This window comes from Silene latifolia, chromosome 9 (assembly GCF_048544455.1).
Source record: "Silene latifolia isolate original U9 population chromosome 9, ASM4854445v1, whole genome shotgun sequence".
In the NCBI taxonomy this organism is placed as follows: Eukaryota; Viridiplantae; Streptophyta; class Magnoliopsida; order Caryophyllales; family Caryophyllaceae; genus Silene; species Silene latifolia.
In genome coordinates, this window is record NC_133534.1 from 203075995 (window position 1) to 203148083 (window position 72089).

At 37.6% G+C, this 72089-nt stretch overlaps 5 protein-coding genes across 5 annotated transcripts; all 5 read right to left on the reverse strand.

Annotated features, from left to right (window-relative positions):
• Window positions 1–7630: 7630 nt before the first annotated feature.
• On the reverse strand, window positions 7631–14061 carry LOC141600367 (DNA-damage-repair/toleration protein 111). Its single transcript, XM_074420592.1, has 2 exons — window positions 13080–14061; window positions 7631–8545 (listed from the first exon to the last, which is right to left on the reverse strand). The coding sequence occupies exons 1-2, from the start codon at window positions 13911–13913 to the stop codon at window positions 8252–8254; spliced, it is 1128 nt and encodes a 375-aa protein (XP_074276693.1). The 5' UTR covers window positions 13914–14061; the 3' UTR covers window positions 7631–8251.
• Window positions 14062–20418: 6357 nt separating this feature from the next.
• Window positions 20419–20898, reverse strand: LOC141602119 (uncharacterized). The gene has a single exon (XM_074422433.1). It carries the CDS (start codon window positions 20896–20898, stop codon window positions 20419–20421), a length of 480 nt encoding a protein of 159 aa, XP_074278534.1.
• Window positions 20899–20982: 84 nt separating this feature from the next.
• Window positions 20983–21690, reverse strand: LOC141602120 (uncharacterized). The gene has a single exon (XM_074422434.1). The coding sequence runs from the start codon at window positions 21688–21690 to the stop codon at window positions 20983–20985; it is 708 nt and encodes a 235-aa protein (XP_074278535.1).
• A 984-nt stretch (window positions 21691–22674) lies between these two features.
• LOC141602121 (uncharacterized) lies at window positions 22675–50414 on the reverse strand. The gene is made up of 11 exons (XM_074422435.1): window positions 50364–50414; window positions 50098–50277; window positions 49957–50010; window positions 49734–49876; window positions 45756–45788; window positions 45473–45672; window positions 44915–45362; window positions 43895–44832; window positions 43610–43798; window positions 22956–23528; window positions 22675–22823 (listed from the first exon to the last, which is right to left on the reverse strand). The coding sequence occupies exons 1-11, from the start codon at window positions 50412–50414 to the stop codon at window positions 22675–22677; spliced, it is 2958 nt and encodes a 985-aa protein (XP_074278536.1).
• Window positions 50415–52992: 2578 nt separating this feature from the next.
• Window positions 52993–53634, reverse strand: LOC141602122 (uncharacterized). The gene is made up of 2 exons (XM_074422436.1): window positions 53287–53634; window positions 52993–53214 (listed from the first exon to the last, which is right to left on the reverse strand). The coding sequence occupies exons 1-2, from the start codon at window positions 53632–53634 to the stop codon at window positions 52993–52995; spliced, it is 570 nt and encodes a 189-aa protein (XP_074278537.1).
• Between the last annotated feature and the right edge of the window lie 18455 nt (window positions 53635–72089).

The following is a 72089-nucleotide window of genomic DNA, read 5'->3' on the forward strand; positions in this document are numbered from 1 at the left end:
TATGTGTTTTTGTTATTTGGTTTTTTAATTCTTTAATTAGCTTGTGTTTGTCTCTTTTTTGTTATTGTTATTTGGTTTTTAATTTTTGTTGGTTATTGTTATTTGGTTTTTAAATTTTTGTTGGTTATTAATTTTTTGTTGGTTATTGATGGTTGTTATTTAATTTTTTTTCAGATTTAATATTTGTTGATTAATTACGATTTTTCATATTTATTTGGTTTTTATAAAAGTTATACTATTTACGACTAAAGTTATACACTTAAAACATTAAAGTTATACATTTTATGACTAAAGTTATACATTTTATGACTAAAGTTATACATCTTGTCTATTAAAGTTATACACTGCGTGCATTAGAGTTATACACACGATATTTAAATTTGATTTTTTTTTATTGTTATTTGGTTTATGGTTTATTTTGATTTCGGGTTTGGTTGGGTTGTTGGTTTTTTGGTTTTATTATTCTTATTTGGTTTTTTGTTTTTGTTATTATGAGTTTTTTTGGTTTTTGTTATTATTTTTTTTTTCATATTTTTCATATTTATTGTTTGATTTTTTACTATTTACGACTAAAGTTATACATTTTATGACTAAAGTTATACATTTTATGACTAAAGTTATACATTTTATGACCAAAGTTATACAAAAAAAGACTAAAGTTATACAAAAATTGGACTAAAGTTATACAAAAAATTGACTAGAGTTATACAAACTGTGACTAGAGTTATACTGTTGTGACTAGAGTTATACGTTGAATCACTAGAGTTATACAAACTGTGACTAGAGTTATACATTGTATGACTAGAGTTATACAAACTGTGACTAGAGTTATACATTGTATGACTAGAGTTATACAAACTGTGACTAGAGTTATACATTGTATGACTAGAGTTATACATTTTATGACTAAAGTTATACATTTTATGACTGAAGTTATACTCTTATGGAATAAAGTTTATACAATTTTTGGACTAAAGTTATACTCTTATGGAATAAAGTTTATACAATTTTTGGACTAAAGTTATACAATTTTGGACTAAAGTTATACAATTTTGGACTAAAGTTATACATTTGGACAAAAGTTATAAGTTTGTTGGATTAAAGTTGGATTTTGGACTAAAGTTATACATATGAAGGACTAAAGTTATACAAATAAGGACTAAAGTTGGTTTTTGTTATTATTTTTTTTTTTTTCATATTTTTCATATTTATTGTTTGATTTTTTTACTATTTACGACTAAAGTTATACATTTTATGACTAAAGTTATACATTTTATGACTAAAGTTATACATTTTATGACCAAAGTTATACAAAAAAAGACTAAAGTTATACAAAAATTGGACTAAAGTTATACAAAAAATTGACTAGAGTTATACAAACTGTGACTAGAGTTATACAGTGTGACTAGAGTTATACGTTGAATCACTAGAGTTATACAAACTGTGACTAGAGTTATACATTGTATGACTAGAGTTATACAAACTGTGACTAGAGTTATACATTGTATGACTAGAGTTATACAAACTGTGGCTAGAGTTATACATTGTATGACTAGAGTTATACAAACTGTGACTAGAGTTATACATTGTATGACTAGAGTTATACAAACTGTGACTAGAGTTATACATTGTATGACTAGAGTTATACAATTTGTGACTAGAGTTATACATTGTATGACTAGAGTTATACAAACTGTGACTAGAGTTATACATTGTATGACTAGAGTTATACAAACTGTGACTAGAGTTATACATTGTATGACTAGAGTTATACGTATGTTTTGATTTTATTTTTTTTATTGTTTGGTTTTTTTACTATTTACGACTAAAGTTATACATTTAATGACTAAAATTATACATTTTATGACTGAAGTTATACTCTTATGGAATAAAGTTATACAAAACGAGATTTAAAACACGAAATCTTAAAAAAAAAAAAGTATAACAAGAAGAGATTTAAGAAAATGACTAAAAAATGATAACTAACAAAATAAAAGACAACTAAAATAAAATAAAAGACAAAAAAAATAATAAATGGAAAAAACAACTAAAAACATACAAATTAATACAAAACGAAAAAAAAAAAAAAAAAAAAAAACGAAAAAAAAAAAAAAAAAAAAAAAAAAAAAAAAAAAAAGTCGGCGGCGGTGGGGCGGCGGCGGTGGGGTGGCGGCGGCGGGGTGGTGGGTGGTTATTTGGTGTCGGGTGGGGTTGTGGTGGGTGGTGGTGAATGAGGAAGAGAGGAATGAATGATTTATTTGAGTTTTTTGATTTATTTGGATTTTTTGGGTTTTTTATTTATTTGGATTTTTGGGTTTTTTTTTTATTTGGGTTTTTTTTTTAGAGTTTGAGAGAAGAGAGAAATGAAATGTGTAAGATGAAAGAGAAATGGATGAGTGGAAAAGAAATATAAAGTAAATTAGTGATTAATTAGAGTGGATTAGTGAATGAGGAGAGAGATGATTAGATTAGCTTATAAACACACTTTTTTGGGGTTGATCTCATCCCTCCATCTCCTTCCATCCAATGGCTCATAATAGAACTTATGGACTTTATATTTCTATGGACCTTAGTTGATCCCTTCTCTCTCTCTCTCTCTATATATATATATATATATATATATATATATATATATATATATATATATATATATATATATATATATATATATATATATAGTGTCAAGTTCTTCTAAGTCCCTTTTTTTTTGAGTCCATAAGTCCCTCCCACAACCCTTGGATCATGCATGGTGGAAGGTTGAGATTGAAAGCAAAAAAAAACACACTTAACATTAATTAATTCACTTCTCTCTCTAGTTTTAATAATACATTCACTAATTCATTATCATACACAATTAACACCATATTTTGTCTTATACTTCAAAGTTTATGAAAATTTTGTTAACATTTGTCTGTTTCGTTTTTTTTTTTTTTTTTTTTTTTCGAGACAAGTTTTTAATTTGTTTCGTTTTTTTTTTTTTTTTTTTCGAGACAAGTTTTCGACATTTTAGGATTTTACGAGTGTAATTCTAACGGCAAAAAGTGTAATTTTAAGAAATATTTTCGAGAATTTACCGTTTTACAAGTTTAACTTCAATCTTTTCCGAGTGATTTTAACGAATAATATTTTGAATTTTTGTCATTTTATCACAAGTTATTGAAATTTAGCATTTTACGAGTGTTATGTTAATGACAAAAAGTGTTATTTTAGTCCAGGTAAGTGTAATTTCAGTCCAATGAGATTGTCATTTTTAGTCAAGGAGAATGTAATTTTAGTCTAGAAAAGTGTAATTTTAGTCCAGAAAAGTATAATTTTCATTCACGAGAATGTAATTTTAGTCCATTGAGAATGTAACATTAGTCCAATGAGAATATGAGAATATGACCAAGTCCATTGAGAGTATAACATTAGTCCAATAGAGCTAAGTGTAATTCTAGCAGAAAATAGTGTAATTTTAGCCGAAAAAAGTGTTATTCTAGCAGAAAAAAGTATAATTTAAACAGGAAAAAGTGTAATTTTAATGAAGAAAAGTGTAATTTTAATAGAAAAAAGTGTAATTCTAACAGAAAAAAGTGTAATTCTAACAACAAAAAGTGTAATTTTAGCCGAAAAAGTGTTATTCTAGCAGAAAAAAGTATAATTTTAACAGAAAAAAGTGTAATTTTAATGAAGAAAAGTATAATTTTAACAGAAAAAAGTGTAATTATAATAGAAAAAAGTGTAATTCTAACAACAAAAAGTGTAATTTTAGCCGAAAAAAGTGTTATTCTAACAACAAAAAGTGTAATTTTAGCCGAAAAAAGTGTTATTCTAGCAGAAAAAAGTATAATTTTAACAGAAAAAAGTTTAATTTTAATGGAGAAAAGTGTAATTTTAACAGAAAAAAGTGTAATACTAACAACAAAAAGTGTAATTTTGGCCGAAAAAAGTGCAATTTTAATGGAGAAAAGTGTAATTTTAAAAGAAAAAGGTGTAAGGAACACCCATCTCTACACATAAAAAACAAAGACAAAATGAAAAGAGACAAAAACGCAGACAAAACAAAACAAAAAAAAAGAAAAAAAAAAAAGAAAAATCAAAGAAAACAAAAACGCAGACAAAACCAAAAACCACACAAACCCCACTTCTATCGAGACAACAAAAGAAAAAAAAAAAAGAAAAAAAAAATCAAAGAAAACTAAAACGCACTGACAAAACCAAAATCAAAGAAAACCCACACACTCTTAGATCTAAAAATGAAAAAAAAAAACAAAAAAATTTAAAACAAACAAAAACCCTCTTAAATATGAAATGGGCCGGAGAAAGGACAACTTGTTGTCGTTATTTGTGTGGGATAGGGTGCGTTTGTTGGTGGTGGTGGTAGTAATGGCGGGTGTTGTTGTGCGGTGGTTGAAGGACAGCCCGATGGTGGTCGGGAACAGATCCGGAAACAAAAAAGGAGAGGAGGTGGTGTGGTTGGTGGATGTCGTGATGGTGGAAAGGAGGTTGCCAGGGGGAGTAGTGGGGGTTGTGGTGGTGGCGACTTTAGTGGTGTTGTGTCGGGATTTGGTGTTAATGTGGTGTGATGCGTTGTGGTAGTGGTGGCCGGATTTGGGTGTTATTATTTTCAGATCTTTTTTATTTATTTTTTTGGTTTGTGGTAGAAGGTAGTGCAGTGGAGGTTGCCGGGGGGAGTAGTACGTGGGGGGTTGTCGGCGTTGTTGTTATTGTTGTTGTGGGGTGGTGTGTCGGATTTGGTGCGTGGTGGTGGGATGGTGGTAGGTGGTCTCGGGTGGTCGGGTGGTGGAGGCTGTGAGATGGTCAGCGTGGGTGGTAGGTGTGGCCGTGAGGAGGTGAGCGTGGGTGGTGGTGGTGGGTGTGGGTATGCGGTGGTGGTGGTGGGTTATTGGCGGAGGGAAGTGAAACAGTGGCAGCGGGGTGGGGAGGTGGTGGTACCCGGTGGGTTAGGTTGGAGAGAAAAGGGGGGGAAATTTTTTGATTTTTTTGATTTTGAATTTGTTTGGTTTTTTAGAGAGGAGAGGTTTTTGAGAGATAAAAAATGAGTGAAATTATGAGATATGAGAGAGAAGTGGTGTTTGGAAAAGTATATATATTAAATTAGTAGTTAATTAGGAAGAGTTAGTGATTAATTAGTATAGGTAGTGAGAGAGTGGGTTTAATGAGCTTTAATCCCCTCCTTTTTGCTTCCAATCTCAACCCTCCATCTTCCTCATCCAATGGCTCTAAAGAGAACTTATGGACTCAAATGTAAGACATGGACTTAGATGATCTTATTACTATATATATATATATATATATATATATATATATATATATATATATATAATAAATACATAAATTAAAAAAAAATTTACATTAATAAAAAAGCAATTCTTACATTTTCATAGAGGGTCTTATTCTCCTCTATGATATTCGTCCTCTCCTCCTTGGCTATTTGGAGGTTCCGTTCAGCAGTTGCTATATCGTCATATAGCCGCAAATCGTTCTTTGCTCCGTCAAGCCATCTTCTTTGGCGTCCTTGAGAATGGATCGAGCATCCGCAAGGTAGCTCCTGAAATCCTCAATGTGGAGCAACCGGCGGATGAAACCGTTGTTGTTCTCGATCATAGTAAGAGTCTTAAGGATGATATCATTCATTTTGTTGGAGTTTGGAGTTTGTTTTGAAAGATTAAGTAGGGTTAATTTATTTGGAGTTTGTTTTAGCAGTTAGGGTTTGGAGATGTATATAGTGAGATAATGGAAATGTTAGTTGACATAATGCATGTATTTATACTAAGCAATGTGTGGGTTGAGTTGTTTTTTAATTAATATATATGTTAGGAAGTTGTGCCATAATCATCATCATATCTCTCAATGCTGCTTCAAATCTTATTACTAACCCTTCTCATTCCATATTGTCCGTTCATATGCACAAAGTGATGGGTGCGGTAATAATGCATGCATCGGAATTATAACGGGCCGTAATTATGCATGCATCTAGTAATATTTAATTTAATTTTTTTATTATTTTTTAAGAATAAACAACAACGGTTATTTATTAAAAAACCGTTGTCTTTAGTTATAACAACGGTTTTGTATATTACAACCGTTGTTATAACTTTCTCCCCAAAATTGAGTCACACTTTCCACAACGGGTTTTTATACTTAAAACCGTTGTTAATAGTTTTAACAACGGTTTCCTTAAGAAAACCAACCGTTGTTAAAACCTTTTACAACGACCGCTTTTTTATATAACAACGGTTTTTAACCGTTGTTATAGCCTGTATCTGTAGTAGTGTTTGTGTTGTATTGCTCGATTCTACTTACAAGACAAATAAGTATGACCTAATATTGGTTGAGTGCGTAAGCAGGACACCACTTGGTAAGAGTTTTCTTATCAGTTATGCTTTAATCGAGAAGGAGGAGGATGTTGGTTATGCATGGGGGTTGAATATGTTAGTCATTATTGGGAGAAGATGTGCAACCAAATGTCATTGTCACCGATCACGAGATTGGTTTAATGAAAGCAATTCCAAAAGTATTTGGTAAGTCTTATCCTATGTTATGTTTATGGCACATTTATAACGCTGTTGAGGCATATGCAACTAATTTGAAGGTGGTATTTTCAGTAAATCGGTAGCTCATGGGACGTGGAAAGAAGTTGTTGAGGCTAACTCTTGGGATGATTGTAAAAAACAATGGGCAGAACTTAAAAAAAGTACAAAAAGTGTCCTCGTCTAACTAAATACCTTGAAGGTACTTGGTAGAAACATATAGACAAGTTTGGAAATGTTATACTCAGTACTAATTTGGTGCGGGGCCTCTCAACAACCAACTATTATCCTTCCCTCTAACTCTTTCTTTTCTCTTACGCTCATTCCCCGAACTGTAATACCCGTCTCTTTAGGGGACCTTGCGGAGGACCTCTTAAGGCTAAGGGACCTTCTGGGAGACAATACTATAGGTTTAGTTGCGAGTCAGGCCCAGTTACTCGACCTAGTGAGAGTCACTCGGTCGAGTATGGCAAATACTTGACTGAAGGACCAAAGAGCTGCTTATGGATGGGTGGTTGTCGAGCTACATGGTGAAGTTCTTTTTTAGAAGGGTACCAAGAGTTGGGTTGAATCTCCTCTTCAGGCCGAAGCGATAGCTTTGTCTGAAGCGCTTTTTTGTACTCCTAATGAGGGTCTTTCTCATGTTGTCATCTCACCGATTGTCTTAATTGATCTTGCGGGTTTTGGAGATCGAAGCTACTCATCATTTCGTCAAGAGAATTCTTCATGAATTTAATATTCAACGACCTCATTATCATCGTCTTTCAATTACTTTTATTCCTTGTATTCTTAATAAGAAAGCACATAGATTAGCTAGAAGTGCTATGTCATTGTAAGCTTTCTTTCTCTTTACATGTGGCAAAAAAATGTGTTGAAAATTCATCTTTTATAGACACGAAAGTAAATGGTCGTCCATTCGACTCCGGTCCTAATCAATGTAACGAAAATTGCATCAACCACTTGCTCCGACCCGTCTTTAGCAAGACTAACTGTATCAACTTAATTTGCTCTATTCTGCCTTCTTTCAAACTCAAACAAAAGATTTTATAAAGATAAATTCTATATTAACCTTTCATTAAAGGAGAAAATTGAATAGGGACAAAGTCTACCACATCCCTTCCATTGCTTATTTGTCCATTACCAAAATATTCAAGTAATCCAGGAAACAAATATCTATCCATTAAACTGTCAAAAAAAAAAAAATTGTCCATTACCTTGCTAAACAATGCCTAATTCCAAGTGAACATTAAAGTTACACAAGTTCAACACAAACCCAAAACACATTTACAATTCTACCACCGCCCCACTGGGCTGCAACATTGTCAACGCCCAACGGAACACTGCGCCAAATCCAAGACATTTCAGGCCACCCATTTAAGTATAAATTACTTCTGTTAAACATCAACTCCCGAAATGATCCTCTTAGAATCACTACAGACAAGCTACAATAATCTCTGGATACTCGGGAACATCAAAACTATTCAAAATACAACCAACTGCATTGTGCAGACAATCATTTAAGAACAGAGGAACCCGAGTGAATTACTCAGCTAATTTTTTTTAGCAAGAGTTACTAGTTTCAATATGACCACGCTGTTTAATATCAGTAAAACTACAGCTACTCTTCTTGTAAGTGATTCTAGTACACCAAAGAGTAGAAACAAGATCAGTTTGTTGAAGTTTCCTCACGAGCTTTACCTCTCATGACCTTATGCTACTCAAAAGCCGGGCACCTCTCCAGGCAGAGGAGCAAGTTCATTTTTATTGAATCTATCTTCATCGTAAAAAGCTGCCCGGACCACTCTACCCCCAAAGAACCTACCATCAAGGTCAATATATGCCTTGGTTGTCTCCTCAGGTCTCTCAAACTGGATAAATATTCTGACAGCTTCAATAGAAGGAAAATCGGGTTCTGTAATTTCAAATATAAGCACACGCGTAACTGTGCCATACTTGGCACACTCAGATGCAACCTCGTCTTCTAGTTCATCATCAACTTCACCAGGACCAACCTAAGATAAATAAAAAAAGAAAGGTGTGCATGTCGTTAGTGCGTAGACAAAATACAACAGAGTACTAATTCTTCAACACAGGCAAAACGATGGCTTATGGGTGGCAATTATAGTGAAGTATCTAAAAAGAGTAGCTTTTAACTTTAAAGCAATAATAGTCAAAGATTACTGGTTTTAAATATCGGTTGAGATTGGCCCTTTGCCAAGATGGAGGGATTTGAAGGGGAAAAAAATGGGAAAGTTTCCCATATTTCCATCTTCCCCTGCCCTTCCCTCCTCACTATGTCAGTGTGTGTCCAACCAAAATGGTTGATCTTAATTGAGCGTCACGACCTGATCTCAAACGTTGTGCCATAGATATGGCCTTAGTGACCTGCAAAACCTTGAAAAATTGACTCGGTGTCGCAACCCAAATTTAATACCATGGTCTAGAAAACCGTCTCGAGAATGATTAATCGCAAATACATGCGACACGCCAATGAAATTTCACTCTACTTCAGCAAATGAATGAACTAATATCCACTATACATTTAGTAAGGGTAGATTATACTCATGAGAGAGGTATACACATCCAGTTTTCAGAAAATGCTTTTTAGAGACACACCAGAAAACCTCAATGGTGGTCAGAACTTGTCATCCTACGAGCTATCGAATGGGCTTTATATGGACTATACATGTAATAAGAAACAATTACTTTCATCAGTGCAACCGGCTACTGGAAAACAATTATTGACGCCATCAACAAACATCCACATTGGTCAAAACTTCCTCATTCTTTGATCTCATGGACTAATTTTGACTATATGAAATAAAGAGAACTACCATCAAAGATATAAGCTAGACTGTTCGGTCCATCCAGCTTTAGGACAGCTCTTATTTAAAGTCAATAGCATAAACTCAAAAAAGCTGAATGCTCTATCAGGCAGAGAATTCCGGAATAAAAAAAAAGGTATAGTGAGCCAAATGCTCGACCCTAAATCATTTTGGGATTAAGGCTCTGATGTTGTTGTTGTTGTAGTGAGCCAAATGCTAGCTTTTATTACATACACAGGCGAACACACACAACACCAAGGCTAAGAATAGCATTTAAAAAATAAACATAACAGAAACTTATACAGATCCCTTGTGTCAAGCAACATTTAAAATGAAATCAATGCATCCACTAACAGACAAGTGCAACAAGCTCCCCCCAAAGGAGTAGAGGAATAGCAAGCTTTATTTTGATACCAGTGAGTATAGGTCAGGGGTCCATGGTCAAACAAATATATATTAAAAAGACAGACATATTAGTACAATATCCAATGGAAAAGGGAGGCAAAAAGACAAGCCAAACCCAGTCATCTAGTTTATTTTCGCAATTTTTGCAATTATGCCTCTAGAATTTGGTTTTAGCTCAAGATGTTATTATGAAGCTATACTAGGCATTCCAGTGATTACACTTGTTATATTACTTGGACTCAGATATAGGTGTCGGATGTCGACACAGGTATGCATCAAAGTGTCAGACACTCTCATGATTCAAAACTTTGGGACAAGGAATCCTGTCCTAAACAGCGGGTACGGGTACGGGTACAAGAAACTTCTTGCATAAAATTAATTAGAAATGTGAAATTTTTTGAGTGTGTAAAATAAAAGCGGGAGATTTACCAGGCTTTTGGCTTAAAATTATCAAAAAAAAAAAACTATATACTCCCTCGCAACGTTTTATAAGTCGTTTTAGGATAGTACATAAGAATTAAGAAACATTATTGAAAATGTGACAATCTTAGTTAAGTGTAATAATTACGCATTGAAATTGAAAAAGAAACATTGATCTTTGTATCAAGTGTTATTTTAACCATACACATTACTGTGATGTGTGAAATATTGCAGGTAGGTGAAGTTCATGGAAAATGTAAGATGACCAAAAAAAAACGAAAAAACATTTTTTTTCTTTCTAAAAAGACTCCGAAACAGAAACAGAGGGAGTAGCACACATGTTGGATTACAGGTGTCAAGTAAGGATTCCATACTGATATCCTTGAGTGTCGTGTTGGGCACAGGTGTGCAAACCTGAAGAGCCGAGAAACATAGCACACGTGTTGAGCATTTGTAACAACCTAACTTAAGTTCCAATCCCCCCCCCCCCCCCACCACCACCACCATTCCTGCATTCCAAGAGAAGTGTATCTACAATTTCTTTCATAATATTGTTCGTTCCAACCCAAAGATGTCACCAGAGTAACAGAGTTAGAAACCTAAGAAGTGCATTCTATAGTGACTATCAAACAACCAGTCCAATACAATATGTAAGACATGAGATGAAGAGAACCAGAATAATAATAGGAAAATGGGTCAATGGAAACCCATAAGAAGCATGGTAGACGAACATAAATAAAGATCTATATGTACTCAGGCATTAGGAAGCCCAATTATGCTTACAGCCCAGTCCCCCAATTGGCTAGTATGGAGTCCATACTATGGGCTATGGAGTAGGCTTACAAAGGCCTGGAAAGGTCAAAGATGTGGTGGGCAACCCCACAAGTTACTTGTACCTCAGAAAGTGAATTCAACAACAAACAAATAGTCACTGCTCATTAATCAGTGATACTCGAGTAGGAATTTGTGCAATTAAAGACTAAACTTCCAATAAAACCAAGAGAGACATCCCATTCATACTTAAGCTTCAGATATCTCGTCAGTCATCGAAAGAAAATTAGAGAAGGGTCCAAGACTTTTTAGATGAGCTATTCTGGCCAGCTAGAAACACCTGTTAGCCAAAAGAGTAGCAACAAAGCTATCCCCCCAAGCATAAACGAATAAATGAATTTATCCTAGACATGTTCAAAATTATATTTGGTTCAAATGCACCAGAAGAAAGTATCGCACATATTGTAAGCACCTTTCACTCATAGCACCCAAACTAACAAGTGTAATTTGAAGGAAAATGAATTCGGCCACAAAGGCACGACAATCTCTTGTTTGGAAACTAGTCCATTGTTACGAAAGAGAATACCAACCTCACAATGAAAAAGGGGACGAGTCCTGGCATTCACTACCATACCAACACATGAAACACCTATTTAAACACAATGCAGCACAAGGCCTTCCCCTCTCCAATATGCTAAAAGTACTAATCCTCCTCAAAATCATAGTTTGGACTGAAAGCTTGTACCAAGAAAGGAACTACACATGCCATATGTTATAGATTTTCAGGGCCATGCGCGGATGTGCCCAAGTCACTACTTCCATAAGACCTTCATGCAAGAATAGTAATTTTGCACAATGCAAGAATGCTAGTAGAAGTAACAAATTTGGTAGGCAAACCACCAAAGATACGAGCATAATAAGGGGGTCCTCACTCGTAATCCTATGATTTATCAGGCGGACTTGTATCGACTATACAAGTTTTGTAAGATACAATTACAATCATCAAAGGTACAAGCTAGATCAATTTATTTTTAGTGCGCCCAGCTATACAACTTCCTCATCCCTTGACCTATTGAGTGGACTAAAATTGTATGAAATAAAGCTAACTTTTATCAGAACATCAGGAACAAGCTAGAACTTACTCCCTCCATTCCCCCTCCCCTTCCCTCCCCTCCTTCTCCATCCCCCTTCTTTCCCTCTTATTTTCGTATCAAAACACACACTTGGTCCCAAAATGAACTGGGGTTGGTTAGCATTAATCATTGTTAAGGAACCAGTTGGCTGAAGTGGGAAACCATGAAGTAATGGAAAGAAGGGAAAACAACTTATGGAGATAACATATAATACAAGAATAAAGGAGTGAACTATAACATCAAATAACTATTATTTTTGATGGAAAAATTGGATCAGTGAATCAAACTAAATACTAGGAAGTCAAGTTATCCTCATAATAAAGCTAAACACAAATGTTTCAATTCTGTCGTAAGATTGTGACAAGGATTTTTATCGAAATCCACCATACTTTTTTCCCTCTTGAAAAGCCAAGTAAATGACGGTTAGTTAATGTCCACTAGTATCCAAGAGATGGAGACATCATGTAGTGTGAACAATATAATCCAGAGTCTACCTTCATTGACTACCATAGAATCATGCGTGAATCAGAAGAAAAAGATAGGCAACCTCATTCTGAAATAGGTGGGCTCATCCCGAAGGGCTCATGTCTGGTTGTATAAAAGTCTTGAGATACAGTTACTGGCCTAAATAAGAATTGTTGGCAGATCGAATCCTACAATCTCCAATCTATTCATATTCGGAAGAAAAATGGTTACCCTGAACGACCACAATAGCAAACCCAGTTCACGGAGCAACTGCCACGGCACTAGAGAGTGTTAAATTAAAAATTTAGTGGTGGGGGCCTTTCTCACTTCAATATCCATAACCTTGATTCTAATTCGGCGAACAAACAAGTAACAGCAAAGCTTTCCGAATGAAGTACAAGTAAGGTGAAGATCCTAAAACGAATCAGAATTCAGGCATAATCAAGTAACAACAAAATCCAGTGCAGCAGACAATAAACAAGCAAGGGCACAACAAAATTCCATAAGAAATGGCAAGATAAGAATACCATATTCCTGAGAAGCAAAACCCGAGTAGGGGGGCCGTTAAAACTAACACTCTTAACCGCCTTCTTCTCCTGCTCCTGCAGTGACTGCTGCTGCTGCTGCTTTTTCTCGCTAGCATTAACAATAACCCCAGCCCTGCGATCGGTCTTTTTAGCCATCAAGGGAGTAGTAATCCCTTGTTCCTGTCTCCCTAACCCTTGTCCTTCCTTCCAACCCATTTTAGCCATCATCCTCTGCGCAGCCGTCATCTGGCCACCCGCCCCAACACCTAACCCAACCGTCTCGGACTTACCAATACTAAACCCATCTCCCTCCCCCTCTCCCATCGGCGGTCCTCCTCCACTCATAGCCGCACGCCTCTGCCACGCTTCCTCGCCGGAAACAGCCACATTCCGAACAACCTTATCCTTATCCTTATCCCTCTCTTGATCCTCCAAGTGCCTCCGCTCGAGCTCCCTCCGGATCTCGGCGTCGCGGGCCTTAATCTTCTTTTCTCTCCGGTAGTCCTCGTAGGAATTAGGTCGGGCAGGGTCGTACTCCTCGACGACGGAGGAAGTGACGCCGACGAGAGCAGGCGCGGTGGAAGATGGTGGTGGAGGTGGCGGAAGGTGGTGGTGGTTATCGGGTGTGGAAATTAGGGTTTTGGGTTTACGGAGGATGGAAGGAGGAGGAGTGTAGGTGGTGGTGGCGGCGGTGGGTTTGCGGAGAGTAGGTGGGGCCATCTTGACGCTGCTTGACCATATTGATGCCCCGCTGCTGCCAGTTGTAGTCGTTGTTTGTTCGTCATCTGCTGTTGATGATGGTGGTGGTAAGTCGCCGTATAAACCACCCAACATCTTTTATTCTATCAGTAGCAGGGGGTGAACTTTGTGTAAAATACAAATACTCACGGAGCTCAATGATGGATTGATGGATACTCAAAACATGGAAGGAAACTAGCGCGAGGGGAGAGGGATGGGGACTACTGTGGAGGGAGGAGTATACTTCTATACCTTATATTAAAAGAGAATATATGTTTTACCGTCCGGATTCTCTCCATTTTCTCAAAAGAAATGAATATCCATTTTTCATCAACGGTCCGGATCAAATATTGTGATGATCCAACGCTTGTAATAGTTTCATAAAAATAAAGATTTAATAAATGGTGAGAGAAAATATATTAAAATATGGTTATATTAGAGAGAAAATGGAGAGAAGGTAACGCTATTCATCATGCTGTTTTTTTTTATAGAGAACTTGTTTTTTAATAAGAATGCACACTACTTCCGTCTTTAGGGTACATTGTGATTAGAGGTGATCAAATGGCCCAAGCCCATTGGCCCGACCCGGCCCAGCCCGCTTTTTTGAAGGGCTTGGGCCTTTTATTTTGGCCCAAAAAAGCCCATGGGTCGGCTCAAAAAAGCCCAATGTACTTTTGGGCCGGGTTTGGGCCAAGCATTTGGCCCAAATTTTGGCCCGGCCCGACCCATATTTATTAATTAAGGAATATTTTTCTTATAAAATTTGTTTAAGTAGCGTAAATTTTATATATAATTCCTTATAAACTCATGTATATATTTATTGAGATTTAAAAGCGATGTTCATGTAACATAAATCATATCTACTAGATATGATTAAGCATTATAATGTGTCGATGATTGTCTTTTATTCTATTTTTGGAGATTAATTCATATGTATTTCATCATACTTTGTACGATTTTTTATACTAAGTGCACATTTAAAGTACAAGTTGAAGGTATTATACTACTTATCTCGTTTGGTAAGTCGTAAATTTTAGGGCCCGAAAAGCCCATATAGGCCCAAAAGCCCGATTTAGCCCATAAGGGCCGGGCTTAGGCTCGCTAAATAGGCCCTCTCATTTGGCCCGGTCCAGCCCAACCCGCACATGTGGGCCATTTTTATCATCCCGGCCCGGCCCAAGCCCGCATAGGCCCGGCCCATGATCAGCTCTAATTGTGATGTGTATGTGTCAAATCAAATTGTTTAAGCCTCTTCATTCATAAAAAATATACATTGGTTTTAGAGTACAATGCTAGTAATGATAATATAGTACGACGCCTTTTATGCAAGGACAATTAATAGGTACAAGTTTGTCAATTGGTTTTCCTTAAGACGGGTATGTCCGTATTAACAGTAAAACGGACTAAATACTACTCCCCTTTGTCTAGATAATAAAATTGGCATCTAATCCCAGTGATCTCTCTTTTTTTTACCAGAGTCCTAATGGAGCATGGAAAAGAGAGTTTATTATGAACCTCATTCATCCGCTCTTGTCTCGAAATGGGAACGTTTAATATATTTGATTTTTAGACTCACCAGTATTTTTTCATGAAACATTTTCCATGAGTTTTTTCTTTAAGAATAGTTTTATTTTGGACGCTTAATATTAATAATACGGTTTTTTCCCATGGTACCCTCGAACTTTGGCAGATTACACATGATACCCCTCATTTTATGTTTTTACATAGGGTATCCCTGTGTTTACCTTTTTCTTTCCCAAAATACCCTTAGCTGACTTTCCGTCATAACACCGTTAGTTTAATCTAAGCACTTCACCTCTTTTGCTTTTACCCAAAACACATCTCTTAACCCCCTCTAATCTTCATCTTCTTCCTTTACATTTACAAGCTTAATCTTACTCATCCCTTCTTCAAGTCAACTGTTCCTTTCAAAAAATAGTCCCTCTTATCCAAACAAAAGGTAAAAAAAAACAGGAGATTTCTCAATCCGTGCATTAATAGCCAAAGGCACAATCGTTCTCATTGGACCTTCCTGCTAACAGAAGTCTGGATTTGGCATCTATGTAGTGGGGGACCACAAGGGGTCATTGATTTGGTCTCCACCACCAATCTGTGAATGGAATGTCTGCACTTCGTTTTTGAATGGGAAGGACATTAGAATTGGATCAAAGTTTTTGAATGCTAGTGTCAAATTTGGTGGGTATTGCTTCCAAAAGACCCGGTTTGTGAATCGGGTTGTTGCCTCTGTGTTCAACACCGTTTCTAACAAGAAGATTGCAAACCTCAGGTTAATTGATTTGAGTGGAGATTAAATTGGTGGAATGTTGATAATTGACATTGGGATTTAAGTGGAGAATAAATTGGTGAAATGGGTTTGATTGTTTCACAATTATGAAAACCCAAAATTATGAGGAAACATTGATGGTGGTAGTATGGTACTGGACTGGGTGATGGTGCGGGTCCCACTGATGGTGGCGGTGGCAGTGACGGGTCCTGCTGATGGTGATTGACTTATTGGATATTGTCGGTAATGGTGGTGGTGTGGTGTGGTAGTGGTGGTGGTGGTGGTAGAGGGGATGAGTGAGATTAAGCTTGAAGATGTAAAGGAAGAAGATGAAGATTAGGGGTTAGGAGATGTGTTTTGGGTAAAATTAAAAGAGGTGAAGTGTTTAGAAGATATAAACTAACGGTGTTATGACAGAAATTTAGCTAAGGGTATTTTGGGAAAGAAAAAGGTAAACACAGGGGTACCATATGTAGAAAGTTAAAATGAGGGGTACCATGTAATCTGCCAAAGTTCGAGGGTACCATGGGAAAAAACCGTTAATAATATGAATAATTTGGATTGTTCATTGGCTAATATTTTTTGTTATTTAATTTTTGTCATAGTAAGTTATAGTTAATGGAAAAAAAAGAGAACTCTTTTTATAATTTAAAAAATCAACCTATAATGAAGAGAAAAAATTGGATATTGAATCCATTCCAAATGTGAACCAAACACCATGTATGACATATACAATCCATTACATAATCAAACCAAATAAGTGTTAAAAGGTATGGGGTTCTAACTCAATTCCTCTCTGAATTCTCATCTCAATCCATTCCGTTCCAAGATTTTGAACCAAACAGCCCCTAAATTCCATGTGTGACAGCAATTTGAACCTGCTTGTTTCCTCCTATGACATCACTATTTACAGTTTTGTCATTCCTTATATTTTTTAATGTTTCTGTATTTCTTATTCTTGTCTTTTTGTTAAAAACCAAACCTTCATCTTTTCATGTCTTCTTTCTTGTTTTCTACTACGCATCATAATCATCAGCATCTTACCTCCATTACAGGTAATTAGTTCACATTATCCAACAAAATTTATTACCTTATTATTTCATTTATTTATTTCAGTCATTCGTAATTTGTGAAGTACAGGTAATTAGTTCACACTTATTTCTATAGGGGTGTCTTGAAACAAACGGAGGTTCAGTGCAACGCAAAAAAATGAGGCCCCAAATATAAATGCATAAGTTTATTATACTTCGATGTTTATATTGCATTTCATCAAAAACGCTTATAAATTCAGTGTCGAAAATCGGAGACCCGGTTCCTCCGCCCGTTGTTGCACGGGGTCTTAGACACCTCTGAAGTAGTAAGAATCGTAAATATAATAGTAGTAACAAAGGGAGTAGTGAATATAACATTAGTAATATTCAAGGACGTCTTAATGTAAATGTAGGTCCGGTGCACCAAAAAAAATAAGGCCCCAAATATGAATGTATAAGTTTACTACACGTCGAGATTTGTATTAAATTTTATTAATAAAGCTTATAAATTCGGTGATCAAAACTGGAGGCTCGGTTCAGCCGCCCGTGAGCGTCCGGGGTATTAGACATCCCTGTATTTCTACGTTGTTTGTATCCTAAAGGTATGGTTTTTTTTTTTGCCTTGTTGTCATTATTAATTGTCAGAGTGATGTGTATACATTAAAGTTTTGTGCTTTTCTTATCTACAAATAAACCATAGTTAACATGTGTAGTGACATGTAGCATGCATGTTCTTTTGTCTTACAATAATTATTTTGGCACACACATTTCTTAAACAGGTAATGCATATCGTATACTCATCTAAGAGATAAGTGTATGTTATTTTTTATAAAAAAAAATAATTAACGCAATTTCTTTTTCTTTAAAAACCTTTGTTTTTCTTTAAATATCTCGGCAAATGCACATATGTTTTCTTATAACTATATACTTCAAAGAAAAAAAAATATAAAGCTTAGATGGTCCCTCCCTACATCTTATATTCAACTTAAACTAGTTGGTCTAAATCTACGATCTACATAATTTATGTTTAAATTTGTTACAAACACGTGTTCACATACACTGGTTTATAAGGAAATAACGTAATCTACTTTTGTAAATAAAAATTGCATACATAAAAAACGTTACATCCGGATAAAAGAAATATAATCTAATATAATCAACTTTAACATATGCAAGTTGTTCTAAAAATTAAAAAATTTCATGGTACACTACATTAGTAGTCGTAGTAGAAGCACGCATATCTGAGTCACAAATTAGAATTTTCAAGCCTTATTTTCGGGTGACCCTGGAAAGTGCGACATAAAGCTGGTCATGACTAAACACTGGTCTTGGAAGATAGATGCTGACCTGAGATAAAGACTGCTCTTGACTCTTGTTTATCGTCATTGCAAAACAAACAGCGATGGGCAATTGTCTTCTACTGAAAAGTACCGAAAATCTACTGGTGTCCGATGGAGTAAGTGTTAGTCGAGCAATATGCACTCTATCACCTTTATGACTACCAGTTAAGACAGTACATCTTATCACGCGTGTCCCCAAATCAGTCACAATTAGTCTCGTGCCGTTACATACACTACTACAGATACAGGCTATAACAACGGTCAAAAACCGTTGTTATATAAAAAAGCGAACGTTGTTAAAGCGTCCGTTGTAGAAGGTTTTAACAACGGTTGGCTTACTTAAGGAAACCGTTGTTAAAACTATTAACCACGGTTTTATGTATTAAAACCCGTTGTGGAAAGTGTGACACAATTTTGGGGGGAAAGTTATAACAACGGGTTTTAATATACAAAACCGTTGTTATAACTAAAGACAACGGGTTGTTATAAAATAACCGTTGTTGTTTGTTCTTAAAAAATAAAAAAAAATTAAATTAAATATTACTAGATGCATGCATAATTACGGCCTGTTAGAATTCCAATGCATGCATTATTACGACATCACTTTGTACATATGAACGGATAATATGGAATGAGAAGGGTTAGTAATAGGATTTGAAGCAGCATTATTGAGAGATATGATGATGATTATGGCACAACTTCCTAACATATTTATTAATTAAAAAGCAATTAACTCAACCCACACATTGCTTAGTATAAATACATTGCATATCTCAACTAACATTTCCATTATCTCATATATTCATCTCCAAACTCTAATTTGTTAAAACAAACTCTACTTAATCTTTCAAATCAAACTCAAAAAACTCTAACAAAATGAATGATTTCATCCTAAAGACTCTTACCATGATCGAGAACAACAACAACTTCATCCGCCGGTTCCTCCATATTGAGGAAAGTTTCAGGAGCTACCTTGCGGAAGCTCGATCCGCACTGAAGCACGCCAAAGAAGATGGCTTGACGGAGCAAGCAGCGATTTGCAGCTATATGACGATATAGCAACTGCTGAACGGAACCTCCAAATAGCCAAGGAGGAGAGGATGGATACGATAGAGCACAATAAGATCCTCTATGAAAATATAAGAATTGCATTTTTACATATGTAATTTTTTTTTTTAATTTATGTATTTATAAATATATATATATATATATTAATTATGTTTATCTTACTTCTTCATCTTGCTTCTTCATTGTTTTAGTAACTAATTATGCGAACAATACTTAAACAAATAACATAATGGTCGATAAAAACACATATATGCAAAAGAAATAAAAGAAAAAGAAAATAATGACGATGAAACTAACGTGTGGCGAGATTTACCCGATAAATACAGAACGTAATAGACGATGAAATCACAGTGACGGCGAGAAGATAAAGCGACGATGAGAAAGAGAGAAATAGAGAAAGAGAAAAAGAGAGTGTGTATGTGTTTTGTGTTTGTTTGTCTGCTGTGTTTGTGTTTGTGTTTGTGTATTAAGGGTTGTGTTTTGTGGCAGCAGCAGACTTCAGTTTGTGTGGTTTATAGTATGGAAGGTATTGACAACGGTTATTAAACAACAACCGTTGTGAAATATGTTTTAACAACGGTTGTACAAAACACCCGTTGTCAAATATGTTTTAACAACGGGTTTCGTAAGTAACCGTTGTGATTACTTTTCACTAACTTTGCGCCAATTTTGCGCCAAATTATTAACAACGGTTGTGCATGGGTGACCCGTTGTTAAAAATAATAACAACGGTTTTTATAACCATACCCGTTGTAATTGATTTTAGTAAAATTCGCGCCATACATTCTACAACGTCTATTGTGATTTTCGTGAATATTCGTTGTTAAAGGGGCGTTGTAGTTGCCTAAATTTGTAGTAGTGATAACCCACGTGATTGATCAATGTTTCGCAGAAGCATCACCATAGCACCGACCTTCAACTTCAATTGGTGATTCGGGAGCTAGTCCGGCACATTTAATACTGTTGAGGAATTCAGTAGAGTGAATGTCACTGTCACCTGTACCTCTGTCATCACTACACACCTTATCGGAGCTTAAATAAATTCTCTCATTCTTTTTAATAAGCGACAAAACATATTCATTTACTGATTCAACAATCCCGTGAGTAGGGGCCAGGATTGCCCTTTGTTGGAGATATTCCAGATTCCACAATTGTGCTAGCAGATACGGATAAGTGACATCTACTAATGTCTTAATAGGATTCGTCACAACCTGAATTAGTAAGTCGGCTGGCAATTCTAGATCAACTTCTCCATCATTTTCACCGCCTGCTATACCACCTCCAATCTCCAAGAGCCATTTGGAGAATTTTCGTAACTCCTCAACATTGTCACTTGAACTACCAACTTGCAATCGCATATTTTTGGTCAATTTAAGTACTTATACGTGGTACACGTTTTATATAATTTAAATACAGTACGACAATAATAATTTAAGTAAAACTCACATAAAACGGTAATATTGATATTTAAAGAAGGAAATATATAGCTTGCAGAAAGACCATAAATACGATGAACACAGGGATGCAGCCACAACATCTGCTCTACTTCCTTTTGAAACAACCGGTAATGTCTGTCTAAAATCACCCCCGAATACCACAACTTTCCCACCAAACGGCAGTTCAGCATTTCCCACGTCCAAAAGACGCATTACATCTTTTAAACTTTTATCAAGGGCCTCAAAGCAATGCCTATGAGTCATCGGTGCTTCATCCCATATTATGAGTTTAGCACGTATCAAAAGTTCAGCTAAATCATTGCCGGGCTTAATTCGGGAGCATATGGAATCCTCCGTTACATTAATGGAAATTCCAAACCTGGAATGAGCTGTTACACCACCTAGTATCAAAGTTGCCGCAATTCCACTTGACGCAACAACCACAACAATATCGCCCTTACTCCTGAAACAGGCACACAAAGCTCTCCAAAGGAAAGTTTTCCCAGTTCCACCATATCCATAAACGAAGAACACCCCTCCTTTGTTATTTAAAGCAGCTTCCATAACTTCATTAAACACCAACCTCTGCTCGTCAGTCATTGAAGATAACTGAATCTCATGTTCTTCACTCAAGGAATGTCTATCGTACGACAACGGATCCATGACTAAACTATTTCGATGATGTGCCGTTGCAGACATGTCTGGGAACGACATTCCCTCAAATTGACGAAGTGAACTACCATTTATTTGAAGAGAATTTTCAATAGGATTATTTAATGACAATACTCCAAACTATTAGGGTACTTCTTAATATACTCTAGACTTTATTTTAACTACCAATATATCAAACTTTCACACCCTTCCCATGTACTAGAATGGGTAGACCGGCTACCTGCTAAATAATTAAAAATCTTCTAATCCCTCTTGACACCTATGTTTTTCTTTCATACTGTCATAAATATTCATTCCTTCAACTTCGTTAATACTCTTTATATCTTCTTCAACACACCAACACTACCATTGTTAACATGCCCTATTAAACTTCTCGTAAACTCATCTTCAGACTAATTATTCACCTTCTTCTATCTTCCTCCACTTTTTTACCCCTATAAATTACTCTAAATACGTTTAACTTTTAATATATGACCCCGTTTCACTTGCTTAATTTTTGGGTTTGCTATTTTTCTTTTACCAGGTACAAACTCTCCTTAAAAACACTAATTTTGCAACTAATTAATCTTAATAACATTACAAATAGAGAGTTTTTGCTGCCGATTCTTTAATTTGGCGAGTGATATTGCTTTGCTATTAAATATTTTTTGTTGAGATTTTTGTTGTTGATGATGATAGGGGGTGAAGAAGGCGACCACAATCGAGAAATTTAGGGTTAGGGCTAGTGAGAATGAGCGTAAGTTGCAGATTGTTGCTGGGGATGTTTGCAGATATATCGAAGATTGATGTTGCAAATCTGTTTTTTGGATGGGGTTAATTAGGGTTTTTCTCTGTTTTTGATTGAGTTTTTTGGTAATTTGATGTGTTTTTTTTATGAGGTTTTCTGGATTTTTTAGTGTAGGGAAGAGGAAGGAGATGAAGATTATCAATAATGGAAATGTGTGACAATGTTACCTGCTATTGTAGGTTAATAAAAATCCAATTCTATTAAAAGCAAAAGGGTATAATAGTTGGTTATATTAGTAGTTAAATTAGAGTTTGGAGTATTTTGAGAAGCACTCCAATAGTTTGGAGTATTCCCATTAAATAACCCTTTTCAATATCAATAAGTGCATAATTTTGCAACTCTTCATCGGTAAGCAGTAAATCCGTGGTTAAAAAAGTTGCAATATTATCTATGTGATTTTATGTACTGCAGCAATAAATTCATAGAATAGATGAAGGTAAGAATGCGAAATATGAAGAATTGTTTTAAAGTTGTTCTAATTAAAATAGCGGTAAATGTTTACTATTAAATAAAGACACACCTTGATTGTTAAGAACAGTGTGTTGCCTATGAAGGATGTCGTCCGATAGCAGTTGCCAAGTTTCGTCCCAGACTCTGATCGGTATAGACAAAGTGCCACAAAATAATAATGTCGCGAACAAATTTGTCAAGTAGAAGCCAGACCCCCAATCAACTGCTTCGTTGATAGCTACAATATACTCTCGATCATCACCAATTAAACCCAATGCATAACATGCTTCTCTAAATGTCGGATGAACAAAATCATTCACACTCCTAATATCCTCAAAACATTTTGGTCCCTTAACGTGATTCAACAGTACTCTCATGAAATACAACTCACCACATTGCGGGGGAACGTGATCCAACCTACCAATTGTAAATCCTTTTTTCCTAAGGCTCCATTGACGAACTTTCTTTTTCCAAACAAATTTGGTTGGAAATTCACAGTACAATAATTCTTTAGAAACCTGCATCTCTTCCACTGTCGAATTATTATAGCCTATCCAATTAAGAAATTGTGACACCCCGAGCGAAGTATTTTCTACGACCTCATCAACCCAATCATCATTGTGGAAGACAATAGGTTGCTTGTCTGGAAGATGGTATATTGTAGCCTTTCAATAGCAGGAGTTCTGTAGTTGATATCAAACCCAAAAATTCTCCAAGCGGCTTCACATGCAGAGAGATATCGACAATCGTAAAACCTCTTAATCTCATCAAATCGACCAGGGTCCTCCTCATTACGTCATGTGTAAGATGACTGCATGGTAACTCGATCAGAGCCCTTGTGTAGATACCTCATTTCTGCACCTCCCGCAAACCACCCGGTGATGATTGGGCCGCATGTTTGATACGCGGAACGATTTGTGACAGTTCGTAAGATTATCGTCAAGTGATTGCTCAAATAGTAATGTCGACCTCTTAGTTGTCATCTACGTCCCGATACGGTCGTTTTGGCAGTAATTAGAGTACATTCGGAGTCCGGGCCTAAAACCGTCTCCATTTTCTGATAACTGTTAAATCCCGAGTCGGAATGTTCTGAATGTTCCGGATATTTCTATTCCATATTTCATAAATTTTATCTTTTGGCAAATAATATCCCGTAATATTCATATAAGATATTAAGGAAATCGAATTATTTCCGTCCTACCATAACTCAAACGCGGAAATCTTTCTTGACCAGAGGAAACCTCCACGGGAATAGACGCAGCAGTCTTTGCGCCTCTTCCAAGAGACGCAGGTGGGCTGCTGCGCCTCTTCCCAGGCCCTTTCTCGCATGTTTCTCGTATCTTTTTCATATCTTTCCGAGATTCACTTCCAAAGAGTCTCCGAAACCCTAATTCCTTCACGTGATTAGTATAAATAGGAGCTTTCGTTCCTCATATTTCTCACGCGAGTGTCCACCCTTCTCTTCTCCCTTTGCATTCTAGACTTTGTTCTTACTTTTTGGTGTCTACGTGCTTGAACTTTCGACCACGTAAGCTCGGATCTTTCCGGGTACCAGCCTCTCCGTTGCATGACCGACCAATTTGACCAACTACACCAATAATCAACTTAATTAATTAATCGTTTTCCTCTTACGAGGGCACTTTCTTTGCATTCGCGTCGAGCATCACTAATCGATATCTTAGTCCTTCTCGTTTCGTCAACATGTAAGTCTGAGGGTGTAATCCTTCTTTTATTCATTGTATTTTAATTATTGTATCACAATTGTAAGATTTACGTCGAGAATACCATTAAAACCGATTTCTAAAATCATGCTTTAAAACTCTTTTTTTACGGATTTCCAGTAGATAACCGTCGAGAAAGGACGCAGCAACTGCTGCGCCACTTCGAAGGAGCGCAGTTCCTGCTGCGCCTCTTCGAGAGGCTGCCGCAGTTCCTGCTTCCTTTCTTCTTCGTTTGTCCTCTGTAATTCGTCCTTTTGTATTGTTTCGTTTTGTTTGTTAATTCTTCGCCATAATAGCATAGTAATCTCACATGTATATTTATCATCATCATTAACATGTTTAATTCATCACAAATCCGACTTAAATCCCTAATAGTCCAATATTTGCGGGTTTTCGTCATTAAATTCAATTCCGGGTTATGGAGATTCAATTTGTTCATATTGAGTTTCTGGAATTCGTCTTTGATATAGTTTTCATCTGTTTATTCACATGTTCACCGTATATTCATCATTAGTTCATCGTATTTAACCTAATTAATCAATTTAATTTGTTTGACTCATTAATATTTTTCACTTCTGTCATTATTCCATCATGTGTTAATTCGTTTGCATCCGTCTTGCTCATATTTTACTGTTTTCATGACCCATCCACATGTAAATAACCTGTTAATCACTTTCATCCGAGTAAATATCATCAAATCGATCATTAAATCACCAATTAACATTAACGGCTTGCAATTACGGCTTCACAGCCAGAACTGAGCCAAGGAACAGACGCAGCGTCTGCTGCGCCTATTCCAAAGGACGCAGCGTCTGCTGCGCCTGTTCCTGGCTGAGGTCTGTCCCTGAACTCCGTTTCTGCCTTGACATAGTTTAATTAGTCTACAATTAACTAACTATTAATCGTATTATCACGCTAATCCCTGTTCGTTAATTTATTGATTCTTTCTTTCTTTTTTATTCTTTTTCTCAAATTATTCGTTTTAAAGGTATTTTCGACATAAATCGCCTATTCCGTTGTAATTATTGTAATTTTCATTATTGTAATTTATAATTATTGTATTTCTTTTATTGCTTGTATGTTTTCACATGTAAATGAGCATTAAAATCCTACTTCGACCCAATTGTATGCTAATTACGTGTTTACCGACTTAGTATTAATTCTCACATGCTAGGATTAAAACTTGGATGTTGCATTGCATGCATTATAGCCGACGGTATATCAAGTACGAATAACTTCCCTAATCATTAGTAGAGGTCGCTATCGAGGCGGGCGGGATTAGGTGTTCGATCAAAAGAGCTTCCTAATACGTACCCTCACCCCTTACTCCAGATCTCCGTGAGCACCCGCGTTCATTGGCATCCACGAGAGTCATTCTAGACATAGAATGCTAAGGGTAACGATTGCTTAGTGTTCATGTCACTACTTTATGTCTTGACATGACACGAGGTATTCGAACGGTTCCAATTTCCCATAAAAATTGGTGGCGACTCCATACAAAAATGTAAACGCTTGTTTCTCTTTTCCTACCCAAGCGCCCCGTGGGCCCCATTTGTCCACGTTTGGCGAGTCCGCTGGGGATAATACACTTACGTGTAGCCAAGGGTGAAACTTGAACAAGGTTAGGGAATAGTTTGTACAAGACAATTGTCGGTTTTCATAACTCGATCTTCCTAGACCGTTTAATTCGGCCTTCCTAGGCCCAACCCAACCCATTCGACCAATCGTCCCGTCTAAACGGTCCTAATTCTTATTTGGGCCTAATTTGGGCCTAAGGATGGATAGCGATTGACGTCATCCATACCATGATGCTTACTCTTGTTTGTATCAAGGGCCTTCACTACTTGAGGAAATGGACTAGGAATCGGCCTTACTCTTGTTTGGCACGAGCCTCTCCACAGACTTCGGGTTTGATGGTTCGGTATGGCAACCCACAATTTAAACCAAAACCCTTCTAAATGCACTCAGCATCCCGTTATAATGCTTGCATAAATGTGTAAACCTTACGTGATCACCATTTCTAAACAAAACCATGACGAATTTTCAAAAATCGAAACCCTTTTCAAACAAGAATTTCGAAATAAGGCTTCCAATTAGCGCAAAATCCGGTCAAAACTCTGTCCGTTTGTCGTGTCAAAATTCGGGCCACAAGCCCATTTCAAAACCTCATTTCGAGTCCACTCCTACAACTACACTACAGTTGACTAGGACACACATTTACAAAGACCTTGTCTTTCTTCAAAACTCACTCAACACAAGTGGCACACACCCACTTCACAAGTCAAAACTTTTTCTCTTTTAGCAAGTGTGATATAATGGTCGATCGTGTTTTGATTCGTCGCCGATCTCTTATCCAGTTTCCAAGATGCCCGGATTAAGTGATGAAACAAACTTCCACCAACTCCAGAATAGTAATGATCGAATCCTGGCCGCGCTAGCCCAAATGCAATCTACTCAAGAACAAACCTATGACCGCCTTGAACTCATCGAAGGCCGTATCTACGCCGTAGAGGGAAGGTTGCCTCCTCTTGAAAGTGAAGTACTACGTAACTCCGATGATGAATCTAGGGATGAGAATCCTTTCATGGGGATGACTGCAGCTGAGAAAAGACTCCAATACCTAGAGGAGCAATTGATGTACCTAAAGGGGGATGACATTTATAGGGAGAACAATCGCAAGTATGAAGCCGTCAATTCCAAATTGCCAACTAACTTTAACATGACGGATATCCCTAAGTTCAAGGGACACGAGAACCCTTTGAACCACATCCGTGCCTTTAAGGATTACATGTCTATCAAAGGCATCAAACCCGAGATGTTCTTAAGGATCTTTCCTTCATCTCTTGACACCATCCCGAAGCAATGGTTCTACACTTTAGATCACAAGAAGGTCGCTACTTGGGAAGATGCCGCAATCGAGTTCTCTAAACAATATGCGGATAATGCCGAGATCCAAGTCAACATGCGTACTCTAGAGGTTCTTACCCAAAATGACAAAGAAGGATTCACCGACTTCCTAAGTAGGTGGAGGAAGACTAGCACCCAACTAGTTGAGCGCCCGGATGAGGCTACTCTTGTGGAAAAGTTTGTGGATAATCTCAAACCCATCTATGCCAATCATTTGAGATATCAAAACATCAAGACTTTCAAGGACTTAACCGTATTAGGGACACGAATTGAAGATGACATCCGTAAGGGACTCTTGTCCAAAACGGTAGGTCGAGGATATCAAGGGTCCACAAGTCGTTCATACGGCTCTTCTAGTAAGACCGATGAGGTTAACCTTCTCGAGCCATCCAAGAAAACTACCCCACCAAGGAAATTCACAAACCTTGGGGATACTTACTCCAACGCTCTAAAAAGGCTAATGAAGCAAGGTAAACTCCAACCCATTGGACCCACTCCCGAACCCGAAAGGAAGTCCAAGTTCTGGGATGAAAATTCATACTGTGAATACCATAGGGGCAAAGGGCACGACACAGAAAAATGCTACAAGTTGAAACACGTGCTTCAAGATATGATTGAAGATGGTCGACTCCCAATACCACCAGGAGGTAAACCCAACAACACTCAGAATCCTCTTGGAGTTCTAATGATTACAAGTGATGAATCTACCTTAGATTGCTCACACCTCATTTCTCCCACCGAAAATGAAATACATGTAATCGAGAATGAAGGGCTCTACTCTACTATATCCCCTACCATTTCCGACTTCATCACATGGGAAAGGAGTGTAGATAGACAAGTTTGGGAACTAGAAAGCATGGTAACAACCTTACGCAATCCCAACGCAATACCCAAAGAACGTGTACCATTGATCTTCTCTCAAAATGCCACTATGCAAGAAGTAGTCACCGTGGTTGATAAACTAGTCGATCAAATCATACGACTAGAAGGTGATATCATGAGAATGAGGGAGCTAGCTGCAATCAATGGGGTTTGGGCCGATGACGATGAGGACGAGTATCTCATTGAAAAGTCCCTAGTCAAAGAAATAGTCCAAAATGGTGAAGACCAAGATGTGGATCACCTAACTCGTTCGGGTCGCCCATATCAAAACACTACTCAAAACGGTCCAACCAACGTCATCACACCAAATGACAACGAAGATGACCCCACTGACCATTTGCTCAAGCAATTACAGAAAACAAAGGCTGATCTTTCAGTCTGGCAACTAGTAGCAAGCTCATTCCCACATCGCCAAGCTTTACTGCAAGCTTTGGCCAAACTAAATGTAGCACATAACTCTACCCCTGAAGATATAGTCAACTTGGTCTTCCAAGAATCACCTAAGCTAAGTAATCCTATTACTTTCTCAGACGAAGACTTGCCACCTTTTGGCGCTAGTCACAACCTTGCTCTATACATCACTGTCATTTGTCTAAAGAAGAATGTGCCAATGACCTTGGTAGATGATGGCTCCGCGGTCAACGTCATACCCCTCAAAACGGCATACAAGCTAGGCATGAAAGAGTCGGATTGGACTCCCACCAATCAAGGTGTACGTGCATATGACGGTACACGACGAAAAGTGGTAGGACTTGCTAACCTAACCATAGCCACGGGACCAATCGAACGAAAGGTTAACTTCCAAATAGTGGACATCGAAGCTTCATTCAACATACTTCTGGGAAGGCCTTGGATTCATGCTTCCAAAGCGGTAACATCCACCCTTCATCAAAAGATCAAGATCCCACTAAATGGCAAAGTAGTGATGATCACTTCGTCACCCATCAAGGCAATAATCGAGAAGCAATCAAACAATCAAGTCCTTGCGGATCCCGTATACGAACTTGGGGGCTTCCAAAGTGTAAGCGTTATAGAAAGTGAGTTGGCACCCTTATACTATAATTCCTACTCCAACTTGGTGGTCAACCACATACTCAAATCCCAGGGATACTTCCCTGGAATGCCTTTAAACCCTATTCGGAAGAATACCTTCGCACCATACAAGGAAGGCAACTCAACGAGGATACCACTTGGACTAGGGTACAAACCCACAAAAGAAGAAGTTCTCGAAATGCTCGCCCAAGTCCAAAACCGCAAGCACGTGGGAATCCAAATGAGGCCATATCTCCCCACTTTAAATGGGTACTTTGTTCAAGAAGGAAGTTCAGAGCTCTTTCACGGGTTTCCCGAACCTTGGCATTATCTTGAGAGGAAGTTAGCCGGAATCGAGATCTTTCACGATTGCTACTTCATCCCTCCAGAAACGGTTCCTATCGTCAAAACCCGTCAAGCACCTTGCTTAGACGAACAAGCTGTTAGCCTATTGTTTGGAGAAGATCGATTCGTTAGGGCCGTGCAGGATGAGATCATTACTATGATACTTCAAGACGATCGCTTCAACCCCACCGCGTTGATCACAGAAACCGACGCGAAAGCGAGAAAGGATGGAGAAAATCAATCAAATGGACCAACAATCAAGGAAGACTCTTCAAGCTCACCACTTGAGAAGGAGAGATGTTCAAAGGAGAACCGGAAGACGATGAGTTCGAGTCGGAGTCGGAGTCGGAGTCGGAGTCTAGGGAAGTCATTAGAGAGTCTACTTCTGTTGTCATCCCCACTCCCTTCGTTTCTCCTAGCTTAGTCTCGAGTAGTCACGGTAGTTCGGGAAATGCCCCAACCATGTCCCTTTCCGCCATGACCATGGATCGGTTGGCGTCTTTGTTTTAACTTTACTCAAATCTTAATATGAATAAATCAGTTCGCTTACTCTTTGTGTTATCTTGAGTGCAATTTGTTTATGATGATACCGAGGATGACCAAGACCCAGACTCAATCGAAATACCTCCCTACGCAGCCAAAGAAATACTACAGGAAGGGGAAGGGGGACCAGTAATAGAGGACACCGAACCTATCAACGTAGGAACCGAGCTAGAACCCAAAGAACTTAGGATAGGGACTACCTTGAGCTCTACCGAAAGGGCAAATTTCATAGACCTCCTAAATGAATTCAAAGACGTTTTCGCTTGGTCCTACAAAGACATGCCAGGAATCGACAGGGATATTGCCGAACATAGGATTCCGATTAAGCCAGGTTTCAAACCTGTGAAACAGAAGCTTCGACGAATGAGAACAGAATGGGCTCTAAAGATTAAGGAAGAAGTTGACAAGCAATTCAAAGCCGGGTTCATCAAAGTTTCCGAGTATTCTGACTGGGTAGCTAACATTGTACCCGTACCCAAAAAGGATGGGAGAATCCGTGTTTGCGTCGACTTTAGGGACTTGAACAAAGCGAGTCCAAAAGATGACTTCCCTCTACCTCACATTGACATATTGGTAGACAATACTGCAGACCACGCATTACTATCCTTCATGGATGGATATGCGGGTTATAACCAAATCAAGATGGCCATGGAAGATATGCATAAGACCGCATTCGTCACCCAATGGGGAACCTATTGCTATACAGTAATGCCGTTCGGATTGATCAACGCCGGAGCTACGTACCAACGCACCGCAACTACACTCCTACATGACATGATGCACAAAGAAGTTGAGGTATACGTAGATGACATGATCATCAAATCCAAGGAAAGAGAGGGACATATTGCGAACCTTCGCAAGTTCTTCGCAAGGCTACAAAAGTACAACGTGAGACTCAATCCTCAGAAATGCACATTTGGGGTAACATCTGGCGAACTCCTGGGGTACGTTGTTAGCCAACGTGGTATAGAAATAGATCCATCCAAGATCAAAGCTTTGATCGAAATGCCACAACCCCAAACAGAAAAAGAAGTCAGAGGATTCCTGGGAAAAGTACAGTACATAAGTCGATTCATATCGAAACTTACGATGATTTGTGAGCCTATCTTCAAGAAACTCAAGAAAACAGACCACACCATGTGGGATGATGATTGTCAAAAGGCGTTTGACCGAATCAAAGAAATATTGGCCAAACCACCAGTGCTCATGCCGCCACAACGAGATCAACCCCTTGGTTTATATCTCACAGTAACTGAAACCGCCATGGGTGCTATGCTGGCTCAAACTGTAGGAAGTGAAGAAAGAGCTATTTACTATCTAAGTAAGAAGTTCTTGGAATATGAGTGCAAATACTCACAACTCGAAAAGACATGCCTCGCTCTTGTGTGGGCAACGAAGAAGCTACGTCACTACATGCTTAGCTACTCCGTCAATATATACTCCAAAATGGATCCAGTCAAATACCTCTTTGAGAAACCCGTCCTCAACGGACGTCTGGCAAGATGGACTTTGATGCTCTCAGAATTCGACCTTAAATATGTGCCACTAAAAGTCATAAAAGGTCGCGCCGTCGCCTAATTCTTCGCAGAAAATCCTATCAACGACGCACAAACCATAGATACTTGGTCATTTCCTGACGAGGATATACTTCAAACAGATGTAGACTCCTGGGATCTATACTTTGATGGAGCATCCAACTTAAGAGGATTCGGAATAGGAGTGTTGCTCATTTCTCCTGAAGGTGAGCATACACCGATTGCTGTCAAACTCGACTTCGAGGTGACAAACAACGCCTGAGAATACGAAGCTTGTCTCATTGGACTACAAGCGAGTAAGCTTAGGCATTAAAAACCTCCGAGTACATGGGGATTCATCACTGATCATCAACCAAGTTACAGGATCTTGGAAAATCCGAAGTGAAAGCCTCGCACCCTATCAGGCTAGGATAGACCAAGTCGCTCAATTCTTTGATCACGTAACATACCTACACCTACCTCGGGAGGAAAATCAATTTGCAGACGCTCTTGCGAAACTTGCATCTTTGATAAATATGCCAGATCACATGATGGAAATGCCTTTGTGCATCGAACGACGGTCGAGCGGCTTATGTCCACCAAATCACCGATGAAGAGGAAATCGCACAAGAGCCCTGGTTCCAAGCAATCCTGAATTTTAAGCTTAATGGTACCTATCCACCGGATATGGACAAGAGGGGACAACGTGCTATACGCCTATTAGCTTCCCAATACATTCTGATGCAAGGAGAATTATACAAAAGAACACCTCTTGGTGTAGTCCTACGTTGCCTTGATCATTCACAGGCACGAAAGGTGATGGAAGAAGTCCACGACGGAGAATGCGGTCCCCACATGAGTGGGCCTATGATGGCAAAGAAAATCACACGTTTGGGATATTATTGGACCACAATGGAATCCGATTGCATCAAATACGTAAGACATTGCCACAATTGTCAAATCTTCGGGAATGTACAACATGTCCCTCCTTCACTGCTCTACACGATGACATCTCCTTGGCCATTTTCTGCATGGGGAATTGACATAATCGGAAAGATAACCCCAGCCGGAACAGGAGGTCACTGTTTCATTCTAGTGGCAATTGACTATTTTACCAAATGGGTAGAAGCGGCTTCCTACACTGGTCTTACGGCCAAAAATGCGGCAAAGTTCATACAAAACAACATTATCTGTCGATATGGTTGCCCACATGAGATCATTAGCGATAATGGGTCACACTTCCAAGTTGAAACCGAGCAATTGCTAGCCAAATACAAGATTAAGCATCAGCACTCTTCGCACTATAGACCACAGACTAACGGCGCGGTAGAGGCGGCAAACAAGAATGTTGTCACGATTCTCAAGAAAATGATTGACAACTATAGAGATTGGCCAAGCAAGATACCCTTTGCTTTATGGGGATATCGTACATCTGTCAGGATGCCCACTGGGGCTACTCCTTTCTATTTGACCTACGGCATGGAAGCCGTACAACCAGTCGAGCTAGAAATACCATCCCTGCGTATTCTACTAGAAAGTCAAATCCCGGAGGCCGATTGGAAGAGGGATAGGTATGAAGAACTCATCCTCCTGGATGAACGTAGGCTGCGCGCCTTACATAATGTCCAAACATATCAAGCACGTATCAAACGAGCTTTCAACAAAAGGGTTAGGCCAAGAAACATCAAAGAAGGAGACTTAGTACTCAAATCAGTTAGAGCTCTTTTACCTGTTGACCCAAGGGAAAAATTCAAACCTAACTGGGCCGGACCATTTCTAGTCAAATCCATACTCCCAGGGGGTGCGGTTAGAATCACAGACCTAGATGGGAATGAGTTTTCAAACCCCACAAACCTTGACCAACTGAAACGGTACTATGCCTAGAATAGGACCAAACACGCGCCTCGCGTAAACCCATGTGTCGCTCTTGTGGCACTAAATAAACGGCCCCTGGCCAAGCTGAAATAAGCTAAATGTCACTGTGCTCTTGCATTTTGACGAAATTGTCATCCTCATATCATCAAATAAACTAAATTCGCACCTCTAGAGTAAGCAAAAGCCCATGCTTATTTTCTATGTTCATTACAAGCTCTTGCTTCGAACAATTATTCTTTTACATTTACTCGAACTACGCGCAAGGGTTTGATTTCGCTTTTCAAGTGAATACGTAGGCAATCCTTCACAGGATTCAACCCATTATATCTAAAATATAAATAGAAGGACATTTGCATTGCATTTGAAATTCGACAAGAATAATAAAGTAGAAAATCCCAACGGTTTCATAACCATTTAACCTTTTATTTCATTCGTTTCCTAAATAATAGTAGTACGTTACATAATAAAAATAGAATAGGCTAGGATTCTAAAAATCCCTCCTTTTTATTACAACAACAATAATAATAATAATCAAATAATAATTAAAGACTCGGGCTATTCCTCCATCTTCCCCTTGCCCTTGTCATTCTTGTCATATTTCTTGTCACGACCTCGAGCTGGGCGCTCTTGCACCACTTCAGACCTAATCACCAACGGTCTTTCTCGAGGTCTAGCTTTTCCATTCTTGCCAACCACCATTTCTGCAACAGGAGTAGTCTTTGATTTCTTTGAAGGATGAATGACTGAAACCGGCTTCTTCTTCTCTCGTGTCGATGCTTCTCCTTCTCTTTCTCTCCCTCGCGCGCCTTGTAGTCAACGGGCTCGCGTTTCCTCAATCTCTCGCGCTCTTCCGGAGTTGCGGCCTTGCTCCACCTCAGATAAGAATCCGACACCCACAAAGCATTGGCGGAGAAGTTCAAGAACCACATGTTTCTTTGGGCCCATTTAATAGCCCACTCCCTTCGGCTCTTGGTAGTAAGCGCCATAGCAGTCTGCGGGACGGTGTCAAGCCTCGGGATCGTCTGCTTCAGCCCAACTTGCCTCATCAATCTTTCCGGAAAGATGCATACCATAAACTCCAATCCGGGAATGCGCACGGACCTAGTGGGATCCAAAGAAGACACTCCAGTGACAGACTTGAGATGCCACCACGGTACGACCCACCTGATCAACGGACCATCATCACTCTTCAGCTTATTCTTCCAATAATCACAGACCCGAGTGAAGTCCACCATGTACAACCGCGTCCTCATCGCAATCGAACGAGAATGATAAGAAAGTGCATGAACTGGGGCTCGATCAATCGGAGCCGTTCCATAAGCCAAACCTACCAAAAGCAGGCATTAGACATCAAAAAAAAAAAAAAAAAGGAAAAAAAAAAGGGAAAAGTGTGTCTTTACCTGCAGAATCACGGGACTCCCCAAGAACGGCAGATCGCGGTTGGATTTCCTATTATCCAAGCCCAAAATAATCTCTCCTAAGCATAAGCAAGCTGGGCTCCTGCGCAGCTCCATTTGCTCAATAAGGCCCAAAAGACGGGGATCACCTCTCAAGTCTTCATCAACATGCCCTTGGAAGACGTACACATGCAACAAACAAAAGCCAAATGCCCTCCTCCTAGCAACATGAGAAACAGTAGGGTCGGCCCTGTTGATGAATCGGTCCACAAAGTCCAACATTCTCACGCCTTTCGGGGTAACTAGACGATCCACCTCAAGTCTGGTCAGCCCAAGCAAGTCTCTGAATTTGCTCTTATACCCTTGTGAAGTGGAAGGAATGACAGGTAAATGTTCGGGGTCCCACCCACCAATAGCAGCTATTTCTTCAGGAAATGGGCAAATGTCACCTCCTGGGAACGCGAAAACATGATAATGCGGGTCCCAATAGTCAAGGCAAGCATCCAAGAACGGTTTTACAACCTTAATGAGTTTCAAACTCAATAAAGACCCAAGGTTATAAGCACCCATGTCGTGCTTCTCCATATTTGAAAATTCATTGGTCCATTCCTTCAAGCGGATCTCCAAAGTATTCATAATGAAAATTTTCTTTTGAAGATTTATTTTGGGAGTTTTATGTGAATAGACGAAGAAGAGACGGAAGATTTATGTGAATTAAAGCTCCGTCGATGCTTCTATTTATACTAATTTTGTTTCCAAAAATCCGCGAACGGACCGGCTTAGGAACAGCGCAAAGACTGCTGCGCCTCTTCAAAGGGACGCGACTCATTTCGCGCCTCTTCCCGATCTCACTTCGTGATTTGCGTTGGATCTTTCCTAATTCTATAACGCATGATTTCCTATTCCTGCGGGGTTTTATTTTGGTAAATACGAGAAGATTACCATGTTTCAGGTTTCCTAAATTCGCAGGCGCGCATTTCGAGACGACGTCGACACCTTCGCCATTTCATCACACTTAATTCCTTTTTAGGAAATAATTCTCATTTTCTTTTTTTAGGAAATAACTTTCCTTTTCTTTTTGGGAAATAATTTTCTTTTGTTTTCATTTTTAACGAATTTCAGCATTTCATTTATACATTTTCTAACTTATAGATTTATCTTTTTTCTTTTTTTAGGGGGTAACCCTTCCTACCGTCCGGTCATTTCCGGCAAATTTTTTGCATTTTTGTGGTCTTTTGAGTCTCATTTTGCGCTAATTAAGGCCATATGTATATATAAATGTATGTTTTGCGTGATTTCTATGTAAATTTCGGCAGCATGACGGCGTAAACCGTTGTCTACCAAACCTGTTCAAGAACTAACCTGCAGATACAAGCAACACAACCCAAGAAAGAAAGGCACTCAGCCGTCGTATATACACCAAACAGAGCAAATGTACAAGCAAACTGGGGGCTTGCGCCCCAAACAAAGTCCAAAAATGTTCAAAATCAGATGTCCAAATGTACAAGTCTACAAAACTACACAAAACTACTGCTGGGCGCCCTCCAACTCGGCAACTCTCGCCACAAGAGCAGCGATCTCGGCATCCCGAACCTCGAGCTCCCTCAACACGCGAGCTGTCTCCTCCCGAGACTGGGTCAACTCTCGCTCCAGCTCGCGGTCACCCTGTAAACAGCAATAAATTGGCTCATGTCAATTGATGCAAGCAAAATTGGAAATCAAAAATCAAAAAAATCAAATAAGGTTCATACCTGACGACCTCGACCACCGACGAGTGCCTCGATGGCAGTAGCTCGCAGCCGGTTGGCCACCCTCCATAGTGCCACGAACCGGGACGGCGCGACCTGCATTTTCAAAGGAAATTCTCAGCAAATTGAACAAGCTCAATCAAATGTGTTCCTACACGAAAGTTATACAAGTTAGAGGCTCACCCTCCGAATCGAGTCTTTGCCGTCGTCTATGCCAAAGATCCGTCACGGCCTACGTCAAAGTCACGCAGCTCGGAGATCGTCGTCCTCCCGATCGCGTCAGTGTACTCGAGGGTCTCGAGGTACACTGGGGGCTCGATGCCCGCTTCCTCGACCTCCTGCAAAGACAAATAGCTCTCACCAATCGATGATCTTTCGTCGTAATTCTCAAAATCAAATCAAGAAAAAGTAAAAGATACTCACCACTACCGGCCAGTACGCCAACCTCCCGTAAAGGAACGCCGAGTAGTCCTCGCCAGGGAGAAGAAGGTCGTCGCCACTGGCACCAGCCAAGTCCGCCTCCCTCTCAGCCTCAGAAGGCTCCCTAAACATCGTCCTGGGAGGATCGACGGGAACCGTAAACGCGTCTCGAGAGCACTGACGAGCCAAACGCTCACCCAAGTACCACACAGGACCCATCGACGTCCTCAACAGCAGTCGGCTCGGGCTCCTAGGTCGAAGGACCTCAGCGACAAAAGGAGGCGCTCCAGCATACTCCGCCCAAGGTCTGGGCACCCACTATGACAAGATAAGGCAAAGATCATTCCTATGATCAAGTAAAGGCAAAGTATAAGAAGTATAAGTGAATACGAATGGGATACTCACGCTGCTCAGCTGAAGGGCGTTCACGTCCCGCCGGTAGACGTTGTGAGAAGAACGCTTGCTCTTCATCCGGCACATCACCCAATCCCTCACCACAGGATAGGCCCTCTCCAGCGGCTCCGTCCTCTTGGGCGCGAGACTCGGGAAGTAGGAGTACACCCACGCCTGTAAAGCAGAATAATCAATGACAATATTTCGGGATTTGATAAAGAAAGGAATTTACTTTGGTCTAAAGGAAGGTTCATACCTCCAACGGTAGTCCAGGCCCGACAGTACCTGGAGAAGTCCCCTTCTCCATCAGCTCCGGACGAACCATGGCCCTCATGAAGCGGATGAGGACCGCAAAACCAAGTGATGACCCGGTCCCGGCGCCCTAGGGAACTCGGGTCGAAAGAAAGGGAAGAAGCTTCGTCGTGACCTCTCGCCCTTGTCTCCGAGGTAAATCGAAGACAGAAACCACCAAAGCCACAGACGAGCCCTCGCTCGTTGTCAGACAGACAGGAGGAGGAGCCGTCTCCCTCCCATCGATCGTCACCGGCGCCGGGTCTTCCCCGCAAAGTAGTCTCGAACGTAAGAACTGGTACCAAACCCGAAGATGGAACAGCCTTCGGCGACAAGTTCCAGCCGATCAATCTCCTCGCCTCGGCCGAGTCCGCCCTCATGGCAGTCTCCGGCCACACCATCTCCTCGGTCCCACACGGCAGACCAGAAATCATGCCGTAATCCTCCAAAGTGACTCCCACCTCACCAAAAGGCATGTGAAATGTGGAAGTCGTGTCTCAGAATCGGTCCAAGAAAGCGCGGACCAGGCTAAGGTTAGCCCGCAACTTCCTCTTCACGATATCCCTCCAGACCTGAACCAAAGGACCGAACGCTCCACGCTCGATCATGGCCCTCTCCTCCACCGACAGCCGCTCGTAGTGCTCCATCGCCGTCGTGTACCCCGAGAACGACCTGATGTTCCCGGCCTCCTATTATGATTTGAAACAAAGCTATCTTTAGTTTTGAATGAAATTTGAAAGAAATTTGGACAAAAAGAATGAAAGAGGACAGGTGGTGAGTAGTGAATTCCTATTTACCAAGCTCTTCACCGTCCTGTAGGACAGGTGACCCTCTGCAGCCCACACGAGGTGCCTATTCTCCCAGGTCTCAGCCCACGCAGGAGCTCCCCTCAGCTGACGACCTCCTCGCCCGACATTGGCTCGTCTCGGGATCTCCTCCTCCTCGACGGCCTCCTCCTCGTGAAACTCAGCAGCCATCACCGCAGCGGTGAAGGCCTGCTCTAAAGCCTCCTCAACGATGAGCGGCGCGTCTATCTCCATGGGAGCTCTCCCAGAAGTAGAAGCCTCATCGCCTGCAACGTTAAAGCAAATTCAGGCCGCGTCACATGACGACAAGCCTTTGTTAAGGAGTTTTCGAGCCTTCAAAGCCCTGAAAACGCCCTTTTCTTGCCATCCTTGGCCATATTCCCATCAACCCAATCACTCATGTGATAAATTGGGTCAAGTCAAGTCCAATTCGAAGCCTAGTTCCGGGTTCAAGTCGAAAATTCGGCAGCATTTCGCTATAACGGCGATTATGCCCTAGAAAGGTGTCCTGAAAAAGTTGTTACAAACCAAAATTCCGAGATGGTAGAAAGTTTACCCATCACCCAAGGATCCCAAATATCAAATTTCATCGCAAATGGGCAATCCTAAGGCTATTTTCGAAGCAATTTACTGTTTAGTCAGAAACTGTCTCAAAATTTCGCTCAAAGGCTCAAAACTCGACAAAAATTCGAAACAAATACATGGTTATGTTCCTAACATCACCTACTATCCATTTCTAACATCAATTTGACATGGCAAATCCATTTGGGGGAAAAGCCCCAAATTTTCGATCAAAAGGGTCGAAAACCCTAGATTTTGCGGCTCAAAATTCAACAAATGTAGATGATTAATGCAAGATTAAGACACATACCTCGATTAGTCATGTTTAAAGCAAGCTTTTGAATCAAACCTTGGCGGAAATGGTGAAGATTTGAGAGAGAAATGAGTGATTTGTGTTTCGAATGCAAATGAAACAATCCCTCTGATTTTCGCGTTTTTACGCAGGAAAGCCAAATTGGGGAATAGACGCAGCAGGCACTGCGCCTCTTCCAAGAGACGCAGCTCTTGCTGCACCTCTTCCTTTAGTTCCCTCCATACAGATTTTCAAAAATTCGTTATAAGTTCGTTATTTGTGGGCCCATCTTTGGTGCGCCTCTTCCCCGATGCTATTTTACTCTTTTGGTCCGTTCGACGATTTTCTTTCGTTCCGGCTCTCATTTCCAAGCCAGCAGCAGACTTTTTACTCCTTCCAAGACCCGTTTTTGCTTGTCGCAACGAGCATTTACTTATTTACAAAAATTCGACGCACCTTCATTATGTCTCAAGCGAGAGTAAGCGGATATACTTTCCCTCTCATGACAAGAAGAATGATTCCCCATGATGTCTCCAGCGAGAGTAAGCGGACGTACTGTCTCTCTCAAGACGTGATGATTAACATTTATCCAAACAGTTTTCCCTCCAGCAGTTCCCAGCCGTGTCCTGCTACTTGCAATATTTTCCCAAAGATTATCCAAACAATTTCCTCTCAGCAGTTCCCAGCCGTGTCCTGCTACTCTCAATATTTCGTGTTTCCCCGCGGAGTCCGACGAGGGTGTCGTTCTCCAGAAGTTCCCGAACCCAAAGCCTTCTTTCTTAGGTTCGTAAACCCGAAATTAGGACTTTTTTAACTATATGATCCCACTCCTTCTAGGTTCATAAGCCTTCAAATTCCCCAAACCGATAGAGTTCCTATACCCAACCTCCGGTTTACCCCTTAAGTTGAACTTACTTTAGGCCTCCTTCCCGTCAATGCTTTCCTTTAGGGTCCCACACCCTAGCACAATCCTTATATACCCTTTAGGTCTCACCCTTAGCTCCCATGCTCAACCTTAGCTCCTATGCAACTCCGGAAGCATCTCGAGGAAGAAGTCTCAGGTATGGTCTCTTCTTATGGCTGGCGAGCCTCCTTACGCAGTCTAATGGACTTTAAACGACCCTCCCCGATAGTCGACAGACTCTAAAATGTTCCCGACGACAGGTCCTTGGTTCAGACCCCTTGAGCCGCCTCGCGTCGCCATAGTCGTCAGGTTGTAATCTTCGATTGACCTGATGGCTATACTTTGACTTTTGCCTTGTCCAAGCCTCAGTCAAAGTGGGGGCTCTGAGATTACCCATTTTCGCACCTCCCGCAAACCACCTGGTGATGATTGGGCCGCATGTTTGATACGCGGAACGATTTGTGACAGTTCGTAAGATTATCGTCAAGTGATTGCTCAAATAGTAATGTCGACCTCTTAGTTGTCATCTACATCCCAATACGGTCATTTTGGCAGTAATTAGAGTACATTCGGAGTCCGGGCCTAAAACCGTCTCCATTTTCTGATAACTGTTAAATCCCGAGTCGGAATGTTCTGGAATGTTCCGGATATTTCTATTCCATATTTCATAAATTTTATCTTTTGGCAAATAATATCCCGTAATATTCATATAAGATATTAAGGAAATCTAATTATTTCCGTCCTACCATAACTCAAACGCGGAAATCTTTCTTCAGCAGGAGGAAACCTCCTGGGAATAGACGCAAAGCAGTCTTGCCGCGCCTCTTCCAAGAGACGCAGTGGCTCGCCGCGCCTCTTCCCAGTGCCCTTTCTCGCATGTTTCTCGTATCTTTTTCATATCTTTCCGAGATTCACTTCCAAAGAGTCTCCGAAACCCTAATTCCTTCACGTGATTAGTATAAATAGGAGCTTTCGTTCCTCATATTTCTCACGCGAGTGTCCGCCCTTCTCTTCTCCCTTTGCATTCTAGACTTTGTTCTTACTTTTTGGCGTCTACGTGCTTGAACTTTCGACCACGTAAGCTCGGATCTTTCCGGGTACCAGCCTCTCCGTTGCATGACCGACCAATTTGACCAACTACACCAATAATCAACTTAATTAATTAATCGTTTTCCTCTTACGAGGGCACTTTCTTTGCATTCGCGTCGAGCATCACTAATCGATATCTTAGTCCTTCTCGTTTCGTCAACATGTAAGTCTGAGGGTGTAATCCTTCTTTTATTCATTGTATTATAATTATTGTATCACAATTGTAAGATTTACGTCGAGAATACCATTAAAACCGATTTCTAAAATCATGCTTTAAAACTCTTTTTTACGGATTTCCAGTAGATAACCGTCGAGAAAGGACGCAAAGAATCGCTGCGCCTCTTGAAGGAGCGCGATTCTCGCTGCGCCTCTTCGAGAGGCCGCCGATTCTCGCTTCCTTTCTTCTTCGTTTGTCCTCTGTAATTCGTCCTTTTGTATTGTTTCGTTTTGTTTGTTAATTCTTCGCCATAATAGCATAGTAATCTCACATGTATATTTATCATCATCATTAACATGTTTAATTCATCACAAATCCGACTTAAATCCCTAATAGTCCAATATTTGCGGGTTTTCGTCATTAAATTCAATTCCGGGTTATGGAGATTCAATTTGTTCATATTGAGTTTCTGGAATTCGTCTTTGATATAATTTTCATCTGTTTATTCACATGTTCACCGTATATTCATCATTAGTTCATCGTATTTAACCTAATTAATCAATTTAATTTGTTTGACTCATTAATATTTTTCACTTCTGTCATTATTCCATCATGTGTTAATTCGTTTGCATCCGTCTTGCTCATGTTTTACTGTTTTCATGACCCATCCACATGTAAATAACCTGTTAATCACTTTCATCCGAGTAAATATCATTAAATCGATCATTAAATCACCAATTAACATTAACGGCTTGCAATTACGGCTTCACAGCCAGAACTGAGCCAAGGAACAGACGCAGCGTCTGCTGCGCCTATTCCAAAGGACGCAGCTCTGCTGCGCCTGTTCCTGGCTGAGGTCTGTCCCTGAACTCCGTTTCTGCCTTGACATAGTTTAATTAGTCTACAATTAACTAACTATTAATCGTATTATCACGCTAATCCCTGTTCGTTAATTTATTGATTCTTTCTTTCTTTTTTATTCTTTTTCTCAAATTATCCGTTTTAAAGGTATTTTCGACATAAATCGCCTATTCCGTTGTAATTATTGTAATTTATAATTATTGTATTTCTTTTATTTCTTGTATGTTTTCACATGTAAATGAGCATTAAAATCCTACTTCGACCCAATTGTATGCTAATTACGTGTTTACCGACTTAGTATTAATTCTCACATGCTAGGATTAAAACTTGGATGTTGCATTGCATGCATTATAGCCGACGATATATCAAGTATGAATAACTTCCCTAATCATTAGTAGAGGCCGCTATCGAGGCGGGCGGGATTAGGTGTTCGATCAAAAGAGCTTCCTAATACGTACCCTCACCCCTTACTCCAGATCTCCGTGAACACCCGTGTTCATTGGCATCCACGAGAGTCATTCTAGACATAGAATGCTAAGGGTAACGATTGCTTAGTGTTCATGTCACTACTTTGTGTCTTGACATGACACGAGGTATTCGAACGGTTCCAATTTCCCATAAAAATTGGTGGCGACTCCATACAAAAATGCAAACGCTTGTTTCTCTTTTCCTACCCAAGCGCCCCCGTGGGCGGCCCGCTGTCCACACCTTGTTAATGTACTTAAATAGGTACTCTATGGATCTAGATTGATTACACCATTCGACATTAATATGAGCCCGATATTTCAACAACAACTGAGAGTTATATGGAATGACAAAATCATTTCCCAGGGGCACAACATCTTTAATCACCGTAACTCCTTTCTTGCTTCTCTTGTATATAGGGTACCCATCACCGTCAACCGTTGTTCTCTCGGTGCACGGCTTTGGGTAATATTTTGAGCACTTGTCTCCGACCATACACGGTGATGAGGGCTTTGCTTTACCACATGGTTCATGAAGCATATACTCGCAAACAACACTATGTAAGACGGGATCTATAGTTGGATCAGGAATCTCCGCGGAAATGATTTTGTCGACATCTGCGGCTGTAGGGAATTTGTCCCCCCGATGTAGGAACAATACTATATGGGCATGAGGGAGTCCACGTTTTTGAAATTCAATAGTATAGACGACTGCAAAAAAACGTACATAAATGTCATTAGATTTTTGTACAGTAATGTTATGTCATAAACGATATATTAAGTTAAAAGATTAGCAATTTGTAGTACCTCCTCGCGCTCTTCCAAAAATATGTCGATCCTTTAAGTCCCTAATCAACTCATCGAGCTTCATTTTAAAGACGCGACAGACAATATCTGGACGGTCCTCGGGTCGTAAGCCTCTTTTAGAAACAAATCGTACTATTTTCGGCCACTTTGGATTACAGGTGAAAGTGATGAATAAATTTGGATAATCAAACCACTTGCAAATAGTCATGGTATCAAGGACATTTGCTTTTTTCCACTTGTCACCTTCGGGGAAAGAAGAAGGCACGATAAACCGAATACCCGCCGAAGATGGCTCAACATCTCCTCTTCCAACAGCATTTGAGAGGTTCTTATAACTATCAACTCGAAGTCGATCTTGGTTAAAACGAATGAAATTGAGCCTATGCGATTCGACCAGCATATAACAATCAACTAAAAATTGGTAGAATGCCTTACCAGATAATAAGATTGTTGGAAATTCAACATCTGGTGGTCTCTCTATAAGATGATAAGCAAACCACTCCCTACACGTTGTTTCTTCACGTGGTTGGTCACTCGTGCTAACACCAATAGAAGAAGAACTATGTAGGATACCTGGCCTATACCCATCTTCTCCGGATGGAATTAACAAATGATATTGTAAGGGGGTGTATAAAGGGTGCAACTCAGATATCCGCTGTAAACCACCGCACGACCTTCTGACAATAATATCTCGCTTCTCCATATGTGGACCAATATCTCCCTCAATTAAAGCCGCTACCTGTGAAACTGTTGGAAGATTGTAAGTTCTTCCATCACTTGATCTTCTTGAAATAAGTTTGATACTCACTTCACTGTCTGTATTTAGAGTCAGTCTATCCCTAACCTTCCTAAATATCTTTGCAATTGTATTGTGAGAGTCAATTATATTTTCCAACAATCGTATTAACTCGTCATTGAACCTTGATGGATCCCCTGGACTACAATTAAAAATAAAATTATTGCCTACGAAAAAAAATATTATACAAAAAAAAAATTATTACGGAAAGAAAATATATTTACCTAATGGCATTTTTTCGATTGTGAACTTCCTCTTCCGTGTCATATATGTAAAGTTGACAGAACTTTGGCCTTGCATCTCCGGTCGGTACCAATGGCCCTATCCGATGACAATTTTGACCTCCCATCCTAAAGGTGTACGGTCCTCTACCTTGATTGATGGAATGATCGATTTTACCGCCTATAGAAGTGAATGAGAAAATCGAGTTATAAGTTCTAATGTTTTCTCTATAATGCTTGCTAAATCGATGCTGACCGGTCAACGACTTTATAAGTTCAGGCGGCTGCTGTAGAAATGGGAGTTCAACTTTTCCATCAGAAAAACAAAGTGAGAACTTATTAGGACGTCTTGTACCACGTCTTTTATCTTTTCTCTCCTCAAACCACATCAAGGCGTGACATTTCTCGCACTCATATTCTCCATCACCACAGTCCCAATATCCTTCCCATGCTAAACAGTTTTCAAAACAAAATTCTTAAATTGAGACATAAAAATTAGACTACAATAACCAAAGCATGTTGCAAATCAAATTAAAAATAAAAAGTCATGAATGAACTAACCATCATTATTTAACGGCACTGAAGTATTTTGCTGAGTTCTCGAAGATTCTCCATGTGAATATGATGCATTAAAAACACAACTACCGAGTGATTGTTCAATTCGGTTTACAGACGGATTCACTTCACTGAAAGCTTCACCATATTCAGCACATATATCTCTCACTAAGCGCTCAACAACATCGGTCGGACTACATATAAGTCTACACAACGTTTTTAATAAAAATTAAGACTTTCACAAACGTTAATACATGTTAAATGTAAAAAAGTAAATATAGATATATACCTGTCACGTTGAAGGTTGCTGGTGTAAAATTGACTGTATTTTGAGAAACGTCACTATGAACATTACCAGCATGTTTCATAGAGAATCGCGACTGTCTTTTTTCTCTTGTCGTTCTCGCCCGTAACTGATTAGGCGTTAGAAACATAGAATAAGAGTGTTGGCATATGATGGAGTAGGATCATTAGAAACATTACTTGGAGAGGTTGTTATCGTTAACTGTTCACTTACGATTGTTCTTCTGCTTCGATGACATGGGGTATGAGAAACTGAAATGTTCACAGTTGGTACTGCCGTATTATAAATTTTTGAAAACAACAAATGAAAAAGGATAAAAATTAAAATTGAAAAACTTGAATATATGTATTAAAAATAAAGAAGTACCGTTCGTAATGTCAGATAGCGGTACTCGAGGATTTGACATTGATTGTTGCGAATTGTCCGTAGTCACCAAGTTTCTTTGTGGTATCTGAACACCTATATTCGTGAAGCATAATGGGAAAGACGAATTATGTCAGACGTTATGTTTTTATTCACCTTTTTATATCGTAAAATACATTGCCCGTATGTGAACAAATACCGAACAAATATTAACGCCACACAATATAAAACTTGAGCTGAGAACAATAGGAATTGGGCTGCACCGTCCACATTGCCCGTCAAGCCCAATTTCAAGAAAACTCTAATTATTACCCACACTATATATACCCATCCCTACCCAAAGAAACCCTAAAATTTCCGTCTCTCATTTCATTACACCGCCTCCGTTTTTTTCTCCCTCTCTCTGTTACTTGCTCTGACTAAAAATCTACTTCTCTCACTACAAATCACACACTCCCATCTCCTCCCTCGTGCTCCCTATTGCATATTCGCACCCATGGCGTCGCCTACATCTATTTACCGCATGCAGATTGACAATCATGAAGAAGATGAAGGTTTCCAATTCTTGTTGTTAGATGCGTCTATTGAACATGATCTGTTGAAGGTAATTTCATTATTCATCTCTTCTTTTATGTTTTTTACGCCGACAAAATTCATATTTTCACATTATTTTCGATTTATTCTTAAATGATTGTTTAGATGCTTGCATGTAACAATTGATGACAGTATTTGACTGAAACATGTTCATTACAAAATTGACATGCAAATTAATATTTAAGATGAATTTCGTTGTTTGCGTTTTTTGACACTTTTATTAGACCTATGAGTATATTGAGTTACAAATGCTATTAACAAAAAAAAATCCTATTTTGTTAATTTCTATAGCGATTTGGTTCATAACGTATTCAATCTGTTTTAAAAGAGACGTTAATTTTTTTTTTAATTGAGTTGTTATGTTAGTCTTGATTTTTTATCACTGTTATTGAAAATATTGCCTAAAAATCTGAAAATCTGACTATAGGATCCGTGGTTGTTTTATTGTTTTTCGAGTACTCATACATCTATGATTGTCAACCAAAACAATGTACATGCATGTATATTTCAGATATGTTAAAAAACCAGTCATTCAAGTATGCTATGTTTTTGGTGATGTTACAAATAAAAACCCTAGATTCATTAATTAAAATTCCATACTGTCGCATTTTATAGTCGTCTTTTAGTGTTTATAATTAATACCAGAAAGTTGTACAGTTGGGTGCATTCATGCATGTCCTGTTTTCAATGAATTCATGTGATTATTTTGTCCATTTTATTGAATACTTTAATGATTCAATTTGTTGTAATTTTCAAAATTACGTTGACCATTTTTGTGAAAGTATAATTTAATTAAATGGACAAAATAATTATTATTTCACCTAACCTAACACAATATGTTTTACCTGGCCCAACCCAATCCATTATGACCTAACCCATTATAATTTGTGTTTAGAGCTGGACAACCCAATTTGGGTAGAACCTTACCTACACTTGGGTTGACCCGACCCAACCCAACATGAGTTGACCCGACCCAACCCAACATGGGATGACCCGACCCAACCCAACAAGGGTTTTCACCCGACCCAAACCCAACATGGGTTTTCACCCGACCCAAACCCAACTTTGGTTGACCCAACCCAACCAACTTACGTTGACCCAACCCAACCTAACACGTTGACCTAACCCAATCTAACCCAACCCAACCTGACTCGTTGACCTAAACCAATCCAACCCAACCCAACCTGACTCGTTGACCTAACCCAATCCAAACCAACCTGACTCATTGACCAAACCTAACACAAACCAACCTAAGTAGTTGACCAAACCTAACACAACCCCTGGGTTTGACCTACCTCAATCCAACCCAATGGATTTAACCTAACTCAATCTGACCCAACCAACCCATCCTAACCTGGTACACCCTAACCTAAATCAAGCTGATCTGACACAACACAACCTCGACCACTTTAGATGCTTTCACACTTGTACTTCAGTTAAGGCAGCCAAATTTTATCAATTCATTGTTTATATTTGTGAAGTTCATTTACTTGTAATTGCTGGTTTTAATCTAATGTTAAGAAACTATACTAACAATTGTTACACACTTTATTGCAGATACTATATAGACATCTTCATTTGTGAAAAGTTAAGTATGTTTGTTAATTTTGTTTTTGTACTATGCATTTCACTTGTATATTATCCTTTCTACAAAATATTGAACTCACCTTCCTAAATTTTGCTTGTTTCAGAAACAACATGAAGCTTCCAAATTCTATGTTAAGTTAAGTTCAACCATTTTATATTTTTGAAACTTCTCTTTTTAAGAAATTATCATGAAGATTATATTAATGTAACTGTTTTATTAACTTGCAGGATATATACATTGGTTAGATGGGGTGATGCAGATTGTTCATAAAAGATAAATGAAAAGTTAAGTTACCATCAACACTTTGTAACTATATTATTAATTAAAACATAAAAATTAGGAATCATACATACTGTTCTCTGTGTTTGTCGCCTGATGTCTTCCTCTTTTTTTCCTGCTTCTACTTGTATTCCCGATTTCCATGTTAAACACAACAATGTTTGAATGCTTCCCAAGTTGATTTTACAAAAGTAGTGCAACTGATGACAGATTTTTATTGCTTATCTATGCATATTTGTTTGATTGATTGTTATTGTATAAAACAAATTTCTGGGAATTGTTTGACTAACATTATTTCTACTTTTACCAATAACTACTTAAGTTTAGCCCACAATGCCCCACTTATTTATAAACTGCTGTTAGTTAGTTATGTCAGTGTAACATAACTGTTCCAACAGTCATTTACACGAACCTAACTGAACATTTTTTTTACAGAATTTCTTGTTCTTTCGTTCCCCGTCTAATTAATGTACTCGTTTTTTTCAAACAGTTGTTGTAAAATTGTACAATTTTCTCTATCTGATTTTTTAATGCGATGATTTTTAATGTATGTCATTTAGGATTATACAAACTGACCCGTTTTTTTCCAGAATATTATGTGTACTCGTGCTTTGTCTAATTAATGTATCATAGTACTGTATTTTTAAATAAACTTGGGTCATAACTTTAATTATTATAATGACTAAAAACATGTATCATAAACTGGAAATGAAATGTAAAGAAATATATTAGATAATGTGGAGAAAATTACATTAAAGCTACGTGAATTTTAAATAAAATAGTACATACTACATAAATAAGATTTATTTAAAGATGTTGCTAGCTTATCCAGTATGATTCATCTTTCCCTTCTTGCTTGCTGGTTTTATATTGCATCCAATCGTTGCTGTCCATAATGCTCCATCTTTGAAGAGTAGTTGCATCCGTTTGTCCTTCAGCTTCTTTGATTTTCTGCATTATAAATTTGCTACACATCTACCTTATCTATGACTGCCTATATTGTTCTATTATAACATGAAATTAAATTGGTCCAAAACAGTACGACAAACCAAACAAAGTCCTAAAACAAAAACATCAAGGTCCTTAAAAACATTGTCCATAAATTGCTTAAAATTTGAAATGGTTTTTAGAAAGCCAACGGCTGCTTGCCCATCTTAATTTCCTTCAATTTTGTTGCAGATGATTTGTCAGATGCCTCAGTCACCAGCTCGACTCCTTTATGTGGTGTGATCTCTTCAGAATTCTGCACAGGTTCGGACTCAACTATTTCTCTCATTTGCTCCTAAAAAAATTGGTTACTGAAAAAAACATTTGTATTAGAATTGTAATTGACATCAGAAATTTCAATTTAGTTCAATTCACCATCATTGAGTCTGTATTTGTTGTGTCCCTTGTTGAAGTTGAAATTGTTTGTTCCTAAAGCAGAGAACGATATGTATTTATTAGTTAATGAAAACTACAAATGTTAAGTCATTATAAATCAGTCACTAATTGATGTCATACCTTTCTTGCATTATTCATAGCATCCCACTTAACAATTGTTCTTGGATCATTACATAAACTGATCACCCCATATGAGTTTGATTTTTGCTCAATGTTAAACAATTGGTTAATCCTTATTTTTGCCACAAATGTCCTTTCAAGTAAAGACCTGAAATCTGGGGGAGGGACGACAGTGTAGATCTGAAATTATATGTAAACATTAATCAATAACATTATAACTTGCTTTTATATTTCTGTAATTTGTATGTAAATGAGTTTATTGTTACCTCATCTTCATCAAGGATTGCTTGTGCTGTTTTCCCAAGTAATTCAGCCATTACATAATCCCAAATAATGAATTGAGTAAATTAACAATTACTCCCTTTTATAAACCACTTTTCTAAAATAACTCCCTTATGAAAATTTTTTAATAATTTACTCCCATAAAATGTTTTCAGTTCAAAATTTGCACCCATTTCGTCTTTCCGGTGACATATTCCGTCGGTTTTAAAATTTTCAGGTTAGAAACCCAATTTAATGACGAAAATGCCCTTATGTTGTTATATACTTCAAGTTTTCAACTCTCACTCCTATCCACCGGCACCCACTACCAGCCACCACAACCAACACCGACTACCACCACCGCGCATATTTGAGTAACCACCCGCACAACCGACATACTCACCCACGACGTCCTGCACACCGACCCCGAGACTCCCACTATTAAAACTCCCAGATCTACAACAAACACATTCAATCTTGCACCAAAAACAAAATGGAGAAAATCACATCCAATAATTTCTTTGCTTTTTGACCAAAAACAATTGGGAAATGAAAAATTGGGGTTAATTTCTGGGTTAAGAAGAACCCAATTGTTTCACATTCAATAATTCTTTCTGCCGGGTTCGGGCGGATACTTGATCTTGTTTGAACGAGATGGATGTGATTTGGGCTTATATATTTTTTTTCCTCATGTTCATAGTAAATAAATGAAGAACAACTGAAGGTTGAGGTGAGGTAGAGGGTTTGAGTTTTATTTTCTTTGTTTTTGTTTACAGGAAGAACGAGGGAGAAGAGGAGATTGGAGCTTGTTTTTATTTTAATTGTTTGTAAATAAATGGGGATAAGTAGTGAAAGTAGTGATGGATACTAAAATAAAATAATCGAAGAAATGAGAAATTGGGAAATGAAAAAATTGATCAAACCCAGAAAATTTACAGGAATCTTTTAATTCCTTGGACATGCATGTGAGCGAAATTAGGTGACGAAAATGATGGTCCGATACCGAGGGTGGTGTTTCAGGGGAGAGCAGATGGTCGTGATTTGAGGAGGAGGTAGGTGGTGAAAATGGTGGTCCAATGAATAGGAGGAATGGTTGAATGAGAGGATGATAGAACAAAAGAACAAATAATACACAAGGGGCAAAACGGTCATAAAAAAATATTTTTCACCTGAATGTATAAATGGGTGCAATTTTTGACCTGAGACCATTTTATGGGAGTAAATTATTAAAAAGTTTTCATAAGGGAGTTATTTTAGAAAAGTGGTTTATAAAAGGGAGTAATTGTTAATTTACTCTAATGAATTCAACCAAATTTGAAGCTTCATATGTAACAAAAAAACTTAACTTGAAACCTGCAAGACAGTTTTTGTTTAAAATGTATTCAATTTTGTACTTGTTTGAAGAACTATTAAATAAGCTAATAGCAATTATTTAAACCTTGGAAGTGGTGATGGCACGCCCAAACCCTTCATTGTGCAATTGTTGTTAACTTTTTCCATGTCACAATACCACAACCCATCTTCCTCTTGCTTCACTTTTGATCTGCATTGTTCGCATGAGTAGTAGTACCAACTATTACCAGATGTATCTAATTCAATAATCTTTGCCGTAGTGACATATGCCCCTCCTTTGGTTAAATTTGTTATCTCTGATAAAGTTTTGATGTTTGCACTTGCGAGGATGGGAGGATGGTGCGCAGTAGTTTCTGGAGCCCCAAAGACGGGCCCATCATCATCTGGAAAACTGGTAATAAAAATGGCTTAATTAATTTAAGCTAAGCTGAAATGGAAAAGTAAAAAAAAAAATTCAAAGTGTTTTTGGACTCTATTTGGGCTGTTTCATTTTCTTGTGTATTTTTCTGGACTGTTTCATTTTCTGGACAGTTTCTGGACTGTTTCATGTTCTTGTGCATTTTTCTGGTCAATAACTATGATTGCATTTAATATTGCCCTAAAGACGATCACATCACATAAAATGGATTTAGTTGTCATACCTATTGTTGAACACGTTCACCTCATTCATATTTGGATTAACCAATATCTTTGTTGCACCCCATGTTGAGGTGATGCTAACTTCCCCTGCATAGTAGAACATAATGAGTGAATTTTATTCCAACATTTTTTTTCTTATACTTTGTATGTAATCAAAGTGTTTGTATTGCTGAATTTGCTTTTTGAAGGACCAGAATTTTATACCTTCATAAACAGAACGTTTCACGAATAGCATAACCAACGTTGGCTTTGGTTTGTTAATGAACTATTACTCGATTTCTGAAATTTGCTCAACATAGTCCCCAAACAATGAGCAGCACAAGTTTTGGTTCCTGAAAAAACAGTTTGTAATGATTATGTTGTGATTGTGTTAAGTTTAATATATCGTTTATAGAATATAGTTCATTACAGTAAACTTACAGATTATTGCCCAAAACAATAGTCCTCCTTCTCTTGCCATGACTGTCTTTTAGTGGATAAACGTGCTCCAAGTTTCCAACCTTCCAATTACATCTGACCCAGAATTTTTGACTCTTGTTAGTTAACATTTATGATGCATATATGAAAACAAAATCTAGGCAATTGTTGCTTACCAATATAAAGTCTATTCGGCATTGCACCAAAGACCACCTCATTGAAAGTTTAGAAAGCATGGGTAGAAAGTGGTATATCTGCATTAGGAATGGGTGCCACCCTAGTGCTGTACTCGAACCAAATCTTGCACGGGTGAATTGTTGCCATGTCAAGTCCTACTCCGTTTGATGATATGCCGAACCTTCTAATTTTGTATGTGCTCCCTTCATTAAGGTGCTCTAAGAAAAGGCGAGTCAGCCTCTGGTTGATTGATGCCTGAATGGTGTCTCCCTGCATTCATTCATATTAGTTAATCACTTGTCACAATTGTTTAAAAATTGTCACAGAAAAAAGGAGACTTACATTTTGGTCGATTAGGATGAGTTCTACCCCTTTCACGTCATTAGGCTTTGTCTCCGACTTTCTGTACCACAATCTCATAACCCGAACAGTTAGTTGCTCCGTCCTCCCTGTTTCTTTGGTGATGCTCGAAATTGGAATACTCTGGATGTGTGCCATAATCTCAAGGTTTTGTTTATCTTTGCAATGTTGAGTTTTGTGTAAGATACTTTGAATGTTTGCACTTCTATTTATGAGCCAATATAACCTTTTATTAAACCCTAAATTCTCCACTACTGCCATTAGCCCACAACTCCACTCCTTTAAAACAGCTGTAACTGTTGCCATGACATATTTAACTGCATATGCCATTATCTCAGAATAAACCGATTATCTGATTTTAATGCAGTTTCGAATTTGAAGTTTGGACGGTCCAAGTGTATTTATCATGACGATATTAACGTTGCCTATCATTCGTACTTGTAGAAGTAGAAATTACTCGGTAGCCTATCATTGTCATCTTCCCAATTCGGAGTGCGAGACTGATAGTAAAATTGCCAGAATTTGTGCTCCAAGTACATAAATCCTCGGTAACGAATGACTTTCTATACAGATCTGAGAGGATTATTTTTTCTAAAAATAACATATTTTAAAGTTTTTCGACTGTCAACTTATCGTGTTGTTATTATTTAAAAAATATTTATTAAAACAATTGGGAATTATTTATTATAAAAATATTAAAAAAATTATATTAAAAAAATTTTAATCACTTGTAAATTAAATTAAAATTTATTTGTTTTTGTTACAGTAAAAAAAATCAAATTTCCTATAAATTCTAGTTGAAGACTAAATTAACTCGGTTGCCTATCATTCACCTACCATTTTCGGTGTGCGCGGCTGATAGTTAAGTTGCCGAGTTTTATATTCCAAGTAAATACTCCGTCATAATAGATTTTTTCAACAAAATTTTTGTGCCATGTAGTTTAAAAAAATTATGTTGTGATGTTGTTACTGCATGGTACAATAATATTAACCTAAATACATGAATATTTTATACTCAAAGTAAATATTCCGTCAAGATTTATTTTTTAAACAAAAATTATTGTACCATGTACTTTTAAAAAATTATGTATGTAATTCATTTGCGTTTTATGTTCGATCCCGTATATAAATGTAATTCCTTCCTGAAATTATGAAATTTTATTATTGTGTAATTTTGTTTTAAAAATTATGTAATTCAATTTCATTTACTCGCATTTGTAATTCATTCTCCGTATATGTTATTAATTTTATTTACACGGAATGTATAAAAATTTTCATAGTATTAATTCATAGAATTTTTTCATAATATGATTTCATAGTATTTGTTGTAAGACGGAATTTATCGCATGTTTGAAAAGACGGATATCTGAATAAATAAATACATTGCGACTCTCTGGTCCCACCATAACATGAATTTCCAAAAAAAAAAGGCTGCATTTATGACGTGGCACACTAAGGATTGAGTGTTGTCTTTTGTATTAATATAGATAAGATTGGTAATACGTTAACTTCATTTAGTTTTGTAAGTTTATAAAAAGTACTGTTTTTCTTAAATTTTTAGAAACTTTTTAGTGTAATTGCATGTAAAGAAATAATTTCCTGTGTAATTGTGAACTGATTCGTTTTATTTTACCTTTGAAATCTTATATTTGTATTGTAGGATATTAAGAAATACATTCTATGCAGTTGCTTTCTTCTGAAAATTATATCTCAAATACGAAGCGTAGGTGACTTTGGAAATCTACAAGGAAATTTTAAGGTAAGTATTTTCTGATATTTGTTATTTGATATTATTTAGTACTGTTCTTAGCGTTATACAATTGTCATGTCAATTATTTTTTTTTTAAAAAAAATCTTTGTTAAAGTAACATAGTTACGTAATTCCGGATTTTAAATTTACGAATTATAAAATTTATACTTAGAACAAAAAATAGAAAATGAAATTACATGATAACTTTACCTAATTATGCTATAAAAATACCGTTTCAATTAGATGTTATTCAAATTTGGTTTTTAATACATTTTTGTAGATATACACTACTACTATTTAATGCTTTCGGAAATTGTATTTACGATTTATAAATTATGTACTTTAAAAAAAATTGTAAATACTGATATATCTATGTTATTTTCATAATTTTCATTTTATATTTTAAAACATTTTTAGTATCGCATATAAAATGTCAAGATTACGGTGAATACACTTTTTGTTTCAATAGAACGATAAATAATTCAACTCAAAGTATTAAAATAAGCATAATGAGCGTTAAAATTAAAACCCCTCTCACAACGTTGATTCCCAGTTAAATTATAGTTGAAAAATGAATGTGAAGCTACTATCAACGAAATCTAATTACTTAAATACGAGAGGGACTATAGTGTTATTACATCAGTTAGCTTACATAACTTAAACTTATTTTCTGTAAGGGATGAAATGAGTTTAGCTTTACTTAAAACATTTACATAGAAAAATTTTCAGTTTTAGTTTGAATAATTCATTTAACAGTTGATAAGAACAATCGGACCGTATATTTGTTCTACCAAATTGTTTGAAACAAGTTTCATAAATGTCTAAAGAATAAAATATACGACACTATATTCAATGTTGGAAATACAATAGGAAAGTACTACCTAATCCAAACAATACGAAATTTACGCAAATACACAGTTTAAAGTCAACTGTTTTACGAGGTATAAAATACATTGTAAATTAATGGCGTTATCATCGACATACAGTCAGGTAGATGTTTTGAAATGTTTTTCTGTAATAAAATTATAAGATGGTGAGGGAATAATAAAGTTTACTTAATGTTTTTCTTTAAAGAAAAAAAGTTTTGTTGTGTAATTACTCACGTACTAGAAGGATAGAAGACGAAATAGAATGCAAAAGGTTATCTATTTCGTCATTGTAAATGAAATATTAAGTTTATTGTTCTTTGGTTTCCAACTAATTTTGTCTTTTACTTAATTAATAAGTATTTTAAAATAAGTTAAAGATATCTTATCTACTATAATTTTACTTTTATAAATTTTGTTTTTTCGTATGTAGGCATTAAATTATTATTAAATTTAATTACAATTCCCCTTTATCGTTGCCGATATTTGTTTCTCTTTGAATAATTTATTTTTATTAAAATTTATGGCATCTATACAAATTTTATTTATATTTAAATGTTACGATGTAAATTGTACTTTTAAGAAAGTTAAAAATTTATATGTCTTTGGCGCATTTACCTGAAATACATTATTTTTCAAATATTTCTCATATTCAAAAAACTAAATTGAAATAAAGGTTGATATTATATTTTTTATTTGTAAAATATTTATTGAAGAATTTTATTGTTTTAAAACTCTCTGTAACTAAAAATCGATTAATCGATTCTTGATCAAAAGGTTAGGAAAACTAGACATGGTGAGACAGTGTTGCTTAGGTTCTTTGGTCTAACCATGAGGTTGAGGAGGCTACATGGGAGGTGGAAGAGGCTATGAGGGTACCCGTCTCTTTTTTATTAGGTATGTGTGGTTATGGGAACGTAACCTTGTTTCTTTTAGGGGGGTAGGAGATGGTCGCATAGAGTTTTTGCATGTTTTATGTGGGTTTTGGTATAGTTAGTAGTTGTTTTGAGTCGGGTTGAGTTTTGTTTTGGGAGGTGTGTTTTGGAGTTTTGTGTCGAGTTTTGTTTATGTTGTTGTATCGGGTTGGTGTTAGTGTGTTTTTGTTTTGTTGTGGTTTGAACTTCGGAAACGAAGTTCTTTTTAAGGAGGGAAGACTGTAATACTACGGTTTTATGGGTCTTAGGGTACTCTATCAAGTGGGGCTTACTCTGTCGAGTAAGTATGGTATTACGCAAAACAGTAGTCTGTCTGATGGGTACTCTGTAACACCCCACAGTAATTGAAGAGATCAAGTGATAGGCTTAAATGACTAGTGCTTAAAGGGATTAGAAGTACTACCCATATCCACAAAGTGCACTTTCTTTTATGGTCATCCATGCGAAAGAACTCCAAAGTTAAGCGTGCTTGACTGGGAGTAGTCTTAGGATGGGTGACCTCCTGGGAAGGTTTTCGGGATGCGCATGAGTGAGGACAAAATGCGCTATAAAGGATCCGTGTTGATCTGTGGGCCATGTACACAGCCTGGTGAGCTATCATAAGTAACCGCTCCCGACCCGGTTTGGGCCGGGGTGTTACAAGTGGTATCAGAGCAACCCTGCGACCGCGTGGTGATTGGAGGCAGTTGTTATACGCTCCTGGAGGCAGTGGTTATACGCTCCATTGTGATCACACACCTAGCGGGGGAGGATTCTGGGTTAGCGGTTATGCTCCCAGGCGCAACGAGGACGTTGCGTTCTTCAAGTGGGACTAATTGTAACACCCCACAGTAATTGAAGTGATCCAGTGATATGCTTAAATGAGTAGTGCTTAAAGGGATTAGAAGTACTACTCATATCCACAAAGTGCACTTTCTTTTATGGTCATCCATGCGAAAGAACTCCAAAGTTAAGCGTGCTTGACTGGGAGTAGTCTTAGGATGGGTGACCTCCTAGGAAGGTTTTCGGGATGCGCATGAGTGAGGACAAAATGCGCTACAAAGGACCCGTGTTGATCTGTGGGCCATGTACACAGCCTGGTGAGCTATCATAAGTAACCGCTCCCGACCCGGTTTGGGCCGGGGTGTTACAAGTATTGTAACACCCGCGAATTTCCCATTTTGACATTTAAAGTTTATTAAACCGTTTAACCACTTTATTATATATTTTTGAATTATTCAATTTAATTAATTTTATGTCAAACACGATTTTTATAAACGTATTATATAAAAGCTCGTTTATATAAAAATACGTACGGTTAAATTATATCTTTAAGGCATGATTTATATAATAATACATGTATACGTATTTTTGGTCGGATAATGTGACTGTAATAATAATAATCTTCGTCTCAATTTCCGTCTAGCTATAGACCGTCACATTTCCACTTGTGAGTCTAACCTTTCTCGACCTATCCTATATTGACAACACATCACACCCACCTAACATCCTACACTCTACTTGTAAAATATCTCTTTATTATATGTTTATATATTATTATTATTACTATTATTATTATTATTATTATTATTATTATTATTATTATTATTATTATTATTATTATTATTATTATTATTATTATTATTATTATTATTATTATTATTATTATTATTATTATTATTATTATTATTATTATTATTACTATTACTATTACTATTACTATTACTATTACTATTACTATTACTATTACTATTACTATTACTATTACTATTACTATTACTATTACTATTACTATTACTACTACTATTATTATTATTACTACTATTATTATTATTATTATTATTATTATTATTATTATTATTATTATTATTATTATTATTATTATTATTATTATTATTATTATTATTATTATTATTATAATAAAGAGTGTGTGGTTGTTGTTGTTTTATACGCACAAAACCCCACCCCCCTTCTTATCTCCTCTTTCTTCTTCCCATCCATTTGAAAACCAACAAAACGCAGCAACAACAACATAAAACATAGCAGCTCCACCATTTTCGACCTCAAAACCCAGATTTCATATTCGTTTCTCAACCAAATTCCATTATTTTTGTACCCTTAGCTTCCCCTCCTCATTCTCCTTCTATATATGTAAGAAAGATGCCACCTTGCCATCTATTTCCGTTCGGACGTCTTACTTTGGACTCGTTTTTCCCGCCTTTTTCCTTCGTTCCTGCGTTTGGGTGTTAGCCGGGACAACTCAGAGTAGCTGTGGACCGGGAGCATGCTATTTTAAAGAGCAACGAGGTAACAATGATAGGTTACTCGACAACCATGTCGAGATTTTCGTCCTACTTGTGGTATTCTTACTCATGTTTAATAAAGTTTAATTCTTTACATTTCTTTACCTTTGGTGCGGTATTGGGTCTCGAATGAATGCTGGAAATGAATGGTATCGTCCTCTGGTTATGAATTGTTGAATAGTGGTTGCGTATGTCCTGTCACGTTTTCTATTGCCATTGCTACTGATAAAGATAGTCTGCTGTGTGGTACAGGTAGTATAGAATTGAAACTCGTTTGTTATCACATTTATTCCCAGGAATAGACACGTGATGTAGATTGGATAAATAGTGTCGGTGTTGATATTCTCGTTAAGCTTGTGTCATTTTGTGTAGCCATGTAAATTATCGAAGTTGCTGCATGTCGTTGGGTTAGATTCGTTTAAGGGGTTTTTAGCTGAGTTTTCCATCACAAATAGCGGGTAAATTGGACTGTTATAGGACGGTTTCGTCCTCTATTTTTGGGACTGTACTTGGCATATTCTGGGTTGTTGTTTTGTGGACCTTTTTGTCTGTCGTGGGTGGTTATTGTAGTATACACCAACGATTGATTCGGGTCGTAATGATGAGAACATTTCCGTCTAAATTTCGTTTCCAAACGAGTGACTGTGTCGGGTCTATGAGAAACCCAGACGGGACTGTTTTGAGTTGGGATGGTGGCTGTCTCACTTAAGTGGTCATATGAGCTAGTCGTGGCTGCATTGGTGGTTGTTTGTGGGGGTGGTGTGGTGTCGCGGCGGCGTCAGTGCGTCCGCGGCTTGTTTGGCTTAGGTAGTGGCTGGGATGGGTGTGTATATATACATATATGTATAATATCCGTCTAAAGCTTGTTCTTATGACCGTCTTTTGGTTTACATGTGTGTTGATTTGGGTGAGTTGGAGTGGTCGTGAGGAGGCCGGGCAGAATCTGGCCGTGGGCTGTGATGCCGGCCCCGGTTGGTTGGACGTAGCGCTAACCACGGTTCGTGACTCGAGTAGTTTGTCACGGTTGTAATGGGTCGTCTTACTCCTTTTGTTTTCCCTTATGGTAAGGGTGTTTGTAATTTGAGCATGGTGCCATGTTTTATAAGTGGGTTGGTTTACATGTTTTATTGTTGGGCCATAGTTGTTTGTTTTATAATTGGATTGATTTATATTCCTTTGTTATTGGGCCAACCTCATAGGATGGTGTAGGTTTACGAGTGACCCAATTGTTATTAGTTACATTTTATCACGTAAATTTTCATATAACGTAAATTATTCATTATCATTCATTATGTCTTATTTAATCGGCATGTTAAATTATAAAATGAGATATTTATCTGCATAAGACAAGTATGAGATATTTATCGTTAAATAATTATTTGTGAAGGGTCATATCCTTGATAATGTCTTGTATTGTTCGGTGGTGTGAGTCGTGGTCCTATCGGACACTAGGGGTGAGCCATAGGCCCTCTAGTTGCGATATGATCGTCGGGACTGATGTTCCCATCCGTACTTATGGTGAGATGCAAGCCATATATATGAGTGTGACATTAATAATCCCGTCCCATGTACTTGTTTGTTGTACTGGTTTATTCTATTTAACCGGCACTTATAATTATGAAATGAAATGTTTATTTATATGTTACAAGCATGAAAAGGATATTATAAATAATTGCTTGTAAGAGTCGTATTCTTGTAGAAATGCCATATTACCATCGTATGTGCTTGACATACTTTTTGCCCTGCTTGTGATGTTCTGGCAAGCATGGGTTTGACCTACTCGTGCTGTTCTGGCGAGTACGGTTTTGGCCTACTTGTGTTGTTCTGGCAAGTACGGATTTTGGCCACTTGTGCTGTTCTGGCAAGTGAGTCTTATCTTAGTCTTTCCGCCACTTTCGTGCTGTTCTGGCGATTGGGGTACTCGGTCTCTTTAGTAGTCGAGTCTTGGGTGCGTGCTGTGCTGGCGCACGTCGAATCGGGATGTACACCCGAGAATCTGCAGATTTAGACTAGGACCGTATTATTATCGTAGTCCTACCCGGGGAAATTATAGTCTAAGAGTGATAAATGTCTTGTATTATTTGGATGGTTACTTTGGTCATATCTCATTGAAATACGTGCTCGTGGCTAAGTGGCCGTGTTGGTTTCCTTGTCCTTCTTTTCCATTTATTTATTGTTGCTTATGCCTTACTTGTTTATTCCATCATTTCTTTTACTCTTGTTCGTTTAAACACATATAATCCCATGTTTAGTTATGATTCGATTCACTCTTGTCTTATCTAATATGATTGTTTGTTTACGTTCTTTGTTATGTTCGTTTCGACATATTGTGGCTGGGAGAACCTTGAGTTACTCCCCACTGACTGTGGCGTTCATGTTTACATGAATGACAGGTATTAGTGATGCATTCATGGGGTGAAGACATGTGTGAGCTAGCGAGCACTTCGGCCTAGTAGTTGATTTATTAGGATTGTTTAGACCTACTTTTTATTGTATTGTCATTCGAGGGATATATTTTCCCTCACCTCGACTATCACGTTTGTATAATTTAAAATCTTTATTTCCGCACTCTTTATTTATGTTTTAGATTTTGGTGAACCCGCGTTTTAAATTTTAAAAAGTTTCAAAAATTCCCTAAATTTCCGCATTTTATTTTTCCGCGTTATAGCGGGAGTTCACAGTTGGTATCAGAGCCTATGTTGCTCCCGACGCACACACGTGTACCCCAAATTTAAATTGAACTTGACCTTGAATAATAAATGAGAGATGGGTAGACTTAAGGACCTAAGGTGGTAGTCTGTAGTGTGTTTGCTCTTTGTTAGGTTCTAACATGTTTGTTCATTGTCATTTAATAATTTTTGTGCCCTTGGATCAATGACTGTAACCTACCAATGTGGTGATCAAGATTTGGTGCCTATTGCTGAGGATTGAAGATTTGTTCTACTTTGAAGGACGGTTCTACTTCCTCGAAGATGTTTCTCATTCTTTGTGTATCTTGTCTTAATCTTTATCTCTTGGTGCTTATCCCTCTTCTAAACTTTCTTCTATTTTGCTTAAAAGCTACTCTGGTACTCCTAACTTGTCCTTTGATCCTTGCTAATCTCTCTTAACGCCTTTTTATAGTACTCTTTATTTTGAGGAATGTTGACCTTAGTTGGAAATTTTGACTTTTGAGGAGATTGTTCGTGTTTTGACCCTTAAACCTGGTTTTGAGAGGATTTGATGTTGGAAAGACTTAGGTAGTGTGATGAGACATACTTGATGGTTCTTATACCTAGATCCTTGATAAAGTGAGTATATTTGATTGATGGATTTTGTGTGTCAAGTGTGAGTTGTGTTGGTTACTAAGGTTATAGAACCTGGCTTTGTTGTTTATGTTTGGGATACTAGTGCTGAGTACTTGACCTAAGGTGGATGAAATTGAATGGTGAAATTGAGGATATAGGATTGACTAAGTGAGTAAAGTTTGTGATTAACTTTGGTAGTTGCTTTGGATTGAGGGTTTTACTATTTGAGAAACCCATGGTTGACACTAGTTGGATATGAGTATAACTTTGTTGGAAACCTTGACCAGTTGACCTTGATCTTGTGGAAGTTGTTCGTGGATGTTTGAGGATTTGGAGTGATGAAATCACACTTATAGTGGAGTACCATGTTTCAGGGGATAAATTAGGATGAAGTAACATAAGTGATTTGAGGAAATCCTTAGAAGTGTTTTGGTCATAAGTTTTGTCGTTGGGAAGTTTTCGAAACCGTTTAGGCTGATGTTGTTATTTGGGATTCGAGTACTTGGCGTTTCCTTCTTGTCTAATTCCCTTCTTCTTTGATCATAAGCGTTACCGATCATACCTCTCTTCCCCGCTTCATCTTGCTCCTCTTTTAAGTTTGATGCTAGTAACCTATAAAGCTCTATCTTTGACATCCTTGTTGATTTGACTTTGAACCTTGCCCTGTGAAATTCATCATAGCTCTTTTCATTAGTTAGGTTTGAATCCTCTTGACATACTTGTATTTATGATACCTAAGTTCTTCTCTTTTCGTACAATTTCTAAACGTTTCAAGCTACCATTTTTGATTCGTTGTTAATAATCTATATTACTCTTACAAAACTTTACCTATTTTAAAAGGGTTTGAAACTGGAAAAAAAAATTGATCTAGTTCCCTATTTGTTCTTTGGGTATAAACTCATTTATCATGATTTTAATTGCTAAACCCGAGATTTCTTTAAAGTTTATCCGATTTCTGTTAACTTGGATCTATTTATGATTTCTTTGACAAAGTTTAATATCATATTTTCAGGAACTTGACTCCTTATTTAGTTTAAAAGTGAAATCTTCATTTCTATTTTGGCTGTTACAAGAGAAAATTTGAGTGGATCGCCTTTTTCTTTTGATTTTGACGTTGATCGGATGATAGAACTCGTTATTGGAGAAGTTCGATAACTTGTTCTACGCTTGTCGGCGATTGATTTTTGTTTTAAATCTGTCTTTGACTTGGAAAGTTAGCGTTCTTGTGTGCACGACAAGAGCAATTTCGTTCCATGAATGAGACTTACACTTTCGAAAACTCTTCATTAATGTTTTTGAAAGTATTTTGATTTTTGATTTACGCGAATAATTTAATTTTCGATCGGGTTCTGTCGGAAAATTTTAATTGAAACTTTTGAAAGAATTTTGATTCTTACAATAAGTAACCTTTAAAATGTTTTGGTTACCGATTCCAAAGTTTCAGTCTTATTTTATATAACCTTTCATTTCTACTTTCAAGTTTCGAGGACGAAACTTTTTGAAAGATGGGGTGATTGTAACACCCGCGAATTTCCATTTTGACATTTAAAGTTTATGAAACCGTTTAACCACTTTATTATAAATTTTTGAACTATTCAATTTAATTAATTTTATGTCAAACACGATTTTTATAAACGTATTATATAAAAGCTCGTTTATATAAAAATACGTACAATTAAATTATATCTTTAAGGCATGATTTATATAATAATATATGTATACGTATTTTTGGTCGGATAATAATAGTGACTGTAATACTAATAATCTTCGTCTCAATTTCCGTCTAGCTATAGACCGTCACATTTCCACTTGTGAGTCTAACCTTTCTCGACCTATTCTATATTGACAACACATCACACCCACCTAACATCCTACACTCTACTTGTAAAATATCTCTTTATTATATATTTATATATTATTATTACTATTATTATTATTATTATTATTATTATTATTATTATTATTATTATTATTATTATTATTATTATTATTATTATTATTATTACTACTATTACTATTACTATTACTATTACTATTACTATTACTATTACTATTACTATTACTATTACTATTACTATTACTATTACTATTACTATTACTATTACTATTACTATTACTATTATTATTATTATTATTATTATTATTATTATTATTATTATTATTATTATTATTATTATTATTATTATTATTATTATTATTATTATTATTATTATTATTATTATTATTATTATTATTATTATTATTATTATTATTATTATTATTATTATTATTATTATAAAGAGTGTGTGGTTGTTGTTGTTTTATACGCACAAAACCCCACCCCCCTTCTTATCTCCTCTTTCTTCTTCCCATCCATTTGAAAACCAACAAAACGCAGCAACAACAACATAAAACATAGCAGCTCCACCATTTTCGACCTCAAAACCCAGATTTCATCTTCGTTTCTCAACCAAATTCCATTATTTTTGTACCCTTAGCTTCCCCTCCTCATTCTCCTTCTCTATATGTAAGAAAGATGCCACCTTGCCATCTATTTCCGTTCGGACGTCTTACTTTGGACTCGTTTTTCCCGCCTTTTTCCTTCGTTCCTGCGTTTGGGTGTTAGCCGGGATAACTCAGAGTAGCTGTGGACCGGGTGTTGGAGCTTGTGTCCTCCACAAATTAGTGTGATAACATTTGTAAATCTCTTACAGGTTCACAAGGGTATACTTCGTATTTAATCAGTTGATTAACGATTACCTAATAACGGTTGGCTTGCTAGAAAGTTTGACGTCATTATCATACAGATGGCGGTGATCAACTGGTCCCTAAAGGTCACACCTATATGATGTGTTTGAGAGATGTGGTTATAGAAATATGATCACATTGATGCCTTATATGACTAAACAGTTAGTCAATGTGTTGATGAGACAATTATTTAATGAAGATTAAATAATATTAGTTGAGACGAATTAACTGTCAATTCGTAAATTGAATATAATAAGTTATATTTAATTAAATGTATGTAATGTTAGCTTGGACGAATTAATCTGTTAATTCGTAATTAAATTTAATCGGTTATATTTAATATCAACAAGATGAATGTGTCATAGTGGTAATAGTTAGGGTACTCAAACCAATAGGTCATGGGTTCGATCTCACTAGATGACAATTTAACACATTTTATACATTTTTGGAATAACCGAAAAAGAGAAAGATATCTCTTCTATTTTTCGGGATTTGGGCCGAGAATTTTAGAAAAAAAAATATCTCCCTCATCCTTCTTATTTTCGGTTAGAATAAGAGGTGAGGTGAGATCATTTTTTTAACCTAATTCATTCTAACCTAATTTTTGCCCTAACTCAACCTTGCCTCCTCTCATCGAAAAAAAAACACAAAAAACCTAAAAATTAATCAGTTAATTTTTGGATTGATTCTAGCAAAATCAAAGGGCATTTCTTATATCGTCTTGGGTGCAACTGATAGGAGAATATCATTGCGATATTGTTCATAGGCCATAAAAGCTAGGACCGAAGGTTATTTCTTAATCCTTTACGTTTTGTTTATGCATTTTAGTTTTATGACTCGTAATCATCACTTTATAATTCGTTATAATCCTTAAAAATAAAGGGATGCATACAGATAAATCCCACAAGTGGTATCAGAGCCAAGGCCACGGATTTTAATTTTGATGATTCTCATAAAATTGTTTGTAAACAATAATTAGGGTTTGCGAAAAAATATAATCGGCTGGAATTTTTTTTTTGAGCCGTGGAATTTTTTTTTTTCGTTTTCGTTTCCGTTACTGTTCACGGATGAACAGTATTATTAAAAAAAAAAGATATTTCTGTTTTTTTTCTTTCTTTCGGTTTCTCCTGAAAAGCCGATTAAAGTTTTTTTGCGGCTGTTTTTGTTTATGCCGATTTGAAAAGCATCAGAGAAAAGATTTTTTTTTTCCTGTTACTATTCACGTGGTTACTGTTCACAGAGGACAGATTTAAATTTTTTTTTCTTGTTTCGGTTTTTACAGATAAAACCGTGTACAAAATAAGGAAAGCTGTTTTCTGTTTTTAGTTTAGCCGTGCTGAAATTATAAAAAAAAATATTTTTTGGTTTTTTTTTACTGTTCAGCCGAGACCAAAAAGAAAAAAAAAAGGATTTTTTTTTTTTTTTTTTTTTTTTGTTTTGGCCAATTTTGTTTATACATTAAATTTATAATGTATGATAATTTTTGTGAAGCGGTTCACAAAATTTAAAGATACCTAATTATTTTAAAGCAGTTTAAAATATTGATGGATTAAATTCATATTACAAGTTTAATATGAATTAAGTTTGAAATTAATGTGATTAATTGAGGAATTGTCACTTAATTTGTTAATTTAAATAGGTGGTTTGGATAAAATTAATCAACATAATTAAGGAATTGTGTCATGTATGTTTAATTTATTTTTAGTTGATGCATTTTATTTTTGTTGAATGAATCGTTGAATGAATTTATTTACGTATTTTTGCAATCGGTTGTAATTTGTAATACTTAGTGTGGCCTTAGTCAAATTATGTTTTCGTAATGAAGGAAACATAATTTTTTATGTAATTATGAGATCTCGTATCTCCTTTTATTTTTCTTTAGTTTTGGGTTTTGAAATTAGAATGTAATAAATAGGTTTATTATGTAATTTATTTATTGTAATTTCAAAGAAGACTAAAGATGAAGATTGGAGCTCACTCCCGCTACATGGATCGAGATGGAACATCGAGACAAGCTTCTCGGGTACAAGGATGGATTCCAAACTTGTATTTAATGTTCATTTTGATAGGATATGCCACACTAGGACTTTATTATTGTTTTTACGTTTTCATTCCTATTGCTTTTCATTCACATGATAGTTTATGCATCATATTCCGCCTAAACCAAACCACCTACTACTAAAATGCATGAAAATTGACACATATAGGTTGTATGTTAGTTTTCATAGACATACAGATGTCACATGTTTATTAAACCATCACCTTAGTTTATTCATTCACGCATGCTACATGTTAGTTCACTTAAAATGAATTAAAATTAAGTTGATGGGATCTTCCTCTAAAACGGAAATTGAGATTAGTCTTTATAAGGGCAAACAACTATGAATCCCTTCTTCGTCGGTAGGCATAATATGACCCCTTCTACGTTGGGTAAGTAGTTTGTGTTGACTTAGTTTATCTCAACATTATAGTCCGAACAGTTTCTCGTGATTATGATGGACTAAAGATAGAATTTACAGAAATTTATCGACCAAGAATTCTAACGGTAGAATTAGCTAAAAGGTTAGCTTATCAATTTACAGATAATTGAGTATTGGGATCATTTATATAATTCTTGAGGAAGGTCAATTGTATAAATGTTGTTAGGAATTCGTGCCTTGAATTTGTGTCGAAGACGAATAAGCTAACGGAAGATGAAGCCGTGTCACGTGCGAGTCGCATGAATTGCTGTGTAACGTGAAGTTGGTTTTCGTCGGGTAAATGTGCTAGCGGAAGTCAACGCTTTGTGTTTTGTTTCTTGGAAATTTAGTGGGTGTAGGTCCCACTAGGAATTTCCTAGTTTTTGTTATACGGGAGTTTTAGGCGATTTGCATTAATTAGGAAATTAAGTATTTAATTTCCTATTAGTTTATTCTTTATTTAGTCTAGATATTTTATCTTGGGTGGAATAAGTATATAAAGACCCAAATTTTATTCTAGGTTAAAATTAAGAGAGAGTTTTGAGAGCACAATAAAGAGGGTCGAATTTGTGAGGTTCCTTCTGAAGAAGAAAACTCGGTTTGTTAAGCTCTATTATTGGTGTTCGTCTGTCTTTGAAGATCGGAGGAGTTTGTTCGGATCTTGGTAGGCCTCAAGATTATTTGTCCTTCGTCTTATTGGGGTAGTCTCTTTTGTTCCTTTGAGACTACTATATTTGTTGGTAGAATAGGGTATACTTTTGGCTCATATTGAGCGCGTGTGTACCGGTCTCATTGTTGTACTATTTTCTCCACAATAGTGAAATTTGATCTCCTCGCAAGGTGGACGTAGCGCGAGTTATTTCTTGGTGAACCACGTAAATCTTTGTGTCAACTTTATTTACATTCGTTATTTATTGTTCTTATCGCCTTATCAATTAACTGTTTGGGTAACGGAACGCCTCCGTTACAACAATTGGCACCAGAGCTAAGGTTTTGATTTGGGATGCGCTTCGCGTTAGTTGTGTTTTAGGCGTTATTTGGGTTTCTTGATTTTCAGGTGAAAAGATGTCGTCTACGAATGTTTTGAATGTTGAAAAGTTCACTGGGAGAAATAGTTTTGGGTGTGGCGATTAAAGATGAGAGCTTTTTGCTTAGACAAAAAGGCGTCGGCCCGTTATCTCAAAGGCAAATTCAGCAGTAGTTCGTCTCGATGCAAAGCAAAGACGGCAAAGACAGATGCGAGATGTAGTCTTGGAGGAGAAGGCTCATTCTTTAATTTCTGTTATGTTTAGCGATCATGTTATGGTTGAGGTTGCCGATGAGGAAAGCGTTATAGGTTTGTGGTTGAAGTTGGAATCTTTGTATATGACAAAGACTCTAACCAACAAGTTGCTTCTTAAGCAGCATTTGTTTGGTCTTCGTATGCAAGAAGGTACGTCTCTCAAGGACCATCTAGACCGTCTTAACTCTATTTTACTTGATCTTCGTAATTTAGATGTTAAGGTAGATGATGAGGATGCTGCCTTGATTTTGTTAGTTTCTTTGCCAAATTCGTTTGAGACTTTTGTGGAGTCATTTGTTGTTGGTAAAGATTCTTTGACCCTAGAGGAAGTGAGGTCAGCGCTTCACACTAGGGATTTGCGCCGAGTAGCGTCAGGTGGTGTTGTAGACAGTAGTCTGTAGGGCGTGTTGTGAATTCGGAGGGTTCTAATAAGGGTAAAGCAAAGTCTAAGGGTCCTCGTAAGAATGTCTCGCAATTCATCGCAAGGAACCCGGTCATTGGAAAAATCAGTGTCCTAAGTTGAACGAAGCTGGTGTTTCTGCTGTTGCACAAAAGGTTGCTAAATACGATTCTGAGGAAGATTATGCTCTCGTTGTTGATGTTGTTCCACGTTCTTCGGATAATTGGATTTTGGACACGGGATGCGTTTATCATATGTGTCCTTTTAGGGAATGGTTTACTTCTTATGAAGCTTCACATGGGGCTAATGTTGCTATGGGTGACGGGTCTATTTGTGAGGTGCTTGGAGTTGGTACTATTCGGGTTAGGACATGTGATGGTGTTGTTATCTTTCTAGAAGGTGTTAGGCATGTTCCACGTTTGAAGAGAAATCTTGTATCACTTGGAATGTTAGTTGATCAGGGCTACAGTTTTCAAGGTGATGGTGGATCATTGTGCGTTGGTAAGGGTTCTTCTGTTGCTTGGAGGGGTGTTAAGGAAGGAACTATTTATGTCCTTCAAGGCACTGTGCTGACTGTTGGAGCATCAGGTAATCTTTCTTCTGTCTCTCTCGAGTCTAAGTTGGGGCATATGCAACTTGGATATGTGAATGATACTTTGAAGCACATCCAGTTTGGGTCACTTGGGTCACTTGGTGATATTCTGGATAATTCGGGTTTGGATAGCTTTAGTGAGAATGGTAGTGTTGACAGTAAGGTGGAGTCTATTCCGGTACAGGTCAAGCTACAGGGTTCTCAAGACAAGCTATCTACTTTTGTCTCTGCGCCTCAATGAGGCGGTCTGCGCCCCAAGAGGTGGGGCAGTTTGGGGCTCCAGGTGGAGCCGTTTGTGGCTCTTGAAAGAGAGCCGTTTGGGACCTCATAAGGGGTCATTTGAAACTTCGACGGGAGTTTATTCTTTGGAGCTTTTGGGTTGGACTATCTTGTCTAACAATTTGTACCTTGATGGAGGTAATTTGTGCTCGCTTAGAATGTTGTTTTTGTTTGGTTTCGACTTGAGTTTTGTTGCCTTGGTGTAGGCATTTTCGTGGTGGTCATGACACCTAGTATACTCAAGTGAGACATTTGTTTTGTTCATGGCGTTTGTGTTCTTTTTTGGACAGTTTGGTACGACGGTACATTTAACCATGTAGTTTGGTGGAGATTTTGTTTTGGAGTCTTGTGTGTGTTGTTTTGGTACACCGTTCCATCTTAGTGACGTTTGGTATCTCATATATTTGTGTTGGCGTTTTGGTAGCTTTTGTCCTCTTTGGAGTTTGCTGCGTTTGGCCTTCCTATTGGTATGAAGATATGTTGGGTACTTAGTACAATTGGTAGTTTTTCAGCTTACTACATTGGGTACTTCGTATATTGGTCACATTTGTTGCACACTTGGTTCGTTTGTCCGTTTTGGGAGTTGTGTTCAAGTCAAAGTGGAGACTATCGGGACAGGTAGTGATTTGAGGATCGACTCTATTGAAGCTGATTTGGGGTTTGGTTCTTGATTGGGTTCGTGTTTGAATAATTCAAGTCAAGGTGGAGATTTGTTAGGAATTTGTGCCTTGAATTTGTGTCGAAGACGAATAAGCTAACGGAAGATGAAGCCGTGTCACGTGCGAGTCGCATGAATTGCTGTGTAACGTGAAGTTGGTTTTCGTCGGGTAAATGTGCTAGCGGAAGTCAACGCTTTGTGTTTTGTTTCTTGGAAATTTAGTGGGTGTAGGTCCCACTAGGAATTTCCTAGTTTTTGTTATACGGGAGTTTTAGGCGATTTGCATTAATTAGGAAATTAAGTATTTAATTTCCTATTAGTTTATTCTTTATTTAGTCTAGATATTTTATCTTGGGTGGAATAAGTATATAAAGACCCAAATTTTATTCTAGGTTAAAATTAAGAGAGAGTTTTGAGAGCACAATAAAGAGGGTCGAATTTGTGAGGTTCCTTCTGAAGAAGAAAACTCGGTTTGTTAAGGCTCTATTATTGGTGTTCGTCTGTCTTTGAAGATCGGAGGAGTTTGTTCAGATCTTGGTAGGCCTCAAGATTATTTGTCCTTCGTCTTATTGGGGTAGTCTCTTTTGTTCCTTTGAGACTACTATATTTGTTGGTAGAATAGGGTATACTTTTGGCTCATATTGAGCGCGTGTGTACCGGTCTACTGTTGTACTATTTTCTCCACAATAGTGAAATTTGATCTCCTCGCAAGGTGGACGTAGCGAGTTATTTTCTTGGTGAACCACGTAAATCTTTGTGTCAACTTTATTTACATTCGTTATTTATTGTTCTTATCGCCTTATCAATTAACTGTTTGGGTAACGGGACGCCTCCGTTACAATAATTGGCACCAGAGCTAAGGTTTTGATTTGGGATCGCTTCGCGTTAGTTGTGTTTTAGGCGTTATTTGGGTTTCTTGATTTTCGGGTGAAAAGATGTCGTCTACGAATGTTTTGAATGTTGAAAAGTTCACTGGGAGAAATAGTTTTGGTGTGGCGATTAAAGATGAGAGCTTTGCTTAGACAAAGAAGGCGTCGGCCCGTTATCTCAAAGGCAAATTCAGCGGGTAGTTCGTCGATGCAAAGAAAGACGGCAAAGACAGATGCGAGATGTAGTCTTGGAGGAGAAGGCTCATTCTTTAATTCGTTATGTTTAGTGATCATGTTATGGTTGAGGTTGCCGATGAGGAAACTGCTATAGGTTTGTGGTTGAAGTTGGAATCTTTGTATATGACAAAGACTCTAACCAACAAGTTGCTTCTTAAGCAG

Coding starts and splice junctions, on each gene's coding strand:
- LOC141602119 (XM_074422433.1), bottom strand. CDS start 20,898: ATGCGATTGCAAGTTGGTAGTTCAAGTGACAATGTTGAGGAGTTACGA.
- LOC141602120 (XM_074422434.1), bottom strand. CDS start 21,690: ATGTCGTTCCCAGACATGTCTGCAACGGCACATCATCGAAATAGTTTA.
- LOC141600367 (XM_074420592.1), bottom strand. CDS start 13,913: ATGTTGGGTGGTTTATACGGCGACTTACCACCACCATCATCAACAGCA. Junction 8,546..13,079: donor TTTTGCTTCTCAGGAATATG/GTATTCTTATCT, acceptor TATTTATCTTAG/GTTGGTCCTGGTGAAGTTGA.
- LOC141602122 (XM_074422436.1), bottom strand. CDS start 53,634: ATGGCATATGCAGTTAAATATGTCATGGCAACAGTTACAGCTGTTTTA. Junction 53,215..53,286: donor TCATCCTAATCGACCAAAAT/GTAAGTCTCCTT, acceptor GAATGAATGCAG/GGAGACACCATTCAGGCATC.
- LOC141602121 (XM_074422435.1), bottom strand. CDS start 50,414: ATGGCTGAATTACTTGGGAAAACAGCACAAGCAATCCTTGATGAAGAT. Junction 45,789..49,733: donor ATTAAGATGGGCAAGCAGCC/GTTGGCTTTCTA, acceptor CTCAAAATACAG/TCAATTTTACACCAGCAACC. Junction 45,673..45,755: donor AGCAACCTTCAACGTGACAG/GTATATATCTAT, acceptor AACGTTGTGTAG/ACTTATATGTAGTCCGACCG.